Source organism: Saccopteryx bilineata, chromosome 9 (assembly GCF_036850765.1).
Source record: "Saccopteryx bilineata isolate mSacBil1 chromosome 9, mSacBil1_pri_phased_curated, whole genome shotgun sequence".
Lineage (NCBI taxonomy): Eukaryota > Metazoa > Chordata > Mammalia > Chiroptera > Emballonuridae > Saccopteryx > Saccopteryx bilineata.
In genome coordinates this window covers 2,302,215-2,370,624 of record NC_089498.1, presented here as the reverse complement: position 1 = coordinate 2,370,624, position 68,410 = coordinate 2,302,215, and the positions used below count along the sequence as shown (strand labels likewise).

The 68,410-nt window shown below is 58.5% G+C and overlaps 4 protein-coding genes across 9 annotated transcripts in view; 3 read left to right on the top strand and 1 right to left on the bottom strand.

Moving 5' to 3' along the window:
* The window catches only part of VSTM2B (V-set and transmembrane domain containing 2B), a 19,822-nt gene extending 15,808 nt beyond the window's left edge, over positions 1-4,014 (top strand). Inside the window, exon 5 of the mRNA XM_066242957.1 lies at positions 3,719-4,014. Within this exon, the coding sequence (XP_066099054.1) occupies positions 3,719-3,807 (89 nt within the window). The 3' untranslated portion in view covers positions 3,808-4,014. The remainder of the gene's footprint in view (positions 1-3,718) is intronic.
* Positions 4,015-25,471: 21,457 nt separating this feature from the next.
* On the top strand, positions 25,472-33,260 carry POP4 (POP4 homolog, ribonuclease P/MRP subunit). Its single transcript, XM_066243144.1, has 7 exons — positions 25,472-25,712; positions 27,697-27,749; positions 29,084-29,307; positions 30,507-30,584; positions 30,736-30,797; positions 31,983-32,084; positions 32,786-33,260. The coding sequence occupies exons 1-7, from the start codon at positions 25,706-25,708 to the stop codon at positions 32,920-32,922; spliced, it is 663 nt and encodes a 220-aa protein (XP_066099241.1). The 5' UTR covers positions 25,472-25,705; the 3' UTR covers positions 32,923-33,260.
* An 11,305-nt stretch (positions 33,261-44,565) lies between these two features.
* PLEKHF1 (pleckstrin homology and FYVE domain containing 1) lies at positions 44,566-54,897 on the top strand. Of its 4 annotated transcripts, XM_066243612.1 has the most exons (3): positions 44,627-44,669; positions 50,124-50,233; positions 53,261-54,897. In XM_066243612.1, the coding sequence occupies exon 3, from the start codon at positions 53,270-53,272 to the stop codon at positions 54,095-54,097; it is 828 nt and encodes a 275-aa protein (XP_066099709.1). In that variant the 5' UTR covers positions 44,627-44,669; positions 50,124-50,233; positions 53,261-53,269; the 3' UTR covers positions 54,098-54,897. The 4 variants fall into 4 exon arrangements, with proteins under 4 accessions (XP_066099708.1, XP_066099709.1, XP_066099711.1 ...); XM_066243611.1 differs by lacking the exon at positions 50,124-50,233 and having other exon boundaries at positions 44,566-44,669; XM_066243614.1 differs by lacking the exon at positions 50,124-50,233 and having other exon boundaries at positions 44,630-44,736.
* A 7,202-nt stretch (positions 54,898-62,099) lies between these two features.
* On the bottom strand, positions 62,100-66,987 carry LOC136313025 (protein C19orf12 homolog). 3 transcript variants are annotated; one of them, XM_066243088.1, is made up of 4 exons: positions 66,685-66,987; positions 65,655-65,811; positions 64,644-64,825; positions 62,100-62,978 (listed from the first exon to the last, which is right to left on the bottom strand). In XM_066243088.1, the coding sequence occupies exons 2-4, from the start codon at positions 65,744-65,746 to the stop codon at positions 62,713-62,715; spliced, it is 540 nt and encodes a 179-aa protein (XP_066099185.1). In that variant the 5' UTR covers positions 65,747-65,811; positions 66,685-66,987; the 3' UTR covers positions 62,100-62,712. The 3 variants fall into 3 exon arrangements, with proteins under 3 accessions (XP_066099185.1, XP_066099186.1, XP_066099188.1); XM_066243089.1 differs by lacking the exon at positions 65,655-65,811 and having other exon boundaries at positions 66,685-66,984; XM_066243091.1 differs by lacking the exon at positions 65,655-65,811 and having other exon boundaries at positions 66,829-66,971.
* Between the last annotated feature and the right edge of the window lie 1,423 nt (positions 66,988-68,410).

Below are 68,410 nucleotides of genomic sequence, written 5' to 3'. Positions count from 1 at the left end.
GGAGCCGGGCCACTAGGGGCTGGCCCCCTGACGCAGCAGGAGAACTGACCAGTGTGCCCAAAGGGCTGGGCCAGGGTGCCCCGGCCGCTGGCTGACCTCTCCAGCCCAGACGCCCTTGCTCAAAAGACAGGTTGTGACAGCGAGTGGCCTCGCTCTGCGTCACACAGGATGGGCCTGTCCCCTCGTTGTCCCTGTGCTCGGACAGCCGTGCTTACTGGTGCAGCAGCTGAGTGCACGGGGGCTGCTGCCTCACAAAGGCGTGCGTGTTCGAGGGCGGTGCTGGACGGGCCGAGGCCAGGCGTCCCCGTGTCAACCCGCCCAGCCTGGGCCACAGGAGCCAGGACCAGCCTGTTCCGTTTCTGTGGGCAGAGCCGGGCCTCAGTTGTGGTTGAGTTTTGCTTAGTGTTCTCAAGCCTGAAATAAACCTTAGCTGGTAAGTGGGGTCGACGACCACAACCAGGGAAGCAGCCTCTGAGCACCTGCAGGCCGAGGGCCACTGCCTCTCTGCCGATGGGGACAGGCCCAGCCAGGTCCCCCCGGGGCTGCTCAGCCCCCAACAGGGTGACAGGCCGCAGAGCACCGCAGAGGCCGAGGGCCACTGTCCCCCGGCCGGTGGGGACAGACCCAGCCAGGTTCCACTGGGGCTGCTCTGCCCCCGGCAGGGTGGGGCTGCGGCTCTGTCCCGTCCACAGCCAGGTGACAGACCGCAGAGCACCGCAGAGGCCGAGGGGACCATCCACGGTCCTGGACGGGCGGGCAGGGCAGGTGACGGCAGAGCCCCCCTGGCAGGCTGTCCCCGCTGGTCAGCAGAGGAGCAGCCCCCTGTGACCCTGATGCCCATCGAGTGGAGGGCAGTCCCCTCCGTGCCCCCACGCCTAGGGGAGTCCGAGGCAGAATTGGGGTCATGCCTGCATCCCTCCTGGAACCTGGCTCTCCGACTTGGCCTGTGGGCAGCGTGGGCAGAGCCAGGCCCCCAAAGGACCACCTGAGCAAAGCCTCCTCCTCCACTCCCGTCATGAGACGCTGAGTGACCTCGGGGTCCCAGGTGTCCTGACGGGGCCTCTAGAATCCCGCTCCTGCCGGATGAGCGGGAAGGCCACTGGGGCTGGCGCTTCACCCGCAGTGGGGGCTGGGCGCTGTGTTCTCCGGGAGCCTCCTCGGGGGCTTCGGGGGGCTGCCGTCCCCCGCCCGCTGTCGCAGGGGTAGATGTTCACGTCCACAGCGCCGCCCCAGCGGCCTTGGCTTCTATAAGAATGCTGAGCAGAACAGCGCTACTCGCCCAGTGAAAGAATGAATCAGCACCTGTTCCTTCCGGCCGCCCCCTCCCCGCTCAGGCAGCCTGGCTTTCCCGCAGGGTCGTGACGGGTAAACTTCTGTGTCCCAGCGTTGCTCCGGCCCCTCCTGGGGAAAGGAGGAAGTAGAGAAATTAGCATCCAATCAGCACGGCAGGCAGCCTCCCCTCCCTGGAACACAGACGCATCATGAGAGTCCAGGACAACAGGAGACATTCCTCTGCTGAGCCCTAAGCTCCTCCCACCCCTGCCCGAGAGGGGCCAGCTGAGCCCCAGACAGCAGTGGGTGGCCCGGGGTTCCCTCCGGGAAACAGTGAGGACAGGGACCTGGGGCCCAGTGGCCGAGTGCCAGAGAGACGTCACTTTCCCTCCAAGGAGACAGCAGCGAGGGGCCTGGGGGGTGCGGACACTGAGCTGCCGAGCTCCTGAATTCTAACCCATTCTCGGGGCGCCCTGCAGTCCCAGCTACTCCTGCCCTGTCCCCACGCAGAGCAGCAGGCTGGGTGTTTCCGTCGAGGGCATTTGAATGCCTTGTGCATCTTTAAAACTCTTAAGCACCAGTAGGTGAGACTGTCACAGCGAGAATAATACCCGTAGGCAGTATTTAGAGGCAAATTAAAGTGTCCCCTGCTGTCTGCCGTGTCCAGGGCTCCGTGGGTCGGGCTGGGTCTGCCTGGCTGTCGACCCATGTGCGGTCCCCCCTCCCCTCCCCCTCCCCCCGTGTGCCCGGAGGGTTGGAGTCCTAGTGCACACACACTGGCTGCTTTTAAACACCTCCTGTGTGCCCGGAGGGTTGGAGTCCTAGTGCACACACACTGGCTGCTTTTAAACACCTCCTGTGGCTGCTCGGTCTCGTGGCACTGCCTGAGGGTCAGGATTTGGGGGAGCTTAAAGATCTCAGCCAGGTGATCTGGGTGCCTGTAAGCCCCGCATGCCCAGGACACAGTGCTCTGCCGTCCACACCCCGTCTTCCAAGCGCCTGAGCCTGGGTGAGTTCCACCGGGCACCTGGCTGTCCATCAAATCACCCGTCACTGCATCCACCGTCGTCTGTCCCAGGAACGGGTGACGGTGAGGAACAGCAGAGGAGGACGTGCGTCTTTGGGGCGGCACTTGCACCCCGGTCCTCCCCGCGGACGGATGGCATGGAGCCTGGGCAAGCTGCAAGGAAGGGTGGCAACCACGGTGGAAAGATCTCCACGGGCAAAGCGAGCCCATGTGACTCCGCGCTGCCCGTGCTGCTCAGATGGTGTTTGGAAACGGGACGGGCCCGGTGGACAGCTCAGCCCCCTTTGCACCGGGATTATTGAGCCAAAATGATGCATGGAGCCCTGACTCTCAAGCTGGAAGGGCCCCGCGCCACTTTTACAGCGGGGCCCTGGGGTCTGAGGACTGAGCCTCGTGACAAGGACACAGATGATTGGGGATTGGGGGAAAGGCAGTGGGTTCAGGAGAGCCACCAACCCAGCTGCCCTGGCAGCAGCTCGCGTGGGCAGCCGAGTGAAGGCAGTACCACCTCTGCTTGGCACAGGAAGGCAGGGTCAGGTGACGGGTTTGGGGGAGAAGGTGGGGGACAGGGTTTCCAGGTGAGCGGGCAGCCTCCTCCAGGAATGCAGCCTGACTCTGAGCAGGTTAGCGGTGCCATCCAGGGTCTGGGCAGCCTGTACACAGCCTCTCCTCAGCAATTCTGGGGGAAGCACCCACCTTCCAGGTGAGAAGTCTGGGGTGTCTGGGTGAGCTTTCCTCCACTTCCAACAGACGAAAACCCCAATGACAGACAGGCGGACAGCTGGGCAGGCAGCCCAAGTGAGACAGGAAGGCACCTGTGACCATCCCAAGGGCAGGCCAGGGGACCGAATTTGTGACCGTGTTGGTGAACCAGGCAGAAGTGACCTCCCACCGGCATGGTGCTAGACTCACTCTTGGGGACCCTAGCCCACTCACCTCCACCAACCAGAGATTTCTGAGCACCCTGATTCGACCCCAAACACTGGACTGGTGCAGAATCGCTAGGCTGCCCGAGACAAGGCACTAGTGAATGCCAGGCTGTGCAGTTTATTCAGGCAGGGGTGGGAGGGTCTGGAGTCGTGTGCAATCATGGGGTCTTCCCGGAGGAGGGGGGAATTGGGCCTCAAACATCGAGGGCACTTTGCAGCATAGTATTCGGAACAGGGGATGGGAGAGGGAGCACACTGTCTTTTTATTCAACCAATGTAACAACTGGGACTCGAGACATCCGATTTAGCACACCCCGCATGAGGCCCCGTGCCCCTGTGTTGACCACAGCGGGCTCCTGAAACAGCCCCCACGCAGCAGCCAGTCCAGAGGCCCAGGCTGTGGGAAGTTTCATGGGCCCGTCTAGGTTCTCTTGGGCCACTAGGTTCTCGTGAATCAGGCGCTAACAGTGCTCTCTTCTGTCCCCTGCAGGCACGGGCCCCACCTACACCTCAGACCCACTCCTGTCCCTGCTGCTGTTAGCTCTGCATAAGCTCCTGGGCCTGCTGCTGGGGCACTGACCGGCGCTCCGTCCCCACGGCCAGCACACCCTGGCCGGGCCACGGCGCCTCCTGGACCGGGGCTGAGGACCAGAACCGTGTCGCCGGATGGACACAGAGAGACTGAGAGAAGCATGATAAAGTCCACGTGGAAAACAAATCCGATTTGGGGGAAAGTCACACAAATGTGGTACACCCACAACAATGCATCCAGTTTCCAAAGGAGATGGGGAGGTCGGCCAGCGCCGCCGCCGCGTGCTGTGTGCTGCGGCGTGCTGCGTGCCCCGTGCCGCGTGCTGCGTGCCCCGTGCCGCGTGCCCGTGCCGCGTGCTGCGTGCCGCGTACTGCGTGTCCGGCGCGTGCTGCTTGCCCCGTGCCGCGTGCTGCGTGCCCCGTGCCGCGCGCCCGGGACCACGATCCTCTCCTTCTGTGTATGTTTCCTTTCTCCAGTTCCCCTCTCGGTATTCTTTTTTTTTTTTTTTTTTTTTTGCACGAACAGTTGAGCCATTATCTTTAGGATACGATATAAAAAAAAAAAAATGTTGGGTCACACACAACCTTTTCTGACAGAGCAAAATATTTTTAGTAGATGATTGTGTTTAGGATTTTTTTTTTCTTTTCAGTTTACTTGTTTTCCCTTGGGTGCGGGGGTGGGGTGGGGCTTACCTTTTTTTAAATTAAATTATTTCTTTTGAGACACTTTGATGAAAAAGGAAGATACATCTTATCATAATTAAAATCCACTGTCAATAATATTTATTTTTAAATAAACATTGGAAACAAGGTCAGACAGTTGTTTATACAACGTATTGTATATTGCTGTATAGCAGTTGAATAAAAAAAGAGGACTTTGAAAGAAGCGTTCCACAGGCATGGATCAATGTGAGGCAGGCCCCGGGGGCCCAGCGCAGCCAGGATGCTCTGTGGCCTCCCGTCCCCTGACACCAGCTGCACCCTCCACGGGAGGACAGCCCAGGGCACCTGGCCAAGGCCACACCACAGACGGGAGTGCTCTGCCAGCCTCCCTTTGGGATAGGGGACCACAGGGAGCCAGGAATGACAGGAGCCCCGAGCTTGAGTCTGCCAGAAGGGAGTTTGCCGGAAGGAGGTGTGATATTAATCACGTCAGCCTGTCTCCTTCGGGTTTACACGAATTGACCAACCTGTTTGCCCCTTTGGAGATCATATGTGCAGGTGTGTTGACTGTTCCAGAAGTCACTGCCACGGAACGGGGAATGTGGGGACAAGAGGAGGCCCTCCGCCCTCCTCCTCAGAGCATCTAGAAGAGGTTGCTTTGAGCCTCTGAAATGCATGTGTCACCCTCCGCTCCCTGGCGGGATTGCACTAAAGAGCCAAGATCTCTCGGATTTGCTCAAAACCTGCCCAGTTTTTAGTCCAGAGAGCTTCTCGAGGACATCGCTCACTGAAGCACCGGCTGGCTCAAGGTTAGGACTGCGCTCCCTGGGTCCGCGTGCTGAGCTCTGGCCGGTGCGCTGTGCACGGGAGGGGCATCTGATTGCTCATGCAAGACTCTCCCAGGCACTCTGCCCGGGACACCACCACGAGCAACGTGCAACACGGTCAACACTGACTGGGTCAGCCCCATCCTGCGTTCCCACGGGGTGCAGAGCCCCGCCCCCTGCTGGCCGGCGCTGGAACTGCACCCCACCAAGGACCCAGCCCTGGTTGCAGCCCAATCCGGCCCGCCCGCTGCTGTGGGGAGGACAGCGGCTGTCCTTTGGGGGACAGGAAAACAAAAGTGCATCTGGACCATCCCTCGCGAGCAGCGGGGGGCGGACGGGCAGGGCTGCTGGGAGGAGGGAGGCCGTCTCCGGCCCGCCGTGTCTGGTGGATACATTCTGTGGTCTCACATTTCGTTTCTATCGATCAGCACCCGTCGAGCTGTAAATGTAATCCCCGTGTCTGGTGGAGAGCGGTTCTGTCCGGAAGGCTCATCTCCTTTTATAGCTAGCTCAATATTGCGGCGGGCGAACAAGTTAATAAATACAGGTCCTCGGGGTTCGACGCGAGCAGGGCGCCTCCCCGAGGCCAGGTGGAGCGGAGAGGATGCATCAGTGACCAGGGGTGGGCAGACATCGTGCCAGATCACGTGGGGGACGGGAGCTGCGGATCTGTTCCCCATCACACACACCAGCTGTCTCTGCAGAGGCCCCGTCGGCCCAGCTGGCCCTGAAGTCGTGCTCACAGGCAGGGAGCGGGGAGGCAGGTGGGCTCCGGGGCGCTGCTGCCCCCCCCCCCCGGGCGGCCCCTTGTTCTGCACAGACTGGCAGCGCCTGGCACGCACAGGAACCAGCCCTTGGGTCTCCACTTGGGGGCCAGAGATTTCCAGGAACGAGCTCATGGATGAGGCGGAGCACGTTCCCTGAAGCGGGAGCTTAACCCCTCCTCCACCCCAACTGAAGTGAGTGGGAGTCAGACTGAGGCTGAGGAGGAGTTCGGTCCGCAGGGGGCCAGAGCAGATCCCTCTGGTGCCGAGATCCCCATGGGCCAGGGTCCCTGCTGGCTCAGCGCCCTGGACTTGAAGGAGGGAGCAGTCAGGTGGGCACCTGCCGGTCCACAAATGAATTGATGGGCACCTGGGCACGTGCTCTCTGGGGTCCCGCATGCAGTGCCCTAAGCTGAAAACAAAAGGTGGGCAGCCTGCGTGGGCCATAAGGGGTCTGTGCAAACCAGGAGGGACAAGTACCCACCCAAAACAAAAACCACCAGTTCATACCACCCAAAACACCTTTTCCTCTGGAGTTTGTTCCCAGCCCAGGGCAGACAGAAGTTCAAGCACAAGACTGTTTCTTTCCATTTGGGACGACTGCACGGAGGGTGATCAGGAGCTCTGGTCCCAGGTTGTGAGGAAGGGACTGAGGAACTGTGGGTCAGCCTGGCAAGGAACACCACTGAGAGCCCCATGGCCGGACGGGGAGGGAGGAAGGAGGTGATGGCGGGCCACCCCCACTGCAGGCTCAGCGAGGGGCGGTGGGGAGGGGAGGGGCGCACGCTGGGGACAGTGAGCCAGGCCCCACGCCCACGGAAGGAGCCCCTGCATTCTACAGTTGTGAGACCTGGCGGTCCCTGGTGGACAGCACCCCATGCTGCTGACCCACATGGGTCCTTCAGGCAGCACGCAGCAGCTGTCCCCTACGGACGGCAGTCTCCACGCCTCCCTACAAGCCCTGCCGCTCCCACCCCCAGCCCCAGTCTCTGAGCACCTGCGGGTGAACCTGTGTGTGCTCCATGTCCCCATCCTGCCCTGTCCCCCGCCTCCTCTGCGAGCATGGCCATCCAGCTGGCCTTGCAGGGCCAGGAGGCTGTGCAGCCAGTCAGAATGCAGAGGGCTGGAGCCAGGAGGACGAGCGTTAACCAGACTCCCGTCCCCAAAGCCGGAAATGGATGTCCTGAATAACACAGGTCTGGTTTTTAAGAACACGGCAAAGGAGTCCAACTGGTTTGTAGATAACTGGATTTTTCTTATTTTTTGCAAATGTTGATTTTTTTTTCGGTGCCTTACTTTCTTTCCTTTTTCTTTTTTTAGAGTAAGTTAGAGTAGTCAACATCTTCCATTTTGCTTTGGAAAGTCTGCAGTGTGTCCACAACACCATCTACCAACATAGTCCTATCTGTATAACTAACAGACTGATTCTCCGTTTGGCTGTTTGCAGCTGAATGTATTCTTGCACCCGAAAAGGCCGAAAGGCTTGCTGTTGGTGGTCTGGCCCCTCCTCCGCCGACTCGGCGCTGTGACCTCGAGGGGAAAAGTCTGACCCCGCCACCGCCACCTCCCACAGCTTCTCCAAACGGGGTCCCAGTGAAGGGATGCTTTTCTCTGAGGCACACACACACACACACACACACACACACACACACACACAGTCGCTCCTCAGAATGTTCATGTCCATTAAAGGGACGGTCAGTTGTACAGGGAAGGCTCTCCTTTATCACCAAAAACTGATTCCATTTGAGTGATTAACTGTCCCCAGAACCGCAGAAGCTTCCCAGCCAGAGGGCACCGCTGGGGAGGAGGCGGCCACGCCGTGTTGCCACGCGGGGCACTTCGGGGCAGGAGGAGCCAGATTACAAATGCACAAATGATTCACTCCAGTCAGTACAGCGAGCGGTTCAGGCTGAGAGACATTCAATTATGTTGTTCGGAGAGAAGGTGCCGGTCTTCAGCTGGTCGCCCGAGCCGCACACGACAGAGGGTTTTTAATTTGTGCGGCAGGGAGGTTCCTCCCACGCCGTGTAATCCAGTCCTTGGGGAATGCCAGGCGGCACGGAGGGCACTCAGTCAAGCTAGCCCAGGCTTCCTGTCGCTTGTCTCTCTGTCAGTCTCTCAACACTAAACAGGGGATATAGGATAGGCTAATAGAGGACGGGTGGATCATGGATGGATGGATGGATGGACGGACGGATGGGTGGACGGGTGGATGGAGGGATGGACAAATGGATAAGTGGGTGGATGGATAAATGGATGGGTGTATGGATGCATGCATGCATGCATAAATGGGTGGGTGGATGGTTTGTTGAATCATGGATGTATGGATGAATGCATAGATGGTTGGACAGACATACAGACAGATAGATGGATAGAGAGGTGAGTGGATGGATGGATCATGAGTGGAGGGATGGAGGGAAAGACAAGAGATAGAAATCTTCAAAGACCGTGAGATTCACACCCACCCAACCACAAACACTCGTACAAATAAATCCCGGGGAATCATTCACATCCCAAAAGAAATAGCTTTAGAACTATTGATATTTTAAATAGCAAGCTCCTGTCACATGTTTAAAATAGGATTTGATGCCTGACCTGTGGTGGCGCAGTGGATAAAAGCGTCGACCTGGAAATGCTGAGGTCACCGGTTCGAAACCCTGGGCTTGCCTGGTCAAGGCACATATGGGAGTTGATGCTTCCAGCTCCTCCCCCTTCTCTCTCTCTCTCTCTCTCTCTTTCTCTCTCTCTCTCTCTCCCTCTCTCTCTTAAAATGAATAAATGAAATTAAAAAAATTAAAAAACAAACAAATAAACAAAAATAAATAAATAAAATAGGATTTGAATCCCTATTTTATGACACGGAGAAAGTGAGGCACACGCACGCACACACACAGACATGCATGCACACAGACACGCACACGCATGCACACGCACACAGACACACGCACGCACACGCATGCACACGCACAGACACGCACGCACGCACGCACACAGACATGCATGCACACAGACACACACACGCATGCACACGCACACAGACACGCACACGCATGCACACACACACATAAAGATTTGGAAGGTTGCACGCCAAGGTGTGAAACGTTTATGTCTCTGTGACAGGTGGGGTTGTGTGTACGTTAAGGCCTGATGGTGAGGTTTGACTCTTCTGTGGTGAACGTTTATTACTTCTATAATAAGAGAAAAAGCAATAAAATATTTTTTAATTAAAGAAAAGACAATTTTACCAAATAAAGGAAAATTCAATTTATAAAGATGTCTCCTATGAGACAGCGGTCTCCACACTTCCCAGCGGTTTTCAGAAGAACATTTATTCTGTGGAAAGAGGCTCGCGGGGCACCCCGTCTTTTCAGACCTGGCCCCAGGGCGGCTGAGGGAAGGGGCTCGGTGCAGGTGGCAGCGGCAGGAGCTCGCACCTGTGGGTGGGTGATCTGCACCCCACACTGCCCCCAGAAGATGGCATAAAGGAGTTGGATATGCTTGACCTAAACACTGTAGGGTTGGCAACAGGACTTGGGGAACAGGGAGGCTGGGGTGTGCGAGGTCTGCAGAACCTTGTCATTTGCTACTTTGATTCATTCAACAAACACACTGTGATTGTTGTTCTGTAAACGGCCTTATGTAGGAGAAACTAGATGACTGTGGAAGCCCCCCCCTCAAAAGAGCTGATGGTCCACCAAGAGGGGTGGGCATGTCACAGTTCACTGGAATTCAGATTTGACCCTGATAAGCAAGTAATAGAATAGAAAGGGACCCAGGGGACAGGCTGTGGAGGAGGACTAGCAAGGGGCCGTCAAACGTCCCTGGAAATGAGTTGCAGTGGCATCTGAGCTGGGCCTTCAGAGTCCCCCTCTCTGTCTCTGGTGCGTAGAGAGTCCCTCCTAGACACACACTCAGCTGGGTGTGCCTCCACTGGCACCGCTGTCTCTGGGGACCGGCTCAGAGCTATTTCGTAGCGGCTGTCTACGCAGGAGTGGCCGCCTCCCTGCATCTTTCTGTGAGCTGAGCCGAGTGGTGGGAACAACGCCTGGGTCTCAGGGTGTCTGCGCAAAAAGCAGCCTGTGTGGCGTCCAGCCCACGCCGGGAGCCGGGAGCCGGCAGCGTCTCTGGACACACAGGGAGCCACACCTGGGAGACAGTGCCTTGTCACGTGAATCAGAGGTCCCCCTGCTGTCGGGAGCCGATCCACTAATGCTGGCTAACTAGGTCACAGCAGAAGAAGATCCACAACTGCTGGTTGACAAAGTCACAGCAAAAGAAGATAGAGTCACCGCAGTAAGACCAACAGCTGCGGGTTGACAAAGTCACCGCAAGGAAAGGCACAACGACACTTCCCCCTTTAATCTTTTGAATTAATCTGGCCTTATATTTCCCCCTTTTCTGGGTGTGTGCTATTATTTATGGCACAGGGATAATAGTACCGTGCTTTCCCTGTAGATTCGTAGTAATTTCTTTGGAAATGAGACAGAAGGTGTAAGTTCCACAGAAAAGCCTGTAAGCCCCTTGAACTGGGCTCATAAACATAAGAGGCTGGCCATGATATCCCTCATAAAGGGTTAAGTTTGTAGGAGAATTTCTTCTTATTAATCATGTTAGAAAGAATATAGTTAGAACTTAGCTAGTATATGAATATAGTAAATAAATAAAGTTTAACTAGACATTAGAATCTTAGGTAAAGTGTAGTGGAGTGGCCTGTTGCGTGGCCTTGGATAGGAGTGCAGCTGGCTAGTAAAGAATGTTTTGTTAAAAGACTTGTTTTGTCACTGAAGGCAGTTGCTGGGCTTTTCTCAGTAAAACATTCTCATGAGATTTTTGTATTTTCCAAGAATAGGAGAGGTATGTGGTGGGATTCATAGCAGCAATAGCAACTAATGCCTTCTGATATTATGTTGCTACTAGCTATCTTGCAGGTGCACTCTATGTATCTCTAAGTAAAAATTACTCTTTATACTATGTCAGTTTCTTAACAGCAAGCCTTTTGTAGTCTTGTGAAAAAAGAATTAGGACACTACATGAACTCAAGGCTATTTGCCTGAGCAAGCGGTGGTCCTCTGCTAGTCCTTGATGATTTCGTCTGCTATCTCTTTCTGTGCCCTTGACTCATAACAAGAGTAAAATAGAGTTATTAATTAGTACTAATCTTTTAGAAGTTTGTACCAATATTATTATTACTATTGTATAACTGTACTTTGAATAACTTACCACCTGACTTGTAGCTTATAGATATGAATTAACTGTTATCTGGAAACATGTAACCATAGTGAAACAAAATACCATGTGACTGTAACTCAGTGTGTATGCATAAAAAAGTAATGTTAGACCAGCCATTGAGAGAGATGCCTGGCAGTAAATGCTAACCAGAGAATAAAGAATTCGGCTCTCTCACTCGATTTCGCCAACGCTGTCTCCTCCTGTGGGACCCCTGGATCCTCCCCCCGGGGCTGGACCCCGGCACCCTGCCATGGTGAGACGGGTGTGTGGGGGAGCCAGCCACACGAATCAAACACACCAGGGAGAACCCCGCTCAGACGCAGCTGAAGAGCCGTGGGAGCCAAGGTTCCGCAACGCAGACACGCAGGGACACAGAGAAGACCACGTGGAGATTGTGCCGACGGACAGGCAGACCCAGGTCCGACAGAGGCATCTGTGGACAGCGTGGAAAACGAGCATCGGTCGAACAGATGAGAGAAATTTGCCATTCACCCCCCCCCCCCCGATTTCATGAGGTGGGGACTGAGAAAGTGATCTGAAGGGCAGGAACTCCTTCAGCGGTTGGCCTCATTTATTGGAGAGCGGTAGGAGGCGTTGGGCATGCCACCACACTCACTTTCTGCACAACAGAGATCATTATGCCGGAGAGAGAGCGAGCTCGGGGGCTCTGTCCTTGCTCGTAACTGGAAGTGGGGTGCCCGGTGCCCCGCGTGGTGCCGTAACTGGAAGTGGGGTGCCCGGTGCCCCGCGTGGTGCCGTTGGGAGGACTCTGAAAGGGGAGCTTCTACTAGAGCGTCATTTGCAAACACCCCGGAGACCATGACTCAGCCACTGCAGGGTGGGGTCCGCGGCTCGGTTTCCACACCCGGGCTACCATGCCGTGACCGGAGCACTGAGTCTGCCACCAAGGACGTTCCCGGCACCCCGTGTGACCGTGGGGGACGCTCTGGACCCTGACCGAGGTCCCTGCTCAGGGGCGGCCGAGGCTGACAAGGGGAGCCTCAGGGAACCCAAGGGCGACTGCAGCTGTGCCTCACGACTGGGCGGGAACCAGGCCTTGAAAGTCGCGTCCCCGCCCATTGTCACACCCGCTTCAGCCGTCTGGCTCTCACAGACTGCCTCCCTGCGCTCAGGGCCCTGCTTAGACACCCGGGCACTCAAAGAGAAGCTCTCTCTCTCTCTCTCTCTCTCACACACACACACACACCCAGAGAAGGGAATCTGTGTCCTTGAGAATTCCCCGGCTCCCGTGGCGCAGTGTGCCCTGGACAAAGGAGCCCTGGGCAGGGACATGCCAGGGCCACTGCTGGAGGTGGGGCTGACGCGCCCCAGAGTGAGAAGGGGACAGAGGACGGGACCTCGGCAAGGTACCGCCACGTCGGCCCTTTGCAAAGACTGACGAGGTGAACGACAAGCCGCTGGGGGTCCTGAAGTCCCCCGAGCTCTTGCGGTTCCCGCAGGTCCGGCAAGGACCAGCAGCGCCGCCGCACAAAGCCCCCGGCGATGGCGCGGTCGGCAGAGACATCTGGTGGGTGGCATGTGGACCTGAGTCCTTTCACGAGGCTCAAAGTCTTCTTGGAGAATGGTGTTCTTTCTCCTCCTTGGTAGTATTTTCACTTAGAATTTCAAAACGCTGTATAAACAACGGGGCTGGCCCTGGCCGGTTGGCTCAGCGGTAGAGCGTCAGCCTGGCGTGCAGGAGTTCCGGGTCCGATTCCCGGCCAGGGCACATAGGAGAGGCGCCCATTTGCTTCTCCACCCCTCCCCCTCTCCTTCCTCTCTGTCTCTCTCGTCCCCTCCCACAGCGAGGCTCCATTGGAGCAAAGATGGCCCGGGCGCTGGGGATAGCTCTGTGGCCTCTGCCTCAGGCACTAGAATGGCGCTGGACGCAACAGAGCAACGCTCCAGAGGGGCAGAGCATCGCCCTCTGGTGGGCATGCCGGGTGGATCCCGGTCGGGCACATGCAGGAGTCTGTCTGACTACCTCCCCGTTTCCAGCTTCAGAAAAATGAAAAAAAAACACAAAAAAACAACGGGGCTACTCACTGGCTGGTGGAGGAATGGGGACAGAAGCCAGGAGGGACCACGGGCATCCCCCTCAGAGGACAAAACCTAATGTCTTTTTTTTTTTTAAGACAGTGTCTTTCTTTTCTCTTCTTTTTTTCTTAACGTCCAAACTGGTTGCATAATGTCCTGGAGACAAAGTAACTGACAGTCTGGTTCCTGCACTTTTGACCCAATTGTTCTGCCTCTGATGAGAGTGGCCACAGCCGACGGAAGACTCAGTCCCTCATGGATCACCTCGCCAGTGCCCAAAGCACAGGTCTTCCTCCCAAAGATACAAAAACTGGGGCCAGAGAAGAAACACGGGAGCCGCGGGAAGGAGTGGGCCATCCCGACACGCACAGGGCAGCTGACCACCTCAGAGGCAAGTGAACACCGTCGTGCCTGTGACCCTGGGGACAGCAGGATAAGGGTCACGCACACCACCCCACAGACCAGCGTGAGGGGAGTGACCCCAGTCGCTAGAATAGTAGAAGCCAACGAAACTAACCTCGACTCTAAACCGACGGGTCCGAGCATAAAGGACTGTCCACTAGCCCCACTGGGCTCCAGATGTTGGGTTTTACTTGAATTAGGAAAAGTGTTAGTTTGAATCATCCAAAATTTCCATTTTTACTGGTCAAGATAATCAAATTAACAGCACATTGGCTGTTTTTATAGACTATGGTCAAACGCCAGCAAGTTCATATGGTTCAACCTAACAGGAAACAATTTGAGAAACTGACTTTCATGAGCAAGAACATCATGGCGGGGACGGACTCCATCACTATCAACATTTCCAACGGGAAAGATCATGCTAACGAACCAGGCAGGACAGTCTCTGCCTCGGGACACGGGTCAGCACGCTTTACAGAGCGTTTGCTGGGCATCAGCGTTCCACTTCGGGAGCCGCAAGCCACGAGCCACGCCACTCTGGAATCTCCAGGGCTGACGTCCCCCAACTTGACAAAGTGCAGAAGGGGGTCCACCCCGGAGCCACCGTGCCAACCATGGGGCTCCACTCCCATAACTCCTCTTCCAGCTCAGTGACACTCAACAGCCACCTCCCGGCCCAGGAGAGGGAAGAGGGCGGAAGGTATGAGGCAGCTGTCACCAAGTCCCCAGATACGGCATGGCAACGCGTCAGAGGGACCGCACAATTGACAGGGGACGTGATCAGCTTGCAGGACCAGCCCACTGCACGGTGGGGACGGGCAAAGCGGATTCCACGAGGCAGCCCCCTCCCACTCCGACGCATTTCCCGACAGAAAGCTGGAGGCTCAACGGCCAAGATGGCTCATAAAACCCACCACTGTCTTCCGACCAATTCCTTCCTGTGTTAAGTAAATAAATAAAAGGAGAAAGATGCATGTTTCTCCTTTGTCTGCACGGAGCTCAGTCTGCAAAGAGCATCCTCTCACGTCTCTAACCCCGCCTCCCACACAGGAGAGGACGAGCTCCCACCCCGCCTCCCACACAGGAGAGGACGGGCTCCGACCCCGCCTCCCACACAGGAGAGGACTGGCTCCGACCCCGCCTCCCACACAGGAGAGCACGGGCTCCGACCCCGCCTCCCGCACAGGAGAGGATGGGCTCCGACCCCGCCTCCCGCACAGGAGAGCACGGGCTCCGACCCCGCCTCCCGCACAGGAGAGCGTGGGCTCCGACCCCGCCTCCAACACAGGAGAGGACGGGCTCCGACCCCGCCTCCCACACAGGAGAGCACGGGCTCCGACCCCGCCTCCCGCACAGGAGAGGACGGGCTCCGACCCCGCCTCCAACACAGGAGAGGACGGGCTCCGACCCCGCCTCCCGCACAGGAGGGGACGGGCTCCGACCCCGCCTCCCACACAGGAGGGGACGGGCTCCGACCCCGCCTCCAACACAGGAGAGCGTGGGCTCCGACCCCGCCTCCCACACAGGAGAGGACGGGCTCCGACCCCGCCTCCAACACAGGAGAGCGTGGGCTCCGACCCCGCCTCCCACACAGGAGAGGACTGGCTCCGACCCCGCCTCCCGCACAGGAGAGGACGGGCTCCGACCCCGCCTCCCACACAGGAGGGGACGGGCTCCGACCCCGCCTCCCACACAGGAGAGGACGGGCTCCGACCCCGCCTCCCACACAGGAGAGGACTGGCTCCGACCCCGCCTCCCGCACAGGAGAGGACGGGCTCCGACCCCGCCTCCAACACAGGAGAGCGTGGGCTCCGACCCCGCCTCCCACACAGGAGAGGACGGGCTCCGACCCCGCCTCCCGCACAGGAGAGCACGGGCTCCGACCCCACCTCCCGCACAGGAGAGGACGGGCTCCGACCCCGCCTCCCGCACAGGAGAGGGCGGGCTCCGACCCCGCCTCCCGCACAGGAGAGCACGGGCTCCGACCCCGCCTCCCACACAGGAGAGCGTGGGCTCCGACCCCGCCTCCCACACAGGAGAGGACTGGCTCCGACCCCGCCTCCCACACAGGAGAGGACGGGCTCCGACCCCGCCTCCCACACAGGAGAGGACTGGCTCCGACCCCGCCTCCCGCACAGGAGAGGACGGGCTCCGACCCCGCCTCCAACACAGGAGAGCGTGGGCTCCGACCCCGCCTCCAACACAGGAGAGGACGGGCTCCGACCCCGCCTCCAACACAGGAGAGCGTGGGCTCCGACCCCGCCTCCCACACAGGAGAGGACGGGCTCCGACCCCGCCTCCCACACAGGAGAGGACGGGCTCCGACCCCGCCTCCAACACAGGAGAGCGTGGGCTCCGACCCCGCCTCCCACACAGGAGAGGACGGGCTCCGACCCCGCCTCCCGCACAGGAGAGGACGGGCTCCGACCCCGCCTCCCGCACAGGAGAGGGCGGGCTCCGACCCCGCCTCCCGCACAGGAGAGGGCGGGCTCCGACCCCGCCTCCCGCACAGGAGAGGACGGGCTCCGACCCCGCCTCCCGCACAGGAGAGGACGGGCTCCGACCCCGCCTCCAACACAGGAGAGGGCGGGCTCCGACCCCGCCTCCCGCACAGGAGAGGACGGGCTCCGACCCCGCCTCCAACACAGGAGAGGGCGGGCTCCGACCCCGCCTCCCGCACAGGAGAGGACGGGCTCCGACCCCGCCTCCCGCACAGGAGAGGGCGGGCTCCGACCCCGCCTCCCGCACAGGAGAGGACGGGCTCCGACCCCGCCTCCTGCACAGGAGAGGACGGGCTCCGACCCCGCCTCCCACACAGGAGAGCGCGGGCTCCGACCCCGCCTCCCGCACAGGAGAGGACGGGCTCCGACCCCGCCTCCTGCACAGGAGAGCGCGGGCTCCGACCCCGCCTCCCGCACAGGAGAGCACGGGCTCCGACCCCGCCTCCTGCACAGGAGAGGACGGGCTCCGACCCCGCCTCCCACACAGGAGAGCGTGGGCTCCGACCCCGCCTCCCGCACAGGAGAGGACGGGCTCCGACCCCGCCTCCTGCACAGGAGAGCACGGGCTCCGACCCCGCCTCCAACACAGGAGAGCGTGGGCTCTGACCCCGCCTCCAACACAGGAGAGGACGGGCTCCGACCCCGCCTCCAACACAGGAGAGGACGGGCTCCGACCCCGCCTCCAACACAGGAGAGGACGGGCTCCGACCCCGCCTCCAACACAGGAGAGCGTGGGCTCCGACCCCGCCTCCCACACAGGAGAGGACGGGCTCCGACCCCGCCTCCCACACAGGAGAGGACGGGCTCCGACCCCGCCTCCCACACAGGAGAGCACGGGCTCCGACCCCGCCTCCCACACAGGAGGGGACGGGCTCCGACCCCGCCTCCCACACAGGAGAGCACGGGCTCCGACCCCGCCTCCCACACAGGAGAGGACGGGCTCCGACCCCGCCTCCCACACAGGAGAGGACGGGCTCCGACCCCGCCTCCCACACAGGAGAGGACGGGCTCCGACCCCGCCTCCCACACAGGAGAGGACGGGCTCCGACCCCGCCTCCCACACAGGAGAGGACGGGCTCCGACCCCGCCTCCCACACAGGAGAGGACGGGCTCCGACCCCGCCTCCCACACAGGAGAGGACGGGCTCCGACCCCGCCTCCCACACAGGAGAGGACGGGCTCCGACCCCGCCTCCCACACAGGAGAGGACGGGCTCCGACCCCGCCTCCCACACAGGAGAGGACGGGCTCCGACCCCGCCTCCCACACAGGAGAGGACGGGCTCCGACCCCGCCTCCCACACAGGAGAGCACGGGCTCCGACCCCGCCTCCCACACAGGAGAGGACAGGCTCCAACACAGGAGAGCACAGGAGTCCTCACCATCTGGCCGCTGATCTCACTACGGGAAAGGACTTCAGCTGCCGTCGCGTGTGATGTTAGCAGGACAAGCACTTTTTATCAGGCCGAGAAAATTTTTCTAGTTCCGGCTTGCACAATCGAAAGTTGGCTTTGGTCAAATGATTCCTCTGCATCTCCTGAGATCATCTCATGAGCCTCCTTTTCTCGCCTGTTAGAAGTGAACGATGTCGGTTTATTTTCAGATGCCCTGGGTTCAGGTCCAGCGGATCGCGATGTAGTCTTCATGCTCTATTGCGACCCGCTGGCTACAGTTTTGTGAAGCGTTTTTGAATCGGTGTTCGTGAGAGCCTCAATGTTTGGTCTTCTTGTGATGTCTCTTTCTCGTGTTGAGATTACAGGTAATGTGAGCCTCATAAAAATGAACTGAGAATCATTCCCGTTTTTAATCTTTTAGCAGAGTTCTGATAAAATTGGTATTATTTTCTTCCTTCAAGGATTGGTAGCATTCTCCCACTAAAGTCACCATCGGCCGCAGTTTTCTCTGTAGGAAGGTTTTTAAATATAAATTTAATTTCTTTAATAGATATAGGTTTATTTGGCTTATCTACGTTTTTCTTTGGTGATTTGTACCTATCAAGGAATGTGTCCATCAGGCAGTGGCGCAGCGGATAGAGCATCAGACTGGGACGCAGAGGACCCAGGTTCAAAACCCCAAGGTCCTCAGCTTGAACTCGGGCTCATCCGGTTTGAGCAAGGCTCACCAACTTGAACCCAGGGTTGCTGGCTTGAGCAAGTGGTCAACACTCGGTCTGCTGTAGCCCCCTCCCCAGTCAAGGCACATATGAGAAAGCAATCGATGAACAACTAAGGTGCCGCAACAAAGAATTGATGCTTCTCATCTCTCTCCTTTCCTGCTTGTCCCTATCTGTCCCTCTCTCTGTCTGTCTCAAAAAAAAGTGTCTAATTTAAATTGTGGGGACCGCGTGTTTTCAAATCATCTCACTAGGTTCCCTTTCATTTCATCCAAATCCTATTTCTTGACTTTTTGGTCCCACTAAAAAATAACGCTTGGTTATTCTAACCACAGTTCCTGCTGGACTGTTCTAAAGTCATGTGGGCATTCGGGAAAAGGAACTGTTCAGGTGTCCCATGGCCAAGCCTCACGGGCACACTGCCATCCACCACCACTCGACATCAGGCAGGTGCAGGAAAGAGACGCGTGTCACAGGTGAGGAGTGTCTGAGAATCCAGAAGCTTCAGCCAAAATCTGGGCTTAAAAAAGCTGCCAGTGCAAGCCGTGGCTGGTTGGCTCAGCGGTAGAGCATCAGCCCGGTGTGTGGAAGTCGTGGGTTCAATTCCCCACCAGGGCACACAGAAGAGGTGCCCATCTGCTTCTCCACCCCTCCCCCTCTCCTTCCTCTCTGTCTCTCTCTTCCCCTCCCGCAGCCAAGGTTCCATTGGAGCAAAGTTGGCCCGGGCACTGGGGATGGCTCCATGGCCTCTGCCTCAGGCGTTAGAATGGCTCTGGTTGCAACAGAGTAACGCCCCAGATGGGCAGAGCATCGCCCCCTGGTGGGCATGCCGGGTGGACCCTGGCCGGGCGCATGCAGGAGTCTGACTCTCTCCCAGCTTCTCACTTAAGGAAAATAAAAAAAGCTACCTGTGCAACGGCCAGGCTGGGCTGACCCTGTGACTCCACCATCTGCGGCAGCGCCCTCCTCTCGTCACCTCGCCCCTTCCCGCCCCTTCCTGGGCTGACTCGAACTCCCCGGCAGAGGCTCCAACACAGCCTCTCCCATCCGCGTCCCAGCCAGCGCCTAATGTCACTGACACTGAAAGGGGGGAGGGCCACAGTCAACTAACAAAACCCCCAGAAGCCACTCCTTTGCAGGTGGACAATTTCTGGCTTTCTCTGGGTTGGATGCAGTCAGCTGTCCACTTTCAATGTGAGGTTTCCTCACGGTGGTGACAAAACGTGGGGTCCAGGAAAGGGGAGACCCCTGGGGACTGCACTGCACAGCTTCACCCGTCCCAGTTAGTGCCCGACGACACAGGGGTGGGGGGACAGAACATTAGCATCACTGATCTCCACCCGAGAATATGGTCAACCAGGAATCATTCTTTCCAATCAATGTTGCTGACCAATTACCTAATTAAAGAGTAAATCGAGGAAGAGAGCTCTGGCCCCGGGGTGGACTTCTGTGCCTCCCGTGAGCTCTCAGCACCTCAGGGCTCTCTGTTTAGGGTTTTGCACTAATAACAGACGACCTTCCACACACAGGGAGAAATTGGGGGAAGCACCGATTTCAGGCCCCCCCCCAAAGCACCAGCCCTGGCGCCTGCCACAGGGAGACGAGGCCAGTGTCCGCTCCACAGAAGAGGCAGGCACCCACGGGCACCCCCGCCAGCCCCCGAGTGGTTGGTGCAGATCCTCAGCGGAAGGGAGACCAGGAGGATACAGAAGGAACACAGTTCTCTTCTCCCCCGATTGCCCCACTGAGGTGAGCCACGTTCCCAGGACTCGCTCCGCATCAGACGAAATTCTAAGTCCCGGCTTTCACTGTGAAGGCAAAAGGGAAAGGTGAGATCAGTCAAGAGTGTGGTGCCCGTCCTGACCCGCGGTGGCGCAGTGGATAAGAGTGTTGACCTGGAACACTGAGGTCGCTGGTTTGAAACCCTGGGCTTGCCTGGTCAAAGCACATGTGGGAGTTGATGCTTCCTGCTCCGCCTCCCTCTCTAAAATGAATAAAGAGTGTGGTGCCTGACCAGGTGGTGGGGCAGTGAAGAGTAGGCGTCCCCAAACTACAGCCCTCGGGCCACATGTGGCCCCCTAGGCCATTTATCCAGCCCCTGCTGCACTTCCGGAAGGGGCGCCTCTTTCATTGGTGGTCAGCGAGAGGAGCACTGTATGTGGCAGCCCTCCAATGGTCTGAGAGACAGTGAACTGGCCCCCTGTGTAAAATGTTCGGGGACTCCTGGGATAGAGCATCAGACTGGGATGCGGAGGACCCAGGTTCGAGACCCCGAGGTCGCCAGCTTGAGTGCGGGCTCATCGGGTTTGAGCAAGGCTCACCAGCTTGAGCCCAAGGTTGTTGGCTCGAGCAAGGGGTCACTCGGTCTGCTGTAGCCCTCCGGTCAAGGCACATATGAGAAAGCAATCAATGAACAACTAAGAAACCGCAACAAAGAATTGATGTTACTCATCTCTCTCCCTTCCTGTCTGTCCCTATCTGTCCCTGTCTCTGACTCTCTCTGCCACACACACACACACACACACACACACACACACACACAAAAGTGTGGTCATTCCTGTCTCCCCCCTTTTCCGTCCTCCCCTGGCCCCCGGCCCCCGACCCAACCCGTGGACCTCCTCAGTCAGAGCTGGCTGCCAGATAGGCAGTTCACCTAGTCACAGGGCTGGGTTCATCTATGAACCTCAATGGGGTCATTTGCATTTCAAAATGAAACTCTGGAGAAAGCCACCTCCCCTGGACAGAATGCCTCCCCTCGGTTGGGATGCCAGTCACCCTGGACCTCTTTGCCACGGTGCTCAATGTCCCCTGGATAAGGAGAAAGGGGAAATTGCGATCAAGTGGTGCGTCACCCAGATGTCACGGATGTCACCAAGTACTCTCTCGGACATCCAAAATAAATAAATAAAGCTTAACGGGCAGCAGTTTTGCTAAAGTAATGCCAGCCCCCTCTGCCTCGGTTCCCACCTCTGTAAACACAGGAAAGGACACTTGTCACATGAAATTCATGAGCTCACGTCAATGCATCGCTGCCCCGTGTGAATTATTGACTCGGCGGGCACGACTGTCTCGCTCCCTGGTAATAACATGGTCGCTGGGCAGAAAATCATTTCATAGGAAAAGGGAAAAGGGCAGCAGGGGACATCCTCCCCTCCCCTTCCTGGAGGCAGCCCTGGCTGCAGCGGCCACTGTCCACCCACAAACCTCCTCTCCTCACCTCATCCATTTCAAATGCCGACAGTCACACCCCTCCCCCAGGCTCTCACGCTCTCTCTTTGCCCCCTGTCCTCCTTTAAGCCTCTACCTCCTTTAATCCACTTGACTCCGTAACTGTCCCTTCTGGCTGGGAACATTTTGATCACAACCCAGTGACATTGTTTATAGAGAAATCACCCGGCTCCTGCTCCCAGATGGATGGATGGACGGCTGTGGCTTTTAGCACCAAGGGCTGTGATTCTTTGAAGTGGCGGCTTCCTGACAGGCTTGGAAAGGAATTACTCCCAGACGTGGGCTGACGCCCCCCCGCCGCTGAGTCAACCCTGGTGGTAGGCTGCCATCTCGCGACAGGCTCGGATTTCCTGCGTCGGAGTGCAGGCAGCTCCAAGTGTCAGGCACTCCAAGACCTCCCTGGGGATAAAAAGAAACCAGTAAATGATAAATGCCAATACAGCCGGCCACAGTCCAAATGCCCAGTGAACACTTAAGCCAGTTCTTTGGGCATCAAGGGGCCTCACTGTATAGGAAAACAGGTTTCACAGCAGACTTGAGACCTTCGTCAAAAATCTGCAGTGTGCCCCGCGGCTGGCACCTCAGCCACCTCCTCCATCACATTCTCCTCCCGCCCCTCCTGCGTCCTGGTGTCAATGGGATGCGGCCCTCCTCGTGGCTCCGGTGGGGGAAGTGTGGGGAGGACCCGCCAAGACAGCACTGCCCCCCAGGCGAAGGTCGACAGGCCCCCAGGTGTGTGTTAGAGACGCATGCTCCCTCCGTGCCCCGTGGCTCCTGGGGGTCCCCACTGAGTCCACAGACCTGAGAGAAACAGAGGAGCCACTCTAAGCACACAGAGGGGGCTGCAGCCCACCCAGGCCCTGACTGCTCTGCAGACCAGCGCTGGGGAAACTGAGCCGGTGTCACCACACTGACAGCAGAAGGAACTTCACCGACAGGAACGAGAACACACGTGGGGCCGGAGAAGATGGAGAATGAATGACTCCAGAGCCAGCCTGGACCGGGCTGTTCTCCAACCTGCACAGCCCAGCCCTTCAACTGCCCAAGGCCCCTCCGAGAGCTCCCAGCCGCAGGACGTGGCCCTTGGGACCCGACCATGCGAAGCACCTTTCCCAGGACCTCAGCCCTCCAGGGCCTGAGGTGCAGGAGCTGCAGGGAGGCCGGAAGCAGTCCCCATGGCTCCCTTCACCTAATCAGCAAGACGCAGGGGACTGGGGAGGCCTCAAGCTTGCAGGAGACAAGTATTTGGTTATGATGACGAAGGAAGGGGGTGTGTATGGCCTGGGAACATACTCTCAGGAGGAATGACAACATGAAGTCCGAACAGGGAGGCGTTTGCCTTCACAGCAAACACTAGAAGTATTCTTCAGCTCTAGAATTCCCGTATCTCTGCTGAAGTTTCTCACCTTTCCACCCATTTTTTTATCCACCTGTTCTGCTAAGATACGTGATGTATTTATAACAGCATTTTAGAGGCCTTGTCTTCCAGTTCAAACATCCACATAGAACATCTGTTCCAGTGGCTGTTCTCTTCTCCTGATTATGGGTCACGGTTCCTGCTTCCTTGTGTTTCACATATACTGACTTTTACACTTTAAAGCTGGCTGTCATGCATGAAAAAGGGGACTGGGGAAGACCGAAGGTGTCTCCATCTCCCAGAAGGACCACTGTTGGACCGCTATGCTGAGGTCTGACCCCTTCCCTGAATCAGGTCTCTCAATAGTTCCAAGTCCCCCTCTGGCCTCAGACACCTGTCACTCCCTCTCCAGCGGGGCTTTGAGAGTCAAACACCACAAAGCTAGGTCTCTGCTCCCCTGTTCTTCCCCCAATGCCAGGGTGGGGTGATTTTCTGTCAGCTCCTTTCTCCCTCCCACTTTTCCATGTGGACTCACACATACACAAGCACACAGTTCTTTGGCCCAGAACCAATGGCTGCTTCCCTAAAGTTGAGCACAGGTCAGAAGAGGCGAGGGGATGTGTGAGCTGTGTGCACGCACAATCCCATGCAGCCTGCAGTGACTTTCCTGCAAACCCTTCCAGGTCCTAGGGAACTACCCCAAAACATCCAGAGAAAGAGCTTTCTTAGGACCACCCCAAAGAGCCTCCTCTTCATTCAGATACTCCGTATCGAAACTAAAGCCAAGCTTTCCTTGATGGGCTCAGCTCGGAGTAAAACCTCTTTGGAGAACTGGCGGAACCTATTACCGCTGTTTCAGACATGTGGGATCAAGAAAGCCTCCAGGAGTGACTTGTGGAGGTTGAGCGACAAAGAAACCTGGGTTTCAGAAACTGGTATTTGGCCACACACGCTACGTGTGATGCCCACTGCTGTTCGGAATTCTCACTGGTTCGTCTTGAACTAATTTGGAGCACAGTGCTGCCTCGTGAGCAGACGGATTGCTAGGCCATCCTCCTATCAGCATCCATCCTTGGATTCTTGTACCCAGAGCACCCGGTTACCCAGCAGGGGAGGGTGTGCCTGGCAGGAATGTCCCATTCAGCACTGGCACCTTACTTCCCAGGTTCTTCACTCTCTATCGGGTTGGGCAGTCTCCAGTGGCATCACTGAGTCTAAGAAATGACTGGTGGGGCCACTGCGTCCGAGTTCCCCCTACCACCACCATCACCATCACCACCACCACCATCACCATCATCACCACCACCATCACCATCACCACCACCACCACCACCATCATCACCACCACCATCACCATCACCACCACCACCATCACCACCACCACCATCACCATCATCACCATCACCATCACCACCACCACCATCATCACCATGACCATCACCACCTCCACCACGTCACCACCTCCAGCTCTCCTCGTCAATACACCACGTCTGGACCAGCACACAGATCAAGGGCAAAGCAGGGCCAGGGATGTCTGCCATCTTGAGCCTTCAAGATTATGTGCCCCACAATCAAGGGACTGTTTTAGCTACCTGGGAATGCAGATAATGGTGAGACTGGGTGCCAGGCCCTGTTTTATTTTAACATGGGCATCATCTCACTGAGTGATGATATGTAAATAATATGCTGATTTTTCTTTTTTTTTAACTGGATTACAACTTGCACTGAAAACACCTCCCGTGTTCTCATTACAGATTTGCTGGTAGTTCTTCAGGACCATGAACCTTTTCTTAGACTCCAAGGAATGGCAGGAAATCTCCTGGAAGGGTCCTAATTGTCACAGACACGCACTTCTTTAATAGTTGGGACTCCATCCTTCTGAGAAGTTGTCTATGTCTAGGCGACTTCTCTTGAGTACTCAGCCTAACAGCCTGAAGGTCTTAAAGGAGCCATCAGAGGAAACTTCACCAACAGAGCAAAACGTTGACGGTAGACTCTAAGAGCACAGAGGTGTTCACTGTAGAATTTTCCCCCTTTCTTGTCTATGCGAACAGTAATATAATCAAACGGGAGGGCAGGTCTCCGGTGGACGGGTCCCCCAGCCACGCCGCCGGCTTCCCGTGGAACGTTCACAGCATCACCAGCAAGAACGCACCTGTGGCCTGACCTGTGGTGGCGCAGTGGATAAAGCGTCGACCTGGAAATGCTGAGGTCACCGGTTCAAAACCCTGGGCTTGCCTGGTCAAGGCGCATATGGGAGTTGATGCTTCCTGCTCCTCCCCCTTTCTCTCTCTCTCTCTCTTTCTCACTCTCCTCTCTAAAATGAATAAATAAAAATTAAAAAAAAAAAGAAAGAAAGCACCTGTGTCCGTGTTTGAGTTTGTCACTCAGCACTGTGGGAGGGAGGGGGAAGAATTAGGCATTCCACGCGCCTCGGCCGCAATCCCGGCGCTCCCAGGCTCCCCCGCCTACGAAACAAGAGGCTGAAAAAGTACACAGACCCACGTGGGTAGCCAGCCAGGCTCTCCGGACCGCGGCGCCCGCTTCCAGGCGCATGCGCCACCCGAAGTCGGCGCGCTCAGTGACGTCACGGGAGGCACCCCCACACACACGAGCTCCGAGCACCTGCGACTCCAGCTGCGACCCCCGAACGTGTTCGTCTGTGGACTCCGCGTGCCCCGCGAGCGTGGGCACAAGGAACCTCTCCGCCACCGACTGTGACGACCGAGGCCGTGGTGACCGAGGGCTGCTGAAGAAGGTGGAGAGAGGGGAGGCGTGAGCGGCCCCTGGAGGAGACGTCATCAGGGCGCGCCGGAAGTGGACCCAGCATGCAGAGTGAGTGGGCTTGAGGGCCACGGAGCTGGATGCGAAGGGTCGGGTACAGGGTGCTGGTGGGTGGAAAGGGTCGCTGTGGACATTGAATGTAACTGCCCTGGGGGTTATCCCACCTTACATCATCGGGGCAGCTGAGCGCCAGAGGCCCGGCCCCTGAGCCGGGGGTTGATGCCCTCGCTGGAGGCGGCTTTGCTGGGTGTGCTCGGGGGTGTCTGTGCTCGAAGACTGACCGCCCAGGGCCTTCGCCCGACTGGACCGCCACTTCCCTGGCTGAGCGTGGTCAAGGCCTGCCCAGCCTGCTGCTCTGTGAACGACCCGGGTCCGGGTGAAGCTCTGCGAGCTTGCCGGGCAGTGACCCCGCTAACGCCGGCTTTGGGAGTTGGGCGGAGGAGAGACATGCCACAGAGGGGAGCAGGCACGCGGGGCAGGGCTAGGCAGAGGCGTGTAGACACTGGAAAACCGGGCCTGGCGTCGGGATCCTGAGTCCCACCTCGGCCGGTCCCTACGTGCGTGTCCAAGTTATGCACCTGGGCGTAGCTGAGCTTCCGTTTTCCCACGTGCAGAATAGGAACAACGATTGCCTTCAAGGGTCGTTCAGACGGAATAATGAGATAAAATACGTGCACATTTTAATAAGGCACGTAATGGGTGCTCAGTAACTAACTATCAGATGTATGTTGTCACAGAAAAGACTTCCAAGTCTAGGCTCCTGTGACATTGAAGCAGTCATTCCCCAGGGTTCTGGGCCTTGCAAGTTTCTCTCTACAAATAGGTGATAATCCCCGTCTTACATGTGAGGGAGAGCTAGACTCAATATATAAAACTTGTAACTGCCTGACCAGGCGGTGGTGCAGTGAGTAGAGCGTCGGACTGGGATGCAGAGGACCCAGCTTCGAGATCCCTAGATCGCCAGCTTGAGCGCAGGCTCATCTGGTTTGAGCAAAGCTCACCAGCTTGGACCCAAGGTCTCTGGCTCCAGCAAGGGGTTACTCAGTCTGCTGAAGGCCTGTGGTCAAAGCACATATGAGAAAGCAATCAATGAACAACTGAGGTGTTGCAACAAAAAGCTGATGATTGATACTTCTCATCTCTCTCTGTTCCTGTCTGTCTGTCCCTAACTATCCCTCTCCCTCTCTCGGACTCTCACTGTCTCTGTAAAAAACAAAAACAAAGCAAACAGACAAACAAAAAAACTTGTAACCACATTGGTTTGCTTTATCAGACATGCACAAGGGAGCTGGGGTGGAATTTACAGAGTGCAGTGTGAACCAGATTTTAAACCAGGCCTTTGTCTCATTCATACTCTGTTCACATCCCAGACTTTGTCCCCACTGCCATGGTTTTCTTCAGACACATTCAATAAGAAATAGGAGTGTGGAAGTTTTTAGAGATTGAAACCACAGTGGTGTATATATACATGTATTTTTAGCTTGAAGAAACATCTGTTGTATTTTATCAGTTTAGGACACCATCAATTATATGGTACATTCCAATTTCATAGATATTAAACTGTGGCATCTTACTATCAACAAAACATAATACTCCCAGTCATCTGCATCACATGACTTTTAAATGAGTTACTTCACAAATAGAGCCACTTCTTGAGCTCCTAACCTGTGGTAATCTTAAATCAGTGCAACTCCACATGTGATCTGCTGACCTGCAGTTTCATCTGAGAACTTGCTAGAAATGCAGGTTCTGGGGGTGGGGCCCAAGGATCTATATTTTAAGAGGACCCAGAGGTTCTGACACACACTGATGTTTTGGAGAAGCATTGTTTTGAAGCCTACCCTTGGGATTTCTATGACGAGTGTGGCCAGAGGGCGGGACAAGAGGCTTCCAGGAAAGCTTCGAAACTGCTGTTTGTACTACCCCATCTTCTCCCATCTCTGAATAAGCAGTTATTTTCACAAGACGTCTTAGGTCTTGTATCCAACAGGAATCATTTTGTGCCTGTTTTTGTTTGTTTGTTTCAATCCCCCAGGTGTAATCTACCATGCCTTCTCTCAGAAAGAGGCGAAAGAGCTTGATGTTCAGGTAAGGTGCTTGGCAGGAACGCTGGGAGCAGTGGGGGTGATGACAAAGATGGCTCGGTGGCTTCAAAGCCCTTAAGCTGCTTTAGGTGTCCTTTCCCACGCCTCACTCCTCATCCTCCCAGTAGACGTGTTGGGCTCAGGCCAGGTCTGTTGTTCTGACAGCCCATTTCCACGTGCTGGTCTCCATTCTCGTCATGCCAGAGTCAGGCCTGGTTCACTGGGACTTCCTGATCAGTGCCATCCCCCGTGGGGTAGGGGACACCAGGCTATGTCTACCTGAAATCTGCCCTAGTGGACACTGTCATTTGACCTGGTCACTGTGCCCCCAAAGAGGGCAGGCAAGTCACCTTCCGTAAGTGAGAGTCCCAGGTGCAGAATCTGGGTGTTGTGACCGTGGTCGTCCGATTGGCAGAAGCTATGCTGATGACTCATGAAGATACCTTGAAATCAAGATTTTGAAAGGCAAATATACCTTTATTTGGCTCCTCCGTGGAGGGGCCAGTTATATGTTTAAGACAATCCAGTAATTGTTCTCTGACAGTGATCATAATGATGAGGGATTTTAGCTCCCCTTACTGTGTGCCGCTTGAAGATTGTGCATATCACATCTTCACCACAGACACATTAGCCTCAGGGTGTTTCCAGCCTGCTGGGTGCAGTGAGTATCCAAGAAAGGGCTTGGCCAAGAAGCAGGGCCTCCGCAGACAGTGCTCCCGGGCCGTGGCAGACCGTAGGGTGGAGGCACTGGAGAGAGGAGCAGACAGGGGCTGCGGCGTGAGAGGCGGCGACGCTTGGAGTTCTTCCCAGAGTTACACTCACAGCTGTGACAGCGATTCTGCCCAGAAGCCCTCTGGGGAGCCTGTGCTCCGTCACGGTCACAGGACACTCTGCGGCAGGCTTGAGAGAGTGAGCACAGGGAGGGGTGGGGCGCTGAGAGGTCTGACGGTCCGTATCCCAGGCGATGCAGGCGCAGACTTGGGGAGTAGCCACGACGTGGCCAGAGTGCTGCCACAACGTGGCGCCGTGCAGGAGTCCTAACATTCCTCAGTCTTCCCTCCCTGCCAGAGGTCAGGGAAGTCTCTTCCAAACAGAGAGCGGGTTTGTGTTGTTGGCTTTATTTGTTGACATATTTTTTTAATATCATCAGAATAATTTCAGCGAAGCAGGGTAGGAGGCAGCCAGCATTTGAATGTGACTTTTTGCATCTGGACAACGATGGGCCGGGGGGCAGGGGGGTGGGCTCCCAGCAGGTGAGAGGTCATGTGAGCCTCGGTCAGTGGAGGCAGCCCCTCGGTGTGGGAGGGCACGGGGTCCCACACCACCGTCTCCACGCAGCACTCGGGACCCCAGCGGGCCGAGGCCTTCGTCAGGGCCTTCCTGAAGCGCAGCACACCCCACATGAGCGCGCAGGCCCGTGAGGACCAGCTGCAGCGCAAGGCCGTCGTCCTGGAGTACTTCCCCCGCCGGAAGCGGAAGGAGAGGAGGAAGAAGTCCCGGGGCCTCTCCGCCAGGCAGCGGAGGGAGCTGCGGCTGTTTGACATCAAGCCAGAGCAGCAGAGGTACCAGGCCCTCCTGCCCTCCACCCTGGGTGGCCGCGTCCTCCTCGTCTGCCACCAGGGGGCAGCCTTCCTTTACCGAGTCAGGCTGGGTCTGGGGTTGGCTTTTCCTGGCGCGGCGGCCTGGCTGGCTTCTGTCCCAGCCCTCGCTGATGAGACCCCTGCCTTAGTGAGTCTGTTGCCCGTGGCAACAGGCTGTTTGTCTTCCAGCTTTTTTAGAAAAAGCAGAACTTGGATTTCTTAATATATGTCTCTGTATAGCTTTTAATAGCACCAGACAGAATCACCCACTGGGGTTTGATTGCCAAAGAACGTGATGCCCACATGTTTCGGAAGCTTCAGAAAGGGACACATGGCTCTTTGTGGGAGGACGTGTTCCTTCCTCCCGCTGAGGGGCCACCCTCCTGGCCACGGCCCCGTGTTGATGTGTCTGAAGACTGTTTGTGGACTTTTACTTCGCGATCTGCACCCAAATAGCCTCCCACAGCCACTGCAGCCCGTCACTTTGTCCACAGCCCCTCTCGGGAAACCAGCCGGGCGCTGGGTGCAGGAGGGGCCGCCCTGCCCGGCGTGCCTTGGTGTCCCCACCGCAGAGCCCACAGCCGGTGTGAGCCCTTGGGGACATCGCGTCTGCTTGCTCTTCCTCGTCCGTCACCCCTTCCGGGCGGGCCTGTCATCTGCACGGGGTCCTGCGTGGCAGCCAGCGCCTCCCATTCAGTGAGGGCTTCCCTCGTTCAGCTTTTCCGTAATCACAACCCCCGAGTCAGCAGCCTAAACAAGACTGAAGTCCATGTCTCTCTTGTGAGGGGAAGTCCAGGTGGGCCGGTGCTAGGCTGTGGGGCAGGCAGTTCCGCAGCCATCAGGGGCCCGTGCGGCGTGGCCCTCGCTGTGTCCGTGCTGCTCCAGTACCTTTTGACGCTGCCTGTGGTCTCAGACGCTGCCTGAGCCCCAGCTGTCCCAGCTGCACCGAGCCGGCAGGGAGCGTGAGAGGCCACGGGAGGCGTGCCTCCTCCTCCTGTTAGCAGAAACGCAGCCTCAGGCGCGTTCCACCAGCGAGGGCACAGGTTTGAGAGGGGGGAGCGCCCGACCTGAGACAGTCCGCATTGACCCCAGGTCGTCCTTGGCGTGAAGCCAGGCTCCATACGGTGGACATTATCCTCCCAGGCTGCCTGACTGTTGACCCTTTTCTGACCTGGCCGCAGATACGACCTCTTCGTCCCTCTGCATGAGCTCTGGAAACAGTACATCCGGGACCTGTGCAGCGGCCTCAAGCCGGACATGTGAGTTGCATTCCTGAGGCTGTGCCCTTCAGGTCAGCACCCTGCCTTGTGAGCACTGTTGGAGGCGGCCAGCTCTCTGCAGGACGGCCCGCCCGCCCACCCCTGCAGGGCGCGGGGTCACATGGACAGAGAGGCTTCTGTTTCCCCCCAGGCAGCCACAGCTGATCCAGGGCAAGCTGCTGAAGGCAGATCTGCACGGCGCCATCATCTCAGGTACCTGGCCTCGGAGCACCTGGCCCCCCAGCCCCGGCCGCCTCGTGGGCACCCCAGGTCCGCACGGGGGTGGAGATGACCTGCCAGCCGGCCGCCTCGTGGGCACCCCAGGTCGGCACGGGGGTAGAGATGACCTGCCGGCCGGCCGCCTCGTGGGCACCCCAGGTCCGCACGGGGGTGGAGATGACCTGCCAGCCGGCCGCCTCGTGGGCACCCCAGGTCGGCACGGGGGTAGAGATGACCTGCCGGCCGGCCGCCTCGTGGGCACCCCAGGTCCGCACGGGGGTGGAGATGACCTGCCGGCCGGCCTGCTCGTGGGCACCCCAGGTCGGCACGGGGGTGGAGATGACCTGCCGGCCGGCCTGCTCGTGGGCACCCCAGGTCGGCACGGGGGTGGAGATGACCTGCCGGCCGGCCTGCTCGTGGGCACCCCAGGTCAGCACGGGGGTGGAGATGACCTGCCAGTTCTGGCCACTCACTGAACACTCTCTGGACGGACTCCACAAGGGGGTCCCCACAGCAGTCCCAGCAGGCGTGGTGGCTGTAGGTGCTCGCCCACAGCCTGGCGTCTGGAACAGAAGGCCGCTTTCACCCAGTCCCGTGGCTTAAATGTCAGCTCTGACTGACACCTCCCAGGTTGCCATCTCGGGTGCTGACCTTGACCCAGAGTGCTTGTTGAGGTCAGAAAGCAGTGTCCGGTTTGGTCGGCATTCCCACTCCTGCCAGGACACGAGCTCTGTGGGAGCAGCACCCTGGACTGTGTTCACTGACCGGCCGGGCCCCTCGCAGGTGCCCTGTGTCTGCTGCTGCCCTAGAGCGGGTCCCCTCCCCCACTGCGGGCGCGGTGGCCAGTCCCATTGCAGCCAGAGCAGGGTCCTGGGAACTCATGACAGGTGGTGTTCATTCAGATCCTACAACTCGCACGGCTGCATCCAAACAACCGGACTCAGGCTGGACACACAAGGGACCTCTTGGCTCCCCAATCCTGCCCACGCCTCCTTGGCAGCTGGCCCTCCAAAGGCTGCCCTGTCCAACCATAGCGGAGGCTGCGAGGTCACAGGCAGTGGATCGGGCAGCCGGGGTCCTCGCGCACCTCAGCCCCACCCCCACCCCGCCCCCCAGCCCCCACCCCTACCCCTACCCACACGGCAGAGACTGACCGAGACCTGCCTTCTTCCTCTGCAGTCACGAAATCCAAGTGCCCCTCCTACGTGGGTGTCACAGGGATCCTTCTACAGGAAACAAAGCATGTTTTCAAAGTCATTACCAAAGAAGACCGCCTGAAAGGTACGTGACCGTGTCTCTGCGGGCGCATGGGCTGTGACCTGCCGGCCACGGCGTCTGCCCCTCCTCGCCCGTCTGCGGGCTCGCTGTGGCCTCGGCCAGCACTGGTTCCAGGCACCTGCCCCACGGCCCACCCGGAGGAGTGCAGCTGACCACACAACAGGGAGGCGGCCAGGGTGGGCCTGCCCCTGGAGTCCCGAGCTGCCCTTGGTGGGGCCCCCAGGTTCCAGGAGGCCGGCGAACTAGCCCTCTCGCTTGCTGGAGCCTGTCTCTGGTGGACAGGCGTGAGCACACACAGACCCACCCCGTCAGAACCACACTTGGCGGTCCGGTTCCTTTGACTTTGAGCTGGTGTTACCTGCTGCTTCCTTCATTCCCATTTTGCTCGAGTTTTAACCTCAGAAAGTGGTTATAGTTTTCCCATTGAGTGTGAGGCCGTGAGCCCGTCAGAGTGAAGTGGGGAGACCCGATTCTGGCATTTTCCTAAGCATTTCTGGCTCTGAGAATTGGGCTCAGAGCCTTTAGCCCTGAAAGTTACCTGCTGAGCTGCATCTGAGATGTGACTGCGTCGGCTGTGGCACAGGAGCCCCGGCAAGCCCGGCTGGTGCCCTCGCGGGTCCCGTTTCCCTGTTCACATGTTTCTGACAAACTCCGTGAGAAGGAGAGTGTGCGGCTGTCCCCTCACCCTCTCTCCTTTCCTTCAGTGATCCCCAAGCTGAACAGTGTGTTCGCCGTGGAAACCGACGGCTTCATTTCCTATATTTACGGGAGCAAATTCCAGCTTCGGTCCAGTGAGCGGTCCGCGAAGAAGTTCAAAGCGAAAGGCAGCATCGACCTGTGAGCTCTGGCCGCCACGTGGTCACTGACGACCACGGAAGTGCAGGCTCGCAGGCCCCCAGCTCCCGTTCTGTTGGGGACCACCTGGCCAGCGGAAGTGAGGTGACAACAATTAATTGTCGGGAAGAAACACCACCACCGTGCTGAACACAGGGAGCAGGCACTGCCTAGTTCTGGGGGCGGGGCTTAATTTTTATCACTCCAGAGAGAAGGGACGCAGGAAACACGAGGTCCACGCTGGCCGAAGAGTGGGGTGTCGGGTTCTTTTTCTGCTTCTGAGTGTCCTGTGATGAGTCATTGTTTCAGTGACAATAAAACACACGTGCAGACGTGGGCTCCGGATGAGAGGTGTGGTTTTGGCAGGGCGGCAGCGGGGAGGGACCGGTCCGGACTGTGCCCCCTGGCCTTGCGCTCTGCTCCTGCAGATGCCTGCCAACAGCGCCCGGCGTCCGAGACACGTGCCTTTAAGTCGCACCTGCTGCCCGACTGACCTGAGGGCTCTCCTTTCCTGTAAATGGAAGTGGCTCCAGGAATTAGAGCTCGGGGGCGGCACAGGGCAGGGGAGGGTGCCAGTCTGGCTGCACTCGGCACCGGTTCCGGAATGGAGCATGAACCAGCAGGTTCTCACGCCTGAGCCCGTCACCTGTGGAGGAAGGGACTGCAGCAGAACAAGGCTGTGACTCCTGAGGTCTGACCCACTGGTGAAACCAGCGTCCCCAACAGCAGACTTCGCTGACATCTTAGTTCCATTTTTATGGCCAAAAGCCCAGGCCCTGACCTGAGCCCAGCTCTGTGTGGCCACGTGGCTGCAGGCCAGCAGACGGCCCTTCTGTGCAGGGCCCGTGTCCAAGCCGGCCAGTGCCTGAGGGACAGGGTGGCGGGGCCAGCCTTCTGGTGCCTGTGCCAGGGAGCAGGTGGCTCAGAGGACCCGCTGCCCTTTCTTCCGAGAAGCAGGTGTCCGAGGTCCAGACAGAAGCATTCCCGGTAGCAAATGTCACCTGCTTTTCTTCCCACCAAGAGGCGTGGCAACACCGGGGGCTTTGTTTCTCACTGTCGTCCCCCCCCCCGGAGTCCACCCTGGGAGAGGGACTCAGTGGTGGTGCGGGCCCCCTGACTTTACGACTGGAGACCCGAGGCTCTTGGCACTCAGGGTCACAGGCCGACCTCTCTGCGGCTGCGTGTGGTGTGCGTGCTGTCTGGTGCTCACCAGGCTGGTTCTGAGTGCGTGGGTGCTGCCACAAGTCTAGCCATCACTGCCCGCGTTGCACAGTTCAAGTCCCAGCACCACCTTGACTGAGCCCGGCTGTGGTTTTCTCACTTTGCCACCAGGAGACTGACTGAAGCGCTCCCGGCCCAGGGCCTCCCACCTGAGGGGCGGAGCCGGGGTTTGCAGCCACACTGTGGCAGAGCGATGTGGTGACAAGGTGAGAGACATTTGTCCTCACGTGTGTGCTGCCTGTGATCCGGTCCCTTGGGAGTCTATCCTCGGTGTAAACGCAGGGCACAGGTGCTGGCGCCCTGAGCCAGGCGCTCCAGCCGCCCTCCGACAGGAAAGGCAGCCAGTGTTATGTAAACAGTCACTTCCCAGAAGAGCTGGGTGCCACTTGACACGTGAAAGCTGCCCGCACCTGGCACAGACTCGAGTTTCTGGAATTAGCTGTTGTTCTCCCCAAGGCGAGACCTGCCGTGGTGGCGCTGGGCATGCCTGCTTCTAGGACGCCGGGTGTCCCCAAGGACAAGCCATCCCCCAGCAGACGGGACGAGAAGGGCCCAGGCCGGGCAGGACAGCCACTCGAAGTGAGCACTCCTGATGAGGCTGATAACCGCTGCCAGGGATCAGGCCACGGCTGGGGACATGGTCCTGGAGGGCGCCCCGGTCTCCCACCTCCATGTCCAGGGAGCAGAACCCCGCAGAGCAAGAGCACTGGGCCTGGAGGCTCCTGTGAGACCCAGCTCGGTTGGCCTCATGCATGAACCTTCATGCCCCAAAGGCCGTGAGCAGCAGGGTGCTGAACACCTCAGGCTAAGGGACCGGAAGACATCAGCCAGGGACCCTCAGTCCCCGTACACTGAGTGGGCCCTAGGACCTCAACGTGCCCCGGGGCCAGCCAGCCGTGTGCAGGACGCGGCCCCAGAACAGGGCCCCCAGAGGCCAGGCAGAGCAGCTCCAGAGGAGGACAGGACAGCACACCTGGAGGAAGGGGGCTGGACACCAAGGTGCCGTCGGGGTTGGTGTCCGGAGAGAGCTGTCCTCGGCCATGCTCTTGACGGTCCTCACACGGCCCCCCTCTGAGTGCATCGTGGAGCTCAAGAGAGAGCTGCTGTGTTTTCTTCTCAGGACACCAGTCCCGAGGGGTTAGGGCCCCACCCTTCTGACCTCATTTAACCCTAATTACCTCCTTAAAAGCCCCATCTCCAAACACAGTCCCTTGGAACTGTCAGGGCTTCGACACAGGAATTGGGGAAGGGGGTTGTAATTCCGTCCGTAACAGTCGAGGAACTGTCCCACCTGAGACAGACCAGCTGTGGCCCCTGGAAAGGCTGCAGTCCCTAGCCTGGCCCCCGTTCTCAGATGCTGGTCTGGCCTTTCCACACTCCGTACAGGGTTCTTGGGTCCTCAGCCAGTTCCAGGGACCCTGCACTGGGACCAGCAGGGAGCCTGTGACAGCAGCCAGGTCCTGGGCTGCGGTCAGACTCCGGGGTGGAACGGGCAGAAGTGCTTCCACGTTTCAGTGAGACCCCGGCTGGCTGCCCTGACCGCTGCTGTGTGGAGACCGTGGGCTCCGGATGGTGTCTGCAGCCTCTTCCAGCTCTGACGCACACACCGTGGTTAAGGTTGTGGACTCCCGGGAGGCCGCTTTCTGGACACCGGACAAGATTGCCAAACGGCTTCTCTCTCAGGATCTGAGGAGTAAACACGAATGTTCCCCCTAAAATGCCATAAATTAATGGTAAAAAGCTCTCTTTCTGGATGATGACTTTCGTTCTAATTCCGTTTGCGTTTCTTTCCTATAATGCCTAATTAAGACATCTGTTAAATGTCTATAATATTAATTTAATCGAGGGGGTCCTAATAGAACTGCATAGGAATTGTCCATTTAATTAACCTCATGGGCCTTTAATGGGTGTCTTAAATAGATGTCATTAGCCAGAGTAGTAGACAAGTTAAAATTACAGTCAGGGCCCTGGCCGGTTGGCTCAGTGGTAGAGCGTCGGCCTGGCGTGCAGAAGTCCCGGGTTCGATTCCTGGCCAGGGCACACAGGAGAAGCGCCCATCTGCTTCTCCACCTCCCCCCTCCTTCCTCTCTGTCTCTCTCTTCCCCTCCCGCAGCCAAGGCTCCATTGGAGCAAAGATGGCCCGGGCGCTGGGGATGGCTCCTTGGCCTCTGCCCCAGGCGCTAGAGTGGCTCTGGTCGTGACAGAGCGACGCCATGGAGGGACAGAGCATCGCCCCCTGGTGGGAAGAGCGTCGCCCCTGGTGGGCGCGCCAGGTGGATCCCGGTCGGGCGCATGCGGGAGTCTGTCTGACTGTCTATCCCCGTTTCCAGCTTCAGAAAAATACCCCCCCCCAAAAAAAATTACAGTAACATGCTTGGTCATTTTTCCTGAGCTGTGACAGGCGGACACGGCTAAGAAGACGGACGATGAGATAGGCCAGCGTCCCCGGCGGGGTCCAGCCATTCTGCGTCCTGGCCCGGCTTTGCCCGCAGATGATGCCACACTCCAGCCACAGCAAGGCAGCTCCAGCCCGGAGCACGGACCTGCCCCCCGTACCTTTCACTGGAGACGTTTGCCGGCCCGGTCACTCAGACTGGGCTCCTGGCTGAGGCGAGGATGATGACAGAGAAGGAAATGGGTCCTCCCCCGGAGAAGCTCCCTAAATTCCAGCAGGCGCGTGGGTCTGGGGAGGACAAGGAGGGGTGGGCAGTGGGGTGAGGTACACAGCGAGTGGAAACAGAAAACGGGCTTCTGGCCCCAGCAACCCTCTCACTGGCCTCCCTCAAACGGACTACATCTCGCCGCGGTCAGTACTCACTTGGTCTCGTCAGCGTTTGACACGGGTGACGTCGCCTCGCTGCGCCCCACTCTCCCTGACGGCCCTCCTGCCTCCCTGGCCGCTCCTCAGGGACCGTTCATGATCCTTCCTCATCTTCTGAACTCCTAAATGTGGGATGGGGCCCAAACACCATCTCATCCGTCCCCAAGGTGGTCTCACCCACAACTTCAAGGACCCTTAATGCTCTCAAAATTGCCCTGGCCAGTAGCTCGGGTGATTGGAGCATCGTCCTGATATACGCCAAGGTTGTGGGTTCAATCCCTGGTCAGGGCAGATACAAGAATCAACGGATGAATGCGTAAATAAGTGGAACAACAAATCAGTGTTTCTCTCTGTCCCTTCTTCTCTCTCTTTAAAATCATTAAAAAAAAAAAAAAATTTAAGCCTGACTTGTGGTGGCTCAGTGGATAGAGCATCAACCTGGAACGCTGAAGTCACTGGTTCAAAACCCTGAGCTTGCCCAGTCAAGGCACATATGGGAGTTGATGCTTCCTGCTCCTCCCCCCTTCTCTCTCTCTCTCTCTCTCTCTCTCCTCTCTCTTTCTCTCCTGTAAAATGAATAAATAATTTAAAAAATTTTAAGGCTCAAAATCATGGTAGCAGGCTCACTGCCCCCAGCCCCTGACCCCCTCCTGAGCCTCTCCACTTTCCAAGCGTGAGCTCCTGAAGGGTGACTCTGTCGTGATGGCTGCTGTGCCCCTCGTGGTCCAGAAGCACCGTCTGACCCTCACGGCTGCCCAATGAATGTGCGCCAAGCAGATGAACACCACTGCCCGCCCACATTGCCATCTGGATGCCCGACAGCATTGCGTGCGGGAAGACCGCTGTCCCCACAAATCCGCAGCACACCCCACCTTCCCTTTCTGCACCACCTCCTGGCACCTGACCACCGGACCTGCTTGTTCATGGTCATTTTCTCACGGTGAGCTCCGTGAATGCCAGGGGGCTTGTCTGCCTCGTTCACCAGCAAAACCATTGTAACCTCAGTGCCATCGAGACACAGCTTTGCACACAATGAGTGTTCAGGTATTTGTTGTCTGACCAGAAAAATAAAAAATAAAAAGGAGCCACGGGTGTGGCCCTAACGATGGACAAAGGTCAGCACCCACAGCAGCCCTGACGCTGGCCAGTGACCCATCCGGCCAGGCAGCCTCCCCCACCCCACGGCCTGTGCGCGGCGAGGCAGCACGGGACCCCGAGACCCACGTTTCAGGCGATCAGGACTGTAAGGTGGAGACAGCAACTCTGTCTTCTTTACGGCTTCCATGTGCAATTTCTCCCGGGCTTGCACCCCCACGGTAAGCCACACCCGCTTCCACACAAGTCAGGACCTGTCGTGCCAAGAGTGGCCACTTCTTTCTGGGTGACTTAATTTTATCATCGGAACAAAGTGATTTCTAGACGTCTCATCCCTAATTTAAAAAAAATAATAATAATAATAATAAAAGGCTATGAGGAAGCGTGAGTTGAGATGGAGTTCACAGACACGTACTTTTTAAGAAGACGCACCACGTGCTTGCAGACGCGAGAACGCTTACGGAGCCGTTGAAAGCCACTGTCCCGAGTGCGACACCTGCCTTAACTCCTCTAAACCTGCGCAGCCGCCCCGAGGTCCCTGCGAGCATCACTCCCCCCTACAGGTAAGGATCTGGAGGCGCAGAGAACCCCCCGAGGGCCCCGGGGCCAGCCCGGCAGCCCCACACCCAGGAACACTCAGCTCCCTTTGCATGGCTTTATGGGAAGACAAAAAAATAAAAAATAATTTTAAAAAAATACAAAGTAAAGTAATAAATTACTCGGGAATTTGTTTTTAATTAAGCAATAAGACTCGATGGGGCCTGGCGGCCGCCTCATGAAGCCACTCCCGGGGTGTGGGGAAGGCATTTGGTCCAGATGAGTGCCTCAAATCAGCCCGGAACGTGGTTAGATAACTACTCCCCGGACAGACCGCAGGACCCTCTTCTCCAGAACCCTCTCGCGGCTGCTGTAACAGGTCTGCCGGCTAATGCGGATTCTAGCCGGCAGGGCAGGCTTGCTGCCTGAACTGCGCCCTGCACCCCACCCGCCCCTGGCTTCTTACCTGCTTAAATAGGGGAGCCCCTGGGTGGCCCACCCCGCCAGATGGATGCTGACATCTTAAAAAATAGATGGGCCTCTGGACACAGAGAACGGTGTGTTTCAACAGAGAAACGACAGAAAGGGGCGCAAGGAAATCTCGCTGAGCAGTACTTCCCGCGCTTCCACGGGGGCAGCAAGCCACCCTCGTTCCTGGAGCAGCTCGGAGCGGCTCACCAGCGCCGCGGGGACCGCCAGCGCGCAGGCTGGGAGTCCTCAGCGTTCTAGCTTGGTAAGGGGAAGGATTCCGGCTTCCTGGGTGGCGTGCTGACCTATACCCGTGGCCGTCCTGGTTCTGCATGACAGACAAAAGAGAAAGAAACTCAAGTCCCCAGAGGGGTAAGGCTGGCCGGCGGGACAGAAAGCCGAGCTGGGACAAGATGAGGGAGAAAGGACACAGGCAAGCTGCCTCGTCCCTGCCGTCCCCCCAGGGCCCCGGCCCCGGCTCCAGACGGAGCTCCTGGGCGCGGTCCCCAGTCACCACCACGGAGGTCAGGCCCACTCCGATGGCAAAGCAGCTGGCCTGGTGAGAGGCCCCCGCCCCCAACCACCATGGTCCTGGGGACAGCTCGGAACTGACTTGAACAGGAAACAGGAGCAGCCTTTGCTCTGGAGTCTAGAACGTTCTTTCTGCTTCACGCAAAGGAAACCGGAGGACACGGGGGGACGTTCGGACGTGTTGTCAGACCCACCAGCACTCCTCTGCTCGCTGAACCACCACCGTGGCATCTGAGGCTGGAGGAAATTGATATAATGGTGACCCGACTCTTCCGTCCCCTGCTTCTGGCTGGGATTCCAGCCAGGGAAAATGGAACAAAGTGGGGGCATGTGGTCGGTCCTGCCCCCCTGAGGCCCGGGAGATGCTGGTCACGTCAGCATCTCCTCCCAGCGAAGCTGATAACTGTAGACTGGGTCTCCGATCGGAGGGTATCCCCGAATCATCTCTCTGAGGCTTGGTCATATTACTGTTCCTTCCCCCCAACGGTTTTGGGGGGTGGACACAAGGGGGTCAGGGCAGCCGTAAGAACTCAGCTTACTTCTGACACCTTCTGTCTCTTAACTCTAGTAGCCTCTTTAGAATAAGGTGACCAACTTTTTTACAATGAAAAGGATAAAAATAAATTGAAGAAAACAGTATCATAAATAAAAGAAACATTTTATTCATTGCAACAATACACTATAATATGATAAATGCATAATAAAAACATTTGTAATATTTTATATTGTAATTATGCTTACATGCCTATTGATTTTTAATAATAATTGTAAGAAAAAAGTACTCATTTAAATACAAGTACATCACATCACATGCAATGGATCGACTCTGCATCGATCGAATACAGACATTTCCTGATTAGTCTTCCAGTACCAAAAAGGAGGACATAGGCCCTGGCCAGTTGGCTCAGTGGTAGAGCGTCGGCCTGGCGTGCAGAGTCCCGGGTTTGATTCCCGGCCAGGACAAATAGGAGAAGCGCCCATCTGCTTCTCCACCCCTCCCCCTCTCCTTCCTCTCTGTCTCTCTCTTCCCCTCCTGCAGCCAAGGCTCCATTGGAGCAAAGTTGGCCCGGGCGCTGAGGATGGCTCTGTGGCCTCTGCCTCAGGCTCTAGAGTGGCTCTGGTCTCGACAGAGCATCGCCCCCTGGTGGGCGTGCCAGGTGGATCCTGGTAGGGCGCATGCGGGAGTCTGTCTGACTGCCTCCCCATTTCTGGCTTCGGAAAAATATATTAAAAAAATAAAAATAAAAAAAGGAGTACATGTAGGAGGACACTTTTTGAGGGAGGACGGAACTTACAAAAGGAGGACTATCCTCCCTAAAGGAGGACAATTGGTCACCTTACTTTAGAAAGACCGCTGGCCTTTGGACGGCTGTGTCCATGCCTAGATTGTTTTTTGTTTTGTTTCGTTTTACCCAGTTTTATTTCATTTAGTGGGAGAAGTTTTTGCTTTTTGTTGTTGTTATTGTATATCTTTGATCGAATGCTGGCTTATTTTTACTTATCCGAGTTCTGCTTGTTCAGGTTTGGGGGGGAGGGAAGAAGTCTGACTGACTTGTGAAATTGCCACATGCACACACAGAGCAGCATCGCCCAAATCAAGATAATCCGTTGCGGGGCTACATCACTGCTCATTACCCACGTTACCACTGAGCGACATTTGGGTTGTGTTCAGTTTGGAGCTATGCTTTTCCAACACTCGTGCACATTCATTTTGGTGGACAGGTGCCCTCATTTCTCGTGGCTGGTGCCTTGAGGTGGAATTTCCAGGCACAGGACAGCACGTGCTGGGCTCTGGCAGACGCCGCCCGTGGTTTTAGGAAGCAGACGGACCCATGCACACTCCCTCCAGTAACACGGGAGGGGGCGGCGGCCCTCGCCTCTCGGCCTCCCCCGACGAGAGAAACAAGGTCTCGCTCACTCTGAGGACTCTACTGACCTGCAACACCGGGAGCCTGGCTCAAAGGCCACTGTTCCTGTCCTTGTTTTTCTCATTTTCCCCTTTGGCCTACTCAGAGCCCCGTGGGGGAACCCGTGATGGCACGCCGGCCCGCAGGTACCCACAAACACGAGAAGGATGCACCGACTTGGAATGACAAACACGGGCAAACACACCCGCAGACAGGAACAAATATTGACTGGCGGAGGCAGGGCGTGAGGCAGAGAGCCACGCCCCCACGCCCCCACCACCACCCGGGTTCTGTGGTGCGGTGGCGGAGAGTGGGCGAGGTCCCGCTTCAAACCCAAACCCTCAGCCCTCAAATCCAAAAATCTTGATTTTTTTTCCTTTGGAATTGCAGTTTGCAAACACCTCAGGCTTTCCGCCGTTAAAACCACCCGCGTAAATCCTGGAACAGAAATCTTCCCAGACATCCCACGTCCGCAGGGCTGCGACACTCCGCATCCCGGGTGGACTCCTGACAAAGGAAGCAGCGCGGGGGAGCCATGGGAATCGAACCCATCTGGAGCCAAGTTCAAGACCCGCCCATTATAAGCAGAATGACTCTGCTTCCTTTTCTCTATTTGTTTTCCCGACTTCTTGTTTTCCCAGCCCTGAGAACCCTGGGCCCTGGCACAGTCCTGAGCCCTGATTCCCACCATCTGGGAGCTTTTCCTCCGAAAGGCCTTCTTACCCCAGGAGCAGAAAACGCCTCAGGGAGACCTCACTTTTTCCACAGCTTGTGGCCTGGCTGACTCAACTTCTGCCTTTCCCTGAGTCACGAGTTTTTCCTCTTGTTGGAGGAGCGTGGCCCTCCGCCCAGGCCTCCTCCACCCTGGCCGGTCCCTGTGGGCTGGACAGCTTCAGGGCCGGGGCTTGGGCTGCCTCCAGGACGTTTCCCAGAGTGCCACCCAGAATGGCAGAGCTGGAAGGAAGGACCGACAGGAAACTGAGGCTCGAGGGGAGAGAAGGACCTACAAGGAGAGAAGACGAGTTGGGGTCTCCTGACTCCAAGGACCAACCTCTTCTCTCCAGTTCTCCAGAATCTTGGAAAACCCTCCTCTTCCTGAGGAAGACCTGCCCTGTGCCAGGCACAGTGTTGGATGCCAGGGCGCCATTGCGAACCAGACAGCCGTGACTGCACCGGGCTTCCCAGCTCCCTGGCCACGGCTACTCAGCCAAGGCAGGGCCTACCTTCCCCCCAAGAAGCTCCCTCTTAACAGGAATGTCGGGGCTCTGGCTCTGAGGGGATCATAGAACATGGTCTAACGGACTCAGCTCAGAACCCCCTTCCACCATGCCAGGTGACAAAAAGTATATACACTTGGGATGGCATTCCCCAGGGTCTCTATGTGACAACAGACTCCCACGGTTACATCTCAGCTTCTGGGATCGTGGGGCCTTGTCCCCTCCTCTGTGTGGTGCACAGAGGGCTGGCTACACAATCAGGACCCGTGAGTCCTCATGCTTCTTCAAATGCAGGGGCGAAAGTGGGTAAACTGAGTAAGAGGGACACCACAGAGCCCAGTGGGGACGGCAGTGAATGGGGAAACACGTGCCCCATCTAAAGGGGCAGGTCCTCCTGGAGGGTAAAGAAGCCGAAAGTCCTGGTTTTTATGCGAGATCTCTCAGTATGAAATGTTGGCAACGCATTTTATGAAGAAAGGTTCAGTATCTTTGTGAGGCTGTGGCTTCTCTCCGCTGCTCAGTAAGCACCGTGTGTCCTTGACAATGAAGGTGACAGCTTTGAAGATGGTGGAGGCAGGGGGTCGGGCTTCTCCTCTCTTCTCCTTGCTCACCCCCACCCCTTCCCTTCTCAGCCCAAGTCTTGGCCCCATTCCCCTGGGACAGGCGTGTCCCAACCCGGGTCCCACCTCACAGCCTCCGCCCACACCACCCAGGACAGGGCACACAGCTCGGTGCCTTCTAGCACCAGCCCTCCCCTGGGGAAGGCCCTGGGTGGAGCTGAGGCACCTGGAGCCCCATCAGCTCCCACTGCAGTGCTGTCTCTTGCCCAGCTCCCGGACCAGCAGGCCGATGGGACTAGCCAGCCCCTCCTCAAAGTGCCTGGGGTCTGCTGGACTTGGCCAGACCAACTGCACCAGTTCAGGGGTAAGTGGTGGATCAGGTGTCAGCGCCCCAGCAGAAGGATGAACAGGACCACCACAGCCCAACCCATGGGCTCCCAGCCTAGGTAGGGGAACACCCCTGTGACCGTGTTACAAGTGCGTAATAAGATGACTTCAGGTTGTGAGAAAGGCTTCACAAAATAACAAAACAGGGTGAGGTGATGGGTGGAGGCCGGGAGTTCTCTCTCTGAGGAGGTGATGGTTTGAGTTGAGACCCAGAGGCCAAAAACTGCAACCCTGGGAAGATGTGGAGACCTGGGGAGGGTGGTCCCGAGATGGGAACAGCCTCAGGGCTTTGGGGACCAGGAAGAAGCCAGTGGGGTGTGAGGTGCTGGGTATCCCAGGAAGCACAGTGGGGTGGGGGCCTAACCCGCGGGTGTGCTGGCGCTGGGTGATGGGCACACGGAGCCCGTTAACCGGGTCCCTCTTTCCTTCTGTGTATGTTTGACCGTTTCTGCTATAAAGAGTGATCTTTAATGTGTGTGATTATTACCCCCTGGGTGGCTGCGAGGAGATGACCGTGTCTGCCGGTAGCGAGCGGGGCGGCTCGCCAGAGGCAGCAAGCTCTGCAACCCCACGGCTACCCTCTGCCTTCCGCGGCCGCGACCCCCGCAGGTCCAGCAGCGCGGCCGAGGTCCAGCACCCCCGTCCAGCAGGGTGAGAGCGGCCGGCCGGTGGACAGGGAAACTGGCGGGGGCTGCTTGGACCCGGTACCACGACCGGGCATCCGCCAACGGGACGCCAGACCCAAGCCAGCCCACCCACTCGGACTCGCGCCGCTCCGCCCGCGCGCGTGCTTCTCGGGAACTCGTGCTCTGCGCGCCGGGGGTCCAGGCCCCGCCCCTGCCCGGCCAGGCCCCGCCCCGCCCGCGCGCCAGGGCCGCGATTGGCGGAGCCGCGCGAGGGGCGTGTCCGGGAGAGTTTGATCGCGGCGTGAGCGCTGCGGCCCGGCGGTGGCGGCGGCTGGCGAGCGGGACGCGGCGCGGAGTGCGGGCGCGGGGCCCCGGGCCCAGGAGGTATGGCCCCCGGGCGGGCTGGGACGCGCGCACCGAGCTGGCACCTCTGGGTCGAGCGGGCCGCCGGGTACGGGCGCAGCGGGGCGGGGCCGGGCGCGCAACCAGGGCGGCTCGGACCCGGGCCTGGAGCGGAGAGGGCGCTCGTGGCGGGCTGGCGGGGGCTGCAGGGCTCCGGGGAGAGCGGTGAGAAGCGGGACGGGGCACCGGGGCAGGGGCAGGGTCCCCGGGCGTGCGCGGCGTGGGAGCGGAGCAGCGTCCGGAGGCGCCCGGGGCCGGCTGGCGGAGAGCTGGCGTACTGGCCGTCGGGGCCTCGCTCCGCGGTGCCAGTCTGGGAGGTCTGGAGAAGTGGGCTGGGTACCGCTGCCCCGGCCGATGGCGGGGAGGAGAGGGAGGGTGGCGGCGCTTTTCCCGCGGCCTCGGCCTCTCTCCTTTAGGAACCGCCTGGTCCCTGGAGCGCTGAGTTTGTGACTTTGGGTGGGAGTTGTCCAGGGAAACAGGGCTGGGTTCCCGTCCCAGAAGAAGGCAGCGAGGCAAGCCCAGAACGGCAGTTCCTTCCCAGCCTGGAACCCCTTCCCTGTCCCTCTCCCTGACCCCTGGCCGCAGGGGGGAGGGGCATCAGCCGCCTTTGCAGGTGGGAGGACGAGGTCCACGAGCTGCTGTCTCACCACAGGAAAGGGGAGGGGGTCCTTGCTGGGGGTCATTCTTGCTACATGATTTCCACTTAGAGCTGAGGTGTTGTGCGCACATAATTTCCACTGGGGTCTATGCCGGCCAGGAGATGACTCTGACTTCGGCCTCTGTCCCTGCACACGTCAGCGGCCCAGCTGCGCTAAGGGACCTGCCCAGGCCGCCCAAAGGGGACCCATGATGTGGTGGTGGGGGGGGGGTCAGAGAAGGAGAGGAGAGCTGGCATTTGGTCAAGAGCAGCCTTGGCAGCTCGTGGTCATTTTAGAGCTGGACTTTCCTGTCACTCAGCTGGGACCTTGGGCAGTGACCGGGAGGATAGAGAGAGTCCCTTCCCCACCTCCCCACTGAGGCTTTTGTGAGGATTAAGCGAGACAATACTTTATTGTGCTTACTGCTGTGCCCCGTGAGCTAGACGCTCTCAGTCGATGACGCTGGCATATTTTCCTCATCCCTGTTTTTGTCACGGAGAACGGCCTGACAGGAAGCACAGGGCTGGACGAGGCTGAGAGGCACTGTCCCCTGCCCCCCACCCGTGCACGCAGTTGGGGGAAAACTCACATCCTCCTCCTGGTTATCGGCCTGCAGTGCTAGCCCCTGCCAGCCCCTTTGACCTAACCTCTTACCCCTCCTTCCTCTGCGGCCTCCAAGGGTCAGGTCCCCGAGTTGTTCCCTAAGCCCAGAGCATTCTTCCCTCTGGCCTGGGCTTGGCTGGCTCCTTCTCCGTATCCAGGCGGGCACCAGGTGATTTTCTCACCAGGTCACCCCTGACCACCACCCCAGCCCCGCTGGGCACATCAGCCCTTCTCCATGGCTTTAGCACTCACCACCTTCAGAAGTGACTCGTTGGTTTACGTTCTAGTCCTAGTAAACTGCTCCCACCAGGCAGTCTGTTACCAAAGGGCCTGGTCGCCGGCTCCCTGCTGAAACACGCACAGTAGGGCTGCCCCTGGCCTGTGGTAGGACTCAGTAGGTATTTGGAAATTGGAACCAGGCAGGTGTGGAGGTAGATGGGCCCGGTTGGGGCTGGAGGGGCAGGTGATAAATCAGCCCTGCCCCAATCAGGAGAGCGTCCTGGTCCCTCCCTCTGTGACCTTGGTCAGGTGCTGCCCTCTCTGATAAGCAGTGTTCCCAGCTGTAACTATGACAGAGGATGGACCTGGGCCCCTGCAAACTTCTACTTCCCAGGTCCCCAGGATGGGGCCCCAGACATCTCTCTGGAATCCCAAAGGCTGTGTGTGAGGAGGAGAGGAAAGGAGGGAAGGGAAGGGGGCAGGTGGGGAGGGGAGGGGAGGGGAGGGGATGACGGCTTCGTTGGGACCCAGCCCAGTGCCAGGCGTGTCCAGGGAGTGGGCACATCCTCTGACAGCGTGGGGTGCCGTCGACAAGCTGTCAAGCTTTTCCTGTACTCGTCCAGAGCCCCGTCAGCCAACCCAGCCCAGGCGGTGGGGTCACTAGGGTTCAGGGGGTCAGCCCAGGAGCCTGCCACCCTTCTAAACCCTCCAAGAAGAGAAGTTCTGTTCACTTCCTTGCTCCCGGATGCTGACCCTCGGGAGTGTCCACCTTCAGTCAGCACCCGGGGACCAAAGCAGGTTCCCACACTGATCACAGGAGTGGTGCGGACAGCTCAGCTGTCCTCCCCTGAGCTAAGAGAGGGAGGTTCACTTCTCTGGTGAGACAGTTAAAAGAAAAAAAAAAAAAAGCCAGGTGGAGGGGGAGGAGCTGCTGTGTTTAACAAGAAAAACCTCCAGGTCCCGTCAAACCGGGGTGTGAAGTTACAGTCGTGGGTCAGGGGAGGGTGGGCGGATGTCCGGGGGGGGGGCACTGGGAGGATGCTGTCTGCCCAGCCCCTTACCCAGGCTGGGACCCTGTGCAGGCTCACGGAGCCCTCTGGGCAGCCCAGTCAGTGTGTGGGGTCAGCGGGATGTCCAGACCTCTTTCATCACCAATCAGCAGGTACGCCGCACCCTTCTTGGGCCACAGTTAGCCATGTCAGGGGCCACCCAGGCCTGGAGGGGCTCTGTAAGTCATTGACTGGGGACAGAGTAGCATGGGGTCTTGTGTGGGACACCCTGGTGCCCCCTGTGGGGATGGGGAGACTGTGTGGAAGGCCCTCCCCTTGCCCACAACGCTCTCCTCCCTGGGTGTGCTCCTCACGTCCTCCATGCCTGTGCCCCCCTGGTCTTCTGGAGGGAGGTGCAGCTGGCCAGCCGGCCTCCAGAGCTCACCGCCCCCCAGGGCTATGGGGCGACGCTCTCACTCCTCTTGGCACTGAGTCTGCCCACCGCAGCTGCAGTGCATTTGCTCTGGTCCGTGGCCCTATCCGGTCCTGCCGAGTGCCTGACTCACAGTGTGCAGACGGAGGACACAGTGGCAGCCCTCCCTCTGGGCACCTGGCACGTGGGGTGGCCCAGCCCCCTCCAGGTACCCATGCCAGGCCTGCGGGGTGCCCCCCACAAGTAGAGCCAGAGATTGATTTGTGAGTTCTGGGTTTTTGAGGGCCTTAACATTTGAAAGAGAGAAAGAGGCAAGAAGCTCCTTCCTGTTCCTGCCTCCCGGCATCGACTGGGAGAAGTCTTGTCACCTTCGTTGCTGTCTTTTAGAAATAAAAGAAATACTATAGTTATAGTCCTGCTTCACCCCCCCCCCCTTCCTTCCTGGTCACGTCCAAGTCCCCTCACCCGAGCCACTTGATCCTGGCTTTGGTTTGTGCCCATAACCATCTGAAGAGTGCCGTTCCGGAGTGTCATTTTCACCTGACCAGGCGGTGGCGCAGTGGATAGAGTGTTGGACTGGGATGCGGAGGACCCAGGTTCGAGACCCTGAGGTCGCCAGCTTGAGTGCGGGCTCCTCTGGTTTGAGCAAAAAAAAAAAAGCTCACCAGCTTGGACCCAAGGTTGCTGGCTCGAGCAAGGGGTCACTCGGCCTGCTGAAGGCCCGTGGTTAGGGCACATATGAGAAAGCAATCAGTCGAGAAGCTGATGATTGATGCTTCTCATCTCTCTCCGTTCCTGTCCCTATCTATCCCTCTCTCTGACTCTCTCTCTCTCTCTCTCTCTCTCTCTCTGACCCTGTAAAAGAAAAAGAAAAAAAGAGTGTCGTTTTCCCATCACTGCGAAACGGATCCCAGAATTCTTCATCTTGCAAAACTGCATGTCCATACCTATAAAATAGCCGCTGGCCGCCCTGCCCTCCACCCCCACCCCCAGCCCTGGATGACCCCCGTTCTACTCTCTGCTTTTAGAAATCTGACTCCTTCAGAGACCTTATTTTGGTCGGATCCTACAGAATGTTCTCTTTTTCTGGTGGCTTATTTCACTGAGTATAGTATCTTCAGGGTTTGTGCATGTCGGGGAGCCTGTGTCGGGACCTCCTTCCTTTGACAGCTGGACCACGCTTCGCCCATCTGTTCACCCGTGGATGGCCACCTGGGTTTCCGCTGCCCCTTGGCTAGTGTGAATGATGCCGCTGTGCCCGTGGGGGATGCAGACACCACGCTGAGAACCTGCTTTTTTTTTTTTTCTTTTTCTTTTTTTTTTGTATTTTTCTGAAGCTGGAAACAGAGAGACAGACAGACTTCCGCATGCGCCCGACTGGGATCCACCTGGCACGCCCACCAGGGGGCGACGCTCTGCCCATCAGGGGGCGATGCTCTGCCCCTCTGGGGCGTCGCTCTGTTGCGACCAGAGCCACTCCAGCGCCTGGGGCCGAGGCCAAGGAGCCATCCTCAGCGCCCGGGCCATCTTTGCTCCAATGGAGCCTTGGCTGTGGGAGGGGAAGAGAGAGACAGAGAGGAAGGAGAGGGGGAGGGGTGGAGAAGCAGATGGGCGCTTCTCCTGTGTGCCCTGGTCGGGAATCGAATCCAGGACTTCTGCACGCCAGGCCGACGCTCTACCATTGAGCCAACCGGCCAGGGCCGAGACCCTGCTCTTAATTCTTTGGACGTGGAATCGCTGGACCAGGTGGGAGTTGTATTTTCAGGGTTTCTTTGTTTTTGAGGAACATCCGCACTGTTTTCCACAGTGGCTGTCTCAAGTTATTTTCCACTAACAGTGCATGAAGGCTCCAGCTTCCCCACACCCCTGCCAGCCTCGTCATTTCCTGCTTTTGCGAGTAGCGGCCCTCCTGCGTGTGAGGTTCCCTGCCACGCTCGCCGTGATCACTCAGAGTTCCGCCACGCTGCTTGAACGCCGTCATGGCTGCACACGTGGTGCTCCGTGTTCCGCTCTGTGGCCTGCCCTGTCCTTTCAGCCTTGGTTGTCCTGTCTGTTCTTGGCAAGCCACATAGGCTGTGCTCTTAGAACAGCAGACAGAGCTCCCTTGTGGGAGGGGGCCCCCCGGCTGTCTCACCCTCTGCCCTGCTGCTGACAGTGCTGTGGTCTTCACGGTAGGGACTCGAGTCACTGTCTTTGGTGTGTCTCCCTCCAGGGAGCTCTGAGCTCCTCCCCCAGCCCACCCCTGGGCCCCAGCACTCAGCCCAGGATTTCCTGGTGTAGCCTCTGGAATCTTGCCTGATTGTCCACAGCAGGGACCGGTGATTGGTGATCGGTCCTAGTGGGATGGCCCAGGGCTGTCACCAAGAATCAGCTAGGTTTGCAGCTCATAACCAGGATCAGCAACTAAAAATAGCCATCCTTACATAAGGCAGTGTGGGCGGCCCTTCTCAGGAGGCCTTGTGGCCTGAGAGAGGCCAGTGGGACGTGACTGGGGCTGAGTTCCCCTTGTGCAATGCACCCAGCCCCCGCACGGCCCTGTCCCGGCTTCCCACAGGTGGCCTGGCTGACGGAGCCGCAATGAGCTGACCCAGATACGCTGAGTGCGGTTGGCCAGGTCAGGGCGTGCTGTGTGCCGGCGCCGCTCTCACCTGCTTCCTGTGGCAGGTAAGAGCTGAGTCATGCAAGGGGGCCCTTGGGACAGGTCACCATGGGCCACTTACAAAGAACCTACTGTGTGCTCAGCCCTGTTCCGTGCACCCGGGCTATAGCAGTGAATGAGAACAGGCTCCTGCTCTCGTAGAGCTTAGATCTGAGGGAGGGAGTAACACATGCAAGCAGACAGTGGACAGACAGGGACATACCGGGTCCTGAGTCCTGCAAAGGTGAAACAGACAGGATGACCTCCTAGGGTCAGCAAACAGTAGAAAGGTCAGAGAGTAAATACCTTGGCCTTTGTGGCTGAGGGGTCTCTGTCACCACTGCCAGCTCGGCCACTGCCTTCTTGAAAGCAGCCACAGACCGTTGTGCAGGAATGAGCATGGCTGTGTGACAATAAAGCTTTATTTACAAAAGAAGGCTGTGGGCCAGATTCCACCATCAGGCCACCTCTGCTGATCTGCCCTAGGTGGGGAGGGGCTGCCTGAGCGGAGTCCTTAGACCCTTTCTGAATGAGGGCAGCCCGTGTCAGTCCCAAGGTGGAGGCACCTTGCTGTGGATTCCACACGGGGTCCGCGGTGAGAAGTCAGCAGACGTGAGCGAGATGCGAGACAGGGAAAAGCCATGGTGCCTGCTGGGATTGAATGTCGGGGGTACCAGAAAGGGGAGATTCAAGGATGAGTCCTAGATCTGGGGTGTGGACAACCAGGTGGACGGTGGTTACGGTCATGGGAAAGCACCACCAGATGTGCTGGGTTTGAGGAGCGTCCTGGAGAGCCGGTGGGCGGGAGAGCACGCGGGCAGGCAGTGTGCGGGCAGCTCAGTGGACAGTGTGCGGGCAGCTCAGTGTGCGGGCAGGCAGTGTGCGGGCAGCTCAGTGTGCGGGCAGCTCAGTGGACAGTGTGCAGGAGCTCAGTGGAGAGGCCGGGGCCAGCGCGTGGCCCGGGGGTGGCAGTGTGCGGGCAGCTCAGTGGAGAGGCCGGGGGCCGGTGCATGGCCCAGGGGTGGCAGTGTGCGGGCAGCTCAGTGGAGAGGCCGGGGGCCGGCGTGTGGCCCGGGGGTGGCAGTGTGCGGGCAGCTCAGTGGAGAGGCCGGGGGCCGGCGTGTGGCCCGGGGGTGGCAGTGTGCGGGCAGCTCAGTGGAGAGGCCGGGGCCGGCGCGTGGCCTGGAGGTGGCAGTGTGCGGGCGGCTCAGTGGAGACCCCGGGGCCGGCGCGTGGCCTGGAGGTGGCAGTGTGCGGGCAGCTCAGTGGAGACCCCGGGGCCGGCGCGTGGCCTGGAGGTGGCAGTGTGCGGGCGGCTCAGTGGAGACCCCGGGGGCCGGCGCGTGGCCCGGAGGTGGCAGTGTGCGGGCGGCTCAGTGGAGACCCTGGGGCCGGCGCGTGGCCTGGGGGTGGCAGTGTGCAGGCAGCTCAGTGGAGAGGCCGGGGCCGGCGCATGGCCCGGAGGTGGCAGTGTGCGGGCAGCTCAGTGGAGAGGCCGGGGGCCAGCGCGTGGCCCGGGGGTGGCAGTGTGCGGGCAGCTCAGTGGAGAGTCCGGGGCCGGCGCGTGGCCCGGGGGTGGCAGTGTGCGGGCAGCTCAGTGGAGAGTCCGGGGCCGGCGCGTGGCCCGGAGGTGGCAGTGTGCGGGCAGCTCAGTGGAGAGTCCGGGGCCGGCGCGTGGCCCGGGGGTGGCAGTGTGCGGGCAGCTCAGTGGAGAGTCCGGGGCCGGCGCGTGGCCCGGGGGTGGCAGTGTGCGGGCAGCTCAGTGGAGAGTCCGGGGCCGGCGCGTGGCCCGGGGGTGGCAGTGTGCGGGCGGCTCAGTGGAGAGGCCGGGGGCCAGCGCGTGGCCCGGGGGTGGCAGTGTGCGGGCAGCTCAGTGGAGAGTCCGGGGCTGGCGCGTGGCCCGGGGGTGGCAGTGTGCGGGCAGCTCAGTGGAGAGTCCGGGGCTGGCGTGTGGCCCGGAGGTGGCCCGGGGGTGGCAGTGTGCGGGCAGCTCAGTGGAGAGTCCGGGGCTGGCGCGTGGCCCGGGGGTGGCAGTGTGCGGGCAGCTCAGTGGAGAGTCCGGGGCTGGCGTGTGGCCCGGAGGTGGCCCGGGGGTGGCAGTGTGCGGGCAGCTCAGTGGAGAGTCCGGGGCCGGCACGTGGCCCGGGGGTGGCAGTGTGCGGGCGGCTCAGTGGAGAGTCCGGGGCCGGCGCGTGGCCCGGGGGTGGCAGTGTGCGGGCGGCTCAGTGGAGAGGCCGGGGCCGGCGTGGCCCGGGGGTGGCAGTTGTTGGGTGGTCTTCAAAGCTGGGTCAGGAGGAGTGTGTGTGGACTGAGCATACTGGCTGGATGGGATCTGGAGCCATCAACACGTTGTGCTTGGTGGAGGAGGACAGTGTGGGCCTCACTCTCGTGGGGGAAGGCAGGTAGCAACACCGTCTCCAGGGGTGCAAGCTCTGGATCCCCGACTTACTAGTGAAACCTAGTTTCCCTCCTGTTGAGGGGGGGCTTTCTACCTGCTAGAGCGGGTGTGACTACTGCGTGAGGTATACCGGGCATAACGTGGGGGGAGCAGTCGGCACACAGAACCTGTGGTGATGGTGGTGCTGACCGCTAGGTTTATGGGCTTAGTGAGGGGCTGCAGGCTCTGTGATGGTTTGGCTTTGAGGGTGGGGGATGCAGTGATGATTGGGGTTGCAGACACCCTACTTCCCGGTAGGTACATCCACCTGGGATAGGCCAACGTGCCCTGGAGTTAGTGCTCCTGGGAGCCCCTGCTGGGAGATGGGGCTCTGTGCCTCTGTCCCTTGGGTGGACAGCACTGTGTTCTACCCTGTCTTCCATGGCCCTCCAGGGGGGTTTCCTGTCTCTCATAGTGGGCGTATGCTGTCACACAGGTTAGTGCTGCCTTCCCGTCCCTGGCTGGCCCCTCCCACACACGCACCATCCTGGGGACCCCCTCACCTCCCAGTAACTCCTCTAAGGGTCGGCTTCTAGGGGTGGGTGATGGGGGTGGGCAGTGTGGTCCTGCCCAGTGCGGGCCAGCTGACGCCTGTGTGCGCCCCCCTCCCCTTCAGCCAGAGAAGATGGTGGACTACCTGGCCAACACGGAGATAAACAGCCAGCGCATCGCCGAGGTAGAGAGCTGCTTCGGGGCGTCGGGGCAGCCGCTGGCGCTGCCGGGCCGCGTGCTGCTGGGCGAGGGCGTGCTGACCAAGGAGTGCCGCAAGAAGGCCAAGCCGCGCATCTTCTTCCTGTTCAGCGACATCCTGGTCTACGGCAGCATCGTTCTCAGCAAGCGCAAGTACCGCGCCCAGCACATCATCCCGCTGGAGGAGGTGACGCTGGAGCCACTGCCCGAGACCCTGCAGGCCAAGAACCGCTGGATGATAAGGACGGCCAAGAAGTCCTTCGTGGTGTCGGCCGCCTCCGCCACAGAGCGCCAGGAGTGGATCAGCCACATCGAGGAGTGCGTGCGGCGGCAGCTGCTGGCCACCGGCCGGCCGCCCAGCACGGAGCACGCGGCGCCTTGGATCCCGGACAAGGCCACGGACATCTGCATGCGCTGCACGCAGACACGCTTCTCCGCGCTCACGCGGCGCCACCACTGCCGCAAGTGCGGCTTCGTCGTATGCGCGGAGTGCTCCCGCGCGCGCTTCCTGCTGCCACGCCTGTCGCCCAAGCCCCTGCGTGTCTGTAGCCTCTGCTACCGCGAGCTGGCCGCGCAGAAGCGCAGGGAGGAGGAGGAGGAGGGCCTGTGCGCGGGGTCCCCGGCCAGGCTGGGCTGCGGGGCGTCCAGTGGGGATGACGACGATGACTCCGACGAGGACAAGGAGGGCAGTGGGGATGGCGACTGGCCCAGCCGCGTGAAGTTCTACGAGTCAGGTGTCTCCTGGTCCTCCTTCCACAGCTGACCCTGGTCTGCGGACTGGGGGAGGGGCTCTCGAGTCACTTACGCATCCGCGCGGACTGCGCGTGCGCGTCTCTAGGGTTCCCGGAGCTGCCTGCGCCCTCCCACCCCCTGGACCCTAACCCAAGGTGGCGGGCGCAGCAGGAGCGGGTCTTGGCCTCTGGACCCCTAGAGCCTCTTTTCTGGACATTAGCGTCTTTCTGTTTCCCCTTCAGGTAATGATCTTTCTGCTTAGCAAACCAGAAACACTTAGGCCTCTTGGGATCAAATGCCATTTTCTCAGCCCTGTGAGCTGTGTAGCTCCTAGAAGTACCTGACCCCTCAAGGCGCCCTTAGGGATCAGAGGGAAGACAGGACCCGAATGAGAGCCTCCGTGCTCTGAGGCCTTGAATGAAGCACAGCCCGTGACCCCAGACAAGGACACCCCCAGGGGACAATGTGACTCCTGGGAGGCGTCCAGAATACCCAGGCTTGTCCACCACCTTGCTGATGCCTCCCTGCCTGGTCAGCTGGGCCTTGTCATACTGGGCAGGCGGGCCCACCCAGAGCCCACAAGAGGCTGCCACGTGGTGGGTGACCACCAGCTGTGGACTGCCGCCTGTGCTCCCGGTGACCCAGACAGCATGCCAAGGCCTCCGGCCCTGTGCCCCCTCTTTCCAGGTGTCCAGGGGGCTGATAACTCTGTCAGTCCTCATCTCTCCCTGTGGCTGGGGGAGGGCAGGGTTTTCTGTGAGGACTCTTGAATGTCAAGTAACAGAAACCTTATCCAGACCAACTTAATAATAAAAGGAACGATTATCGATTGGTGTGGTTGGAAAGTCCCTGTGTTCTTCAGACGCTGCCTGGTCAGAGACTGATGCAGAGCTGGGGGCCAAGGTCAGCAGCTGTCCGCCAGGCTGGGGGGCAGCACGGCAGCGGCTCACATGATCCCACCACATCTGGACTGGCTCCCAGGGACACACCCATCTTGAGGGAGGTGTGACTGTGAGCCCGGCACCTGCAGCCCCGTTAATGTGCCGTGAGTTCTCTGAGTGGGTGGACAGGGAGTCAAGGGAGCAAGGAGCCACGTGTCCAGCTGTGCCCGGGCCCCCAGGCTCAGCTCTTCTGCCCAGGCTGCCAGGGCTTGGTGCTGTTCAGTGGGGGAGCCCCAAGCGCAGCGAAGGTGTCCTGGGGCAGCAGCTGGCATGCCAGCCTGGCCACAGAGTTGGGGGCCCTTCAAAATAGTCTCCAGTGTTTGTTTCTGCAACCTTTCCGTTGCCTGGCTGGCGTTGGCCAGAGTCCGCTGCCAGCTAGGAGGAGTGAGGTTGGGTCCAGGAGACCTTCCCCCGGCCCACCCAGCACAGTGTTTGAACCCCAACATTGGGGCTCCATTCCCAAGTGAAGACTTGTTCTCACTCTGATTCAGCAGGTAGGGAGGGTCTGGCTCCCAGGGGCATTGTGGCTCCAGCCTGCTGTTGACAGGTAGTCACCCAGCCGCCCTGGTGGAAGGCAGGAGGGATACAGAATGAGGTACCCAGGGCTGCCGAGGCCTTTCTCACAGGGGCAGCCGGACCGGATGGGGAGGTGGTCAGAGGTGCGTCTAAGAACGGCTGTTTGTTTACAAGCCTCCCTGGGTCACACCAACCGGTCTAGGCTGGTTCTGCCTGGGCAGAGGGCTCAGGGCTGGACAGGTCACGGGGTGAGGGGGAACTTCCTGAAAACAGATCAGGTGCCCTCTCAGAAAGCAAGGCCAGGCAGTCCCTCGCCTTACCCACGGGTGGTGCTGGGGCAAGGGGTGCCAGCTCAGGCCTCTTGGTCACAGCCCGCTTCCTGGACCCTCCCTCCTGAGGGGCAGCGGTCATCGGGTCATCGTTCATCGGGACAGGACAGAGCAGACTGCCCGCAGGTGGTGCCCGCACTGCCAGCCTTCACAGGCGCCCCAGAGGGCATGGAGCACAGGGCCCAGCGGCAGGGTCCTCCGCCTGGGGCCCTTGAGAGCTGCTCCCCTCGTCCCCTGCCAGGTCTGTGCTTCCCTGAGCCCCCAGGCCTTAGGGCCTGTAAGGACCCACAGGCTCGGGTGGGCAACCTTTGGAGGGTCTTCTTGCATGTGTGCCGGGCCAGGTGCTGGGGACACCGCGTGAGGGAGGGAAGCGGATTTCTTACGTGGGGCCCATCTGCACGGGTGCTGAGACATCCCAGCTCTGCCTGTCAGTGGCAAGGTGTTCACAGGGCCCAAGGGATCTTACCCCTCTTTGATGGTGGAGGGAAGGGGGACAGTGGCTACCAGTTACTGAGACCCACCTGGGCACCAGTCCCTAGGAGGCACAGCAAGGTCACACGAGGCCATCCTAAGACTGAAGGGGCTGTGGCATGAGCCCATGGAGAGGAATACACAAAGCCAGTGGACAGAGCTCCCAGAACAGTGTGGTCATGGAGGGCTTCCTGGAGGAGGAGGTGTTTCATTGATCCTCAGAGGAGGGCAGGACTTTATGAAAAAGGATGGTAGTCTCCACAAGGACTTGGACTCTGGGTTTTGCTTTTGTTTTAATTAACTGTCCCTTCCTGTCCCCGGTATGTAAACATTTGTTGATTGAATAAATGAATCAAGTCAGAAATGGGGCAGGGAGCATTGGGGCAGAGGGCATGATAATGAGATGGCAATTGAGCTAGAATCCTAGGGCCTTTCATCAATGATTATGGGTGAGAACGGAGCCCTCACCTCTTTCTGGAGGGGGGGGACTAGCCACTCCCCTCCAGAAACTGACTGTTACCCTTCTAGGCAGGGGCAGGAAGTGGGCTTCCTTGGGGACACCATTCATGTGGGCATCAGAGAGTTTCTGACAGCCTGGCCTCTCCCATGCCCCAGCCCATTCTCTGGGGCTCAGGGCCACTCCTGGGCTCAGCCACCTGGCGGCCGAGATGACCACCACGGCTGACCCTGTTCTCAGCCAGGATCCCGGGTCTTGGCCACGCCCACAAGCCACGGATACAGGCGGTTGCTGTGGGCAGCTAGAGAGGCCTATAAAACTGAGAAAGAAGGGGCCTGTTGGACAACTGGCCCCAGACCCCAAGTGTCCTCCCTGCCACTTGGGAGCCACAGTGGGGGGGCGTTTTCTGGAAACCTTGCTCTTTGGAGTCAGAACATCTGGCAGGGCCCCGAAGCAGACACTCCAAGGATCGAAATTTCCCCTTGTTTTTGCCCAGAAATGTTTGGCTCAGGCTCCCCACCCCGTGCTCTCCCTCCCGGCCTCTCTGTTGTCAGCACTGGAATATTCCAGCGCCGGCTCTTCGAGGGGTGGGGGAGCCGGCAGGACACAAGGCTCTGGGAGGGACTGGGGACAGGGCGCGGGCCCCCACTTCTCATCTGGCATGAGCCCTGACATGAGTGTCAGGGACAGCCCTGTCCCTCAGGCCTCGGGTTGTCACAGGGACTGGGAGGAGCCCCGGAAAGCTTCCCCGGGCTTCCCTCCCGGGTCCTGGGTGTGACCTCCCTGCTCTCAGGGCTTCCCTCCCGGGTCCTGGGTGTGACCTCCCTGCTCTCAGACCCGTCATCCCTCTCGACTGACCGGCTGACCCACGCTGGCCGGGCTGCCTGGGATCCCATAGGCCCGTTACGTAAGTGGGGGCACCGGTCATGGAGGGGTTCCTTTCAAGGTGCAGGGTGCAGCTGCTCTGGTCACCGTGATGAGGAGGTCAAGTCCACGCATGTCGCATAGCAATCGTTGATCCAGGGCTTTGTGGCTCGGCCCCAAGCTGAGTGTGACAACAGGTGAGCAGCCTGGCAGTGGTTCTAAGAACGGAGCCGTGAGACCCCCCCGATGGCCTCCGCCCCGTTTCGGGGGGGCTCTGTCAGTGAGGCTTATCTCGTTTCATTTCTCCATCGTCTGGTCCCTGAGAATCCCACAAGAGCCGGGTGGAGAGGGCTTTTGGGCTGGCGAGCAGGTGGGGTGCAGGGAGGGTGGGACCCCTGGAGGAGGCGTGGAAGCTCCAACCCCCCCACCCCACGTGCCTCGCCCTGTGCCTGTCTTCACCTGAGCGTCCGTCTGTATCCCTTGTTCTGCCCTTTATAATCAACTAGCAAACATGTTTCCTTGGCTTCTGTCACTTGTTCTAGCAAATTGTCAAACACAAGGATGAGCCACAGGAACCCTGGTGGAGAGCTGGTCAGTCAGAAGCACAGGTGACCCCTGGGACTTGCCATTGGCACCTGAAGTGGGGAGCGGGCAGCCCTGTGGGACTGAGCCCTTCACCCAGGGGTGTGTGTGAACTCCAGCCGGTGTTGCAATGCGATGGTCTGTACGACAGCCAGGGGGCGGTGCAGAGAATGGCCTAGTGAGGAAGGACCCCCACATCTGGTGTCGGAAGTGTGAGTGTGCTGGTGGTGTGAGCGTGAAGGGGACACAGGAGTGTTCACACACACACACACACACACACACCACCAGGGAAGCCTTCTTCTTCGCCTTTGCCCTGTGCTTTGGGGGGCTGACCACGCCCCCCAGACTCCTGCGACCTTCTGAGTGCTGCAGGGGTGGACAGCTGCTCCCTCCCCCTGGGCAGAGGGGGGCGTGGCCCCGAGTCACCTGACAGGGCGGGGGAGCCCAGGTCTCAGGAGAGTCCAGGGAGAGTGGCGGGCGGGCGGGAGGGCCTTGGCGCCCGGAATCACCGCCAGAATGCGGCTGAGACACTGCGCACACTCCATGGCACTTCACGTGCCCACCCCGTGCACGCTGCAGACGCCGTCTGTCCGCGTCGGTGAGGCCGCCACGCACCTGGTGTCACTGCTTCCCGTAGTCCAGCATCAGATTAGGAGCGGCTGTGCTGGGAAGGTCTTTATCTTTCCTCCATGTGAGTTATTTTATTGTAACGTTTTCCCTGACATGAACTGTGTTGGCTGGAGAGAATATACTAGAATTTTATGGTTCTTATGACTTTTTTTTCTTTAAATCAACCTCCAACCTGACCTGTGGTGGCGCAGTGGATAAAGTGTCGACCTGGAAATGCTGAGGTTGCCGGTTCGAAACCCTGGGCTTGCCTGGTCAAGGCACATATGGGAGTTGATGCTTCCAGCTCCTCCCCACCTTCTCTCTCTGTCTCTCTCTCCTCTCTCTCTCCCTCTCTGTCTCTCTCTCTCCATTTCTCTCTCCTCTCTAAAATGAATAATTAAAAAAAATTTAAAAAAAAAAGATTTAGCCTGACCAAGCAGTGGCGCAGTGGATAGAGCATCGGACTGGGATGCGGAGGTCCCAGGTTCGAGACCCCGAGGTTGCCAGCTTGAGTGTGGGCTCATCTGGGTTGAGCAAAAAGCTCACCAGCTTGGACCCAAGGTTGCTGGCTCGAGCAAGGGGTCACTTGGTCTGCTGAAGGCCCGTGGTCAAGGCACATATGAGAAAGCAATCAATGAACAACTAAGGTCTCGCAAGGAGAAACTGATGATTGATGCTTCTCATTTCTCTCTGTTCCTGTCTGTCTATCCCTCTCCCTGACTCTCTCTCTCTCTCTGTAAAAAAAAAAAAAAAAAAAAAAAAGAAGTAAAAAAAAAAAAAGATTTATTAAAAAAAAAATCAACCTCCAAAAGACTATCTCCAGTGGTGTGTGTGTGTGTATATATGTGTGTTTTTGTGTATGTGTATGTATGTAGGTATACATATGAATGTGTGTACGCAAATGTTTGTGTGTATGTGAGTATATATATGTAATATATGTATATAGGTGTATATATGTGTATGTGTATGCATGTTTGTGCGTGTGTGTGTGTGTGTACATCATTTTCCCAAAGCCTTACCAGTCCTGGGTTTGATCATTTGTGTTCATCTTTACTAATTAATTGGTATGTGACAGACATCTCCTAGATACTATCCTTGTATTTGTTTAATTGCAAATGACACTGATTAAAGTCCTTCCCTCAAAATCCACAAAAACTAAACAGCCGTCACCTCAGTGGTCTAGACGGATGCTCTCAGCTCCCCATTTGCCAGCATCTGTGGTCCCCCTGCTGCCCCGAGGCTGCCGTCCACTGGCCAGCTGTCACCACCACGGTCCAGGAGCCTCCACTGATACAGCCACTGACCGCCCCCTGACGTCCACAGGAGAGCACACGGAGGACGTTCCCTGTGCAGCCGTGCCGACGCTGGCATTTCCCAGCTGGTCTGGGACTGAAACGCACCCTGGTTTGCGTGTGAAGAGGATGCCGGAGCCCCGGTGGGTGTGCCCTTCAGGCCTCCCTACCCCTGCGGAAGCCGGCCGGCCCCAGCCTCAGCCTCAGCCTCCGCCTCCGCCCTCGGGGAGCTCAGCACACACCCCTCCCGCAGCCACAGCCTGGCCTGGCTGGGGCCCAGGACTGGGCAGGAGACCCACGCGCCCGCTAGATGGCGTCTCCCAGGACCACGGGGCCAGCTGCCCTCCAGCCCTGGCTCGGTCCTCCAGCCTGTCCGTTGCAACACACCCTCGTGTTGACCTCTGGGCGGGGCCGCATAAAATAGCAACATAGAAAGTTCATTCTGGCTAAAAATACACCGTCTGCCTCTGAAAACTCACACGGGACTAACCCTCCGCTCCGGCCAGGCCCCCTACACCCTCCCTAGGCCTTGGCCACAGAGACCTGGGGACCCTCCCCACTGGCCAGCCCCACTCATAATGCAAAAAAAAAAAAAAAAAAAAAAGACAAGACACAGGTGATCAGCCGTCAAATTAAAAAAGGGTTTAGGACAAACTTGCTGGAAGACGAAGGGACAGTCCTGCCTCTCAGAAAGGAATCTTGACTGATTGTCACAACGCCCCTAAAATATCCTGCAGCGTCTTAACTCTGCAGCCTCCCTTTGAGGGGTCTATGCCAAAGACAAATACAAACAGAACACTGACACAGGTAAGTTCATGCCGGATCACAAGGGTCGTGACCTCCACAGGCACCCACACCAGGCACGGTTAAATGCAACGGGAAGTTGCAGCGGTCACACGCGCCCACAGGATTCTAAGTTACATCACCAGCCGTAACCGGTGAAAGGGTTCAAAGAAGCCCAAACAGCACCAATGCAAATACAACAGAAACACAACACATCCCAAGGGTAATGGCGGTTGTCTGCCTGGGGGAATTTGTAGCAGTTTTTATTTCATTATGCTATCTGGATCCTTGCAAGTTTTTCAGCAATGCGCATTGACAAATGAATCACTTTCAAAGATTGCGTTAAAACACCATGCATGCCCAACATGTTGGCAATAAGCGTGGCTGCATCGGGGAGGGGCTGGGGCAGGGTTTTGTGCCAGGCTGGCGTGGCCCTGGTCAAAGGTAAGTGAATGAAGACTTCAGGGAGAAATGCTGAAACGCAGAGACTAAAAGCCTGGGGCCGAGAGAGTCCGGGGCAGCGGGGACTCGAGGCCCAGGACCTAGCACGCCGAGGGTGACTGCACTCAGCAGGGCCTGCTGCCTCCAGCCCAGATCGGTCGGGAGTGGGACCATCTCCTCTCTGGGCTGTTTTCCCAGGGGGATAGGCAGGTGGCCCAGGGGAGGGCTTCAGTGGACTCCGGTGTGGGACCTCTGAGCGGAGGCCCCCTGTGTCCCAGGCTCTGGCAGAATATGAGCCACCAGGAGGGATGAACACGGAGGCATCCCCCACCTCCCCTGTGGCCAGAGTGAGGAGAGCCCTGTAAGCAGGCCACCCTGCCCCGCCCCTCAAGCCACACAGATGGTGAAGGCAGCGGGCCGCCTCCGGAGTGAGGCCCCTGCTGGACGCACCCCACCGGAGAGCAGTCGCTCTGCTGGGCAAGGCTCGACCCTTCCGGAAGCCCCGTGGGTCCCATTCCACCCTCTCGCTCTCTCTACGCAGGTGGAGATGCCGGGATCCGGCCCTCCTGGGCAGGAGGGCACCCCCTGTACCCCCAGGGAAGCAGCCTGGAGAGGCAGGTGTTGGGGAACCGGGGGCTTCCTCGCATGTTTTAGAGCCGCCCACCCCGCCCCTGCCCTTTGGTCCCCTGACACGGGGCGTGAAGGACCCCCGTGTTGGAGACGCTTTACAGGAAGTGCGTGGGAGAAAGACTGTTCAGAAAAATCTATTGTATTTGAGAACAGTGCACTTGTGGTTCTACCAGCAGGGAAACAGCGTGTGGGAACTTCAGGGGGGAAACTTCTTAGAGATGGTTTGTGACCCCAGCACTTTACAAACAGCAATGCCTTCTAACGGAAGTAGATTCACAGGCGGGTCCCCGACGGGGACAGGAAGGCCCCGGGTGCTGGGAGAAGGACCAGAGCACTTGGTGTTCCCCCTCCCTGAGGCTGCCCGGAAAGGACTGGGGGGTAGAGGGGAAGGGACCCGCTCAGGAGGTCAACAGGATTCCAGCAGGGCTGGCCGCCAGTCCCAAGACCCTGGCCCAGAAGGGTGCCCAGTCCTGCAGCAGGTCCCTGAGACAGAAGTCAGCGTCACACGTGAGCTGCTGCACTCGCTGTCCTTCCTCCAGAGTCTGAGCCAGGAGAGGGGGCGCAGACAGTGGCCACCCCCCCACACACATACACACACGTGAGGTCCTCATCACTGATTCCCAGAAGGCGATGCAGACCAGCAGGCAGCTCATGGCCGTTTCCGGTAACGCCCGGCGTCGGGGGGCACCCGAAAGCCCAGTCCCCAGCAGCAGGACCGCGGCCCCGAGGGGCTAGTCACCGTACTGGACTTCGGCCTGGAGCTCCTTGCTGATGTAGCCCACCAGCATGGCCAGCATCCGCTGCTGCAGGGCCTCGCTGCCCATGACCAGCACGGTCAGCTGCACGGCGTCTGACCAGTCAAGGTTTCTGACGATGGCGGTGGCCTGGTTGAACAGCTTCTGCTGCTCAGCGGGCGGCAGCTCCATTAGGATCTGAGGGACGGGCTTAAACTGCCCACTCGTCATCCAGGCCCCTAGGAGCCCCCCGACGGCGCCCCCTAGAGGACAAGGAAGGTTCCATGAATCGGGCCCTGTTCACAAATGAGGGACTTGGGAGATCACAGGGGAGCTCGTCCCCGTCATGACGAGGGGGCACATTCACCAGCGCTCACAGCGGGCGTGGCTCTGCCAGGCGGCTCCAAGGGCAGAGGTGGGAGAGGCCCCCCTCCGTGGGGCTCAGGTAGGGGACACCCCAGCATGTCCTTCCCCGAGCCCCACTTTCTTGGATGCAGCAAGAATCATGTCCCGCCTCAGAGCTGTGCTAACGGAGATGCTCTTCACGGGCTGGAGATTTCCGTGTTTCCCATAAAAACCTCTCTCCTGAGAAAGGAGACCGCTGAGAAGCGAGCCCCATTCCAAGACCCATCGCCGGGGAGAGGCCATTGTCTCTCAAGCAGCTGATATGGTCCCAGCCCCTGAACTTTGGACATTTCCACTGAGCTCACATGGTGAATGGGCCCTGCAGACAGATAAGGAGACCTTTTCTTTCAAACAAGTGTTCTCCACACAGCCCTCAGAGTGCTATGATGACACCTAATAAATAATAATGTATTCAACTATTTGTCCCCCTGCCACCGCAGAGGGCATAAACATGATTTCAAGTACACATTTGTTATCAAAGTCAAGGCACTGTTTGGGACAGGAGGACCTTGGGTCACTGGAAAGTCCCATCGAACCTGGTCAGGCTCAGGTCTGTGGCTAAAGGTCATCTAGGGCGGGGTCTCAAACTCAATTGCCTTCAGGGGACAGGCAGCTGACTGGAAGGGGTGACGTGGGCTGACTGTGCCTGTGGTGACCTGGAGAGCAGGCTCCTGTCAAAAGGGCAGTGGTTACCCCATGCCACCTGTTGCTGCCACACAGAATACCAGATCTGTGTCCTGGAAAGTCTCCTCATGTTACAAAGTCAGATATCTGCAAACCCAACTGAGAGGCATCCCACCCACCCGACGGCTACTCCTCAAAACCGTGAATGCTGAGAAACCATCACAGAACCGGGCACTAGGGGACACGGTCATGAACTGCCATGTGGCACCTTGAGCTGGACCGTGGGACATAAAGGGATCAGTGACTCAAGCTGGTAGGACCCAAATCCTAAAGTCTGGAGAACAGTGAACAGTCAGGTGACAGCACTGGTTTCGTAGTTTTGACAAATGTACCTGGTCACTTAGGACATCAGCGTGGGGGGACTGAAACAAGGGCATCTGGGAACTCTGTCCACGGTCTTTGGAGCTCCCTGTAAATCTCACACTGACCGGAAAGGAAAAGTTTGTCTGAATGAGCAGCCAGGCCAGAGAGACCCACGTGCAGGCTGGACGTGGCCGATGGGCACTAAATGCTGCATCCCCTCGGGGTCTCTGGTGAAGCCTTGAAGCACAGGGACTATCCAAGGGACACCAGGGTCTTCAGACTCCAGGACACATCTCTGGAGCCGGGCTCTGGACCCACATGACACAAATGCCCTTTCAGAGTGGCCAGCACTTTGGAGACAATGACCCAGCAGCTCGTGTTGTCAGCGGGACACGTTCTGTGCACAGAGATCATTTATAGACACAACTTCAAATAACTCCTCATGCAGGACACAGGACATCTGTAGGGTCTCTGTGGACTGGGGGACTGTCCCACACCCATGAGGCTCGCTGCCCCTGCGAGGCACAGGCACTTACCCACAGCTATTCCCGGTGGGCCACCAACCAAACCACCAACGAAGGCAACAGCACCAGTGACCAGGGCGCCCCTCCCTGAGTGCCTGACAGCTGCCTTCATTTTCCTCTCCGCCGAAATGGAGCACAGAAGCTTCATAATGTCGGCCACCACGACGGGCATCTCAGTGAGCTTCCCAGAAACCCTTTCAGAGGAGAGTTTTGAGAGTGTTAGAGTATTTCCAACCAAAGGGAACTCTCCCTAACTTTTCAGAGCAGGTCCTTATTTTCAGAAAGTGCTGGAGCAATCCTGTGGGCGTGATTGACAGCACCGAGTCATGTGACCAATCCTCTGTCCCCGAGAAAGCTGGGCTGTGGTCAGTTAATTGGTAAACAGAATCAGCAGAGTAGAGGAAAGGTCCTCCCTACCCTTTGAGGAACTTTCTTTCTTTCTTTTTTTCTTTTCTGAAGCTGGAAACAGGGAGAGACAGTCAGACTCCCGCATGCGACCTACTGGGATCCACCCGACACACCCACCAGAGGCAACGCTCTGCCCACCAGGGGGCGATGCTCTGCCCCTCTGGGGCGTCGCTCTGCCGGGACCAGAGCCACTCTAGCGCCTGGGGCAGAGGCCAAGGAGCCATCCCCAGCGCCCGGGCCATCTTTGCTCCAATGGAGCCTTGGCTGCGGGAGGGGAAGAGAGAGACAGAGAGGAAGGAGTGGGGGTGAGGTGGAGAAGCAAATGGGCGCTTCTCCTATGTGCCCTGGCCAGGAATCGAACCTGGGTCCCCCGCACGCCAGGCCGATGCTCTACCGCTGAGCCAACCGGCCAGGGCCGGAACTTTCAATCTGTGACAAAGTAAGAAGTGACCCATTTCAGCAAAAAGTCCCAGACCTGTGTCCTCAGGGCGTGTGGGCTCAGGACAAGCCACAGGGGGAACACAGGACTCTGCCACCCCGATAGGCTCACTCCGCCTTGGCCGCCCTGTGACCCAGAGCAGACTGTCAGATTCCCCCCCTGTGAGGTGGACTAACCTCCTACAGGTGGGTCCCCGGGTGAGGGGTGCACACAGGTGCGTAGGGAGTGGGGAACCTGGGGACTCAGCCCCGACAGTCCAGAGCCACATCCGACTACTAATCCACAGCACTGGCTCCACAGTCCGCCTCTGGGACTCACGGGACGGATGGGGCCCTGAGACAACACAGCAGAGACTTTAGGAAATCAGGATTCCAGGGATCTGCGTCCCTGAGGATGGGCTGCCGGAGGGGGAGTGGGCCTTTGGAACAAGGATGTTAGAACAGTTCACTGGGTCAGGAGGCTTTTGCCTGGGCTACTTGTAGGAAGTGGCAGGAGAGGTCAGGGCAGGACAGGGCTGGCTGTGACCCAACTGTAGGGGATGGAGCTCCCCACCCTGCAGGACTGGAAAGTGAAACCAAAACTAAGTTCCCTGTTTCAGCTGGAGCCCAGCCTGGTCTCTTCCCCTTTGAACCCACCCCCATTCCCCTCAATCAAGGCCAACCCCGCCCACAGTCCTTAAGGGGACCAGTCAGGAAGATGAGGGTGGATACACTGTGTCCCTCAACGAGTTTAGTTTAGAGGAGGGTTTTTGAACTAAGGAAAATCCAGATGGGTCTCTAATGTACAATTATCCTCCCAGTCCTGAGAGAAAGTGGTCAGTTCTCAGAACGAACCTGTGGATGTCTCGATGGAAAAATTTTAAAGGCTAAAGAGCTACCAGACCGGAACAAAACTAATCTCCCCTCCTAAGTCCCTAACAGCCCTTGCTCATCATCTCCAAACCAGCCCCCAGAGCCTCTGCACAAGGAAGGCCAGGTGCACTGGGCCCACAGGTGCCCTGATGGGATACCTGCTGCGTATATAACACCCGCCCACTCACAGAGGCCCCCCAGGTTAGGGCAGGAAAACATACACAGCAGGGTTACTGCCTTAGGTCACACAGACATGGGTTACAGTGGGAGGTGACAGCCCCTCCCCCACGCACACGTTACTGAAGGAAAGGACTCAGGAGCAGCAGTGACTGCGGGAGGGCACACTGACACACACCTCAGGTTGGTGCAGGAGGTGACAGCGCGCACTGGGTCCCTGCTGGGCGCCGGTGCAGGTCCAGGGTCAGGCGCAGGGGTCCCGCACCAGCTCGCGCTTCCGTTTCCTCCCGGCTGACTCCGCGCCCGCGCGCCGCGTCCTCACCCAGAGAATGAATGGACCTCCGCTACGTGTCAGGCCGCAACTGCAGGGCAGGCTCCACAGGCCCTGGGCGCCGCTCCTGCCTGGCGTCCGAGGGTCACCGGGACCCGGCGGCGCCCAGCGCGCAGGCCCCGCCCTATCGCCTTCCGGCTCCGGCTCCGGGCGCGTGAACCTTCCGGGTCGCCACCAAGCAGGGCACCGCGAGACCGAGTCCTGGGGCTGCCACCGCGCTGGGGCTCCTGACCACCGGCCTCGCGCGGGGCACTCCTGGCACGGCGCGCCCCGCTCCATCCCGTGGCGAGCACCATGCGGGATTGGATCGGTCTGTTCTGCGTGCCCCAGGGCCTCCCGCACTGTGTCCTTGTCTCCCGCTGGCCCTGTGGATCCTGGAGCCTAGGGGCACACTCCTTCCAGCAGCCGGGGGGAGCACACAGCCCTGGGAAATAAAGCGCTACATTAGGGTTGGTGGTTCCGCATGCCAGAATGCAATGGCAGGGCCCTCCAGGGGACACGTCGCCGGGTGGGGGCGCTCTGGGACTATTGGAGAGGGGTCAAGTGCAGGCTCTACTCCCAGGGTTCCAGGACAAAGCTGATGTTGCAGAGCCTGGAGGATGCAAAGGGCCTGAGGAGGTGGAGTAACAGGACCCCACAGATATCAACATATCCTAAGTATACATTGCTTATGATACTAAATGCAGTGCAAGGACTGTGTGAATAGCTGTCACATTGTATTTTGTAGGGAATGAGGGGAAAATGCCTGTAGCTGTTCACTTCAGAGCCAGTTTAGTACACGTCAGCAACAACGTGACATTTCTAAAAGACCTTTCCATCTCAGGTTGGTTGAATCTGCAGAACCTGCTGGTAAGGGGTGCACTGCACTTTAGGGGGCATACAGAGAGCCCCCACACACAACCCACAGCTGGCCCTGAACCATCTGAAATCTGGAAAAATGATCATGGGATTTCCATGAGCTTCCCAGTTAATCCCAACTGCCACCGTGCGGAGCAGGCACGGCTGTCGTGGCCGTACCCCAGGCAGGAGAACCGAGGCACCGGGTCTGCCCGAGGCACCCCCCGCCCCGTGGGGAGGGGCAGGGTCCAGACTCCACCCTGACCCCACGTGACTCTAAAGCCTGGCTTGTAACCAGCAACCTGCCTTTTCTGAGTCTTTGCACTGCATGGCTGCTGGTCCCTGTCTCTGTTCACATCCGTGCGGACACACCGGTCCTTCCCCTGGTGGGACAGGTGCTGTGGTGCCCACTCAGGGACAGTCTGGTCTGTGCAGGCTTGAAGCCAGGAGCACCGGTGCACTGTGAGCTGCTCGCACAGACACACACCTGCCTAACGCCGCACATCCTGGAATGTGTCCCCATCACCAGGTGACACGTGACTTTGTATATAGATCTAGTTTTTAACACTATATTGAGATATGACTGACACACAAAACGCTTTACCTATTTAATGAATGCAACTGGAGTAATCTGAGGACTAGTTTAAACCCATGAAACGACGACCCCCATCCAGACCATAAATACCTGTGTCACCTCTGAGGTTTTCTTCTGCCCCTTGTTGTAGCATCGAGTGGG

Coding starts and splice junctions, on each gene's coding strand:
- POP4 (XM_066243144.1), top strand. Junction 27,750..29,083: donor CGAAAGAGCTTGATGTTCAG/GTAAGGTGCTTG, acceptor GTCTCCACGCAG/CACTCGGGACCCCAGCGGGC. Junction 30,798..31,982: donor GCACGGCGCCATCATCTCAG/GTACCTGGCCTC, acceptor CTTCCTCTGCAG/TCACGAAATCCAAGTGCCCC.
- PLEKHF1 (XM_066243611.1), top strand. CDS start 53,270: ATGGTGGACTACCTGGCCAACACGGAGATAAACAGCCAGCGCATCGCC.
- LOC136313025 (XM_066243088.1), bottom strand. CDS start 65,746: ATGTGGCTCTGGACTGTCGGGGCTGAGTCCCCAGGTTCCCCACTCCCT. Junction 64,826..65,654: donor CGGGGACCCACCTGTAGGAG/GTTAGTCCACCT, acceptor CTCCTCTGAAAG/GGTTTCTGGGAAGCTCACTG. Junction 62,979..64,643: donor CCCACCGGGAATAGCTGTGG/GTAAGTGCCTGT, acceptor CTTGTCCTCTAG/GGGGCGCCGTCGGGGGGCTC.